The 72,089-nt window shown below is 38.6% G+C and overlaps 2 protein-coding genes across 2 annotated transcripts; both read left to right on the top strand.

Moving 5' to 3' along the window:
• The first annotated feature begins 26,380 nt into the window (after positions 1–26,380).
• LOC115729505 (glycerol-3-phosphate acyltransferase 5-like) lies at positions 26,381–28,422 on the top strand. Its single transcript, XM_030660096.2, has 2 exons — positions 26,381–27,091; positions 27,282–28,422. The coding sequence occupies exons 1-2, from the start codon at positions 26,543–26,545 to the stop codon at positions 28,200–28,202; spliced, it is 1,470 nt and encodes a 489-aa protein (XP_030515956.1). The 5' UTR covers positions 26,381–26,542; the 3' UTR covers positions 28,203–28,422.
• Positions 28,423–35,313: 6,891 nt separating this feature from the next.
• Positions 35,314–36,745, top strand: LOC115729502 (aspartic proteinase PCS1-like). Its single transcript, XM_030660095.2, has one exon. The coding sequence runs from the start codon at positions 35,375–35,377 to the stop codon at positions 36,677–36,679; it is 1,305 nt and encodes a 434-aa protein (XP_030515955.2). The 5' UTR covers positions 35,314–35,374; the 3' UTR covers positions 36,680–36,745.
• Positions 36,746–72,089: the final 35,344 nt, after the last annotated feature.

The raw sequence follows: 72,089 nt of genomic DNA, 5'->3' as shown, positions 1-72,089 counted from the left end.
CCTTTCTTTTCCTCATTTGAGCTCTAAACGACGTACACAACTTGTATAGTAACGGTTTTCGCCACGGGTACGGTTACGTCCATTGAGTTCCCTCCCATGGACAAATCCGAAGACCAGGAGTGAATCGGGCTCTCGGTCCTTGCGTTGAATGATCCTTCGCTCCCACACGAGCACATCGGGGACATTAGTCCGACCTTGAGGCGCCATCTAGCCTAAAAAGAATGACCTTCAACCCCAATCACTTAAACGACTTTACAATTTTTCATGATATGTTCGTGATAATGCATACTATGCATAATTTAAATTTACAAGTTCAAATTAAAAGGAAAAGGCCTTACCAACCGATGTTACTCTTTTTTTGGGTTTTTAGTTTTAGGTATACCAACCTTCCATTCACATGCGCATGATACAAGTGAGGTTTAACTCTAAAGAAATTAAAAAGGCTAGGATATGGACCTAAAAAGGCTCCCGCTATACGAATTGATGAGCCGCCCACAAGCGCAATCAAACAATAAGTGGGTAGGATCATCAACCTCACATAGCGAGCGGGATTAAATATGGTCAACCCCAATGCAATCGAACACGGGAGCTTTGCATACCAATCCCTATCTAAGGCGACCTAAAAGGGTGATTCGTGACTCGGGTTTAGGCGCTTATGTGTGCAAGATCGTGATCCTCAAAATATGCAAAGCATGCACAACAGTTTATATCAAACACCGCTTCAATATGCACATAAATAAACACACAACACCCGAAACACCACATCCGTACAAAACAGGTTAGCATAGACGCCACCCCTTATAACTCCCATCTACATCAACATTTAACACATTTCGTTAGTGTACGTACCTCATCTTCAAGAGCATCTGCAGAAAATAAGGTTATAAAAACACTCAACTTTTTCATCGGCTTAAGTCTTCTTAAAGATTTTGCAACCATTTTCCCCAATGAGTCGGCGATGCTGTCGCGACCCCCTTTTTCTTCCGGGCGGATAGTTGGTGGGCGGGGTTAACGAGCCGCACTTCGACCCAATTGGCAGTGGGTGTTGTGTGCGGGTCCCTTCCAAGACCCATTACTCGAATCGTGACGGGAAGAAGAAATTAAAATATCGGGGTCGACCTTAGTGTGGTTGAGTGGAATGTGCACAGTGTACATGCATATGGAGTCACCACCAATCAATTTTTTGGAGGATATGATCGGGAACCCTATCGAGCGATCGGGAGAAACCGTTCAATTCCGCGAAAACCAGAGAAGTGGGTCCGGGGACTTGGTTACGTCAAGATTTACATCGATGCCCTTTCGATTACCGAAGTTGAGTGATTTTCTAACCTAAGAATTCATGCAAATGAAATTCAAAGCGAGGTAGGCTCTAACGATCTAGGGTATCATGCGAACAGGAATTTACAAACCCATCACTCACAATCGATAAAATGCACAATCAAAATGATCACAATCAAGTCAAGCAATCAAACAAACATGGCACGTAAAATACGACCCTATCGGCCCAGAGAAAGGTCTAATCGGGTTCCGGGATGATTCGAGAAATCTTTGGAGGCCAAATGCCTAGGAGGGTAAAATGGTCATTTTCAAAGGTTTGGGATCCAAAAACCACAAAATAGGGTTGAGCTAGTTGAATGTGGTAATTTCCCCTTTTTTTGTGATTTTTCAGAAATTTTTGAATTTTTTCTAATTTTTTTGGAATTTTTTATTTATTTTTCAAAAATCAATAATTTTCTGGATCGATATAAATCGACCCTTGGAACTTCAAAATTTTGGATTCAGACTATAAGAGTCTCAAATCGACCTAAAATTTTTTTAGAATTTTAAAGATTTTTTATGAATTTTATTGAATTTTTTTTATTTTTAGAAAATTTTTACGAATTTTTTATTAATTTTTCGGATCGGGTCAACCCGGTCAATGCCCGATCAACTCGACTCGGACCCGTTCGACCTAAAAACGACACCGTATCCATTTATTGGATTTTTTTGATTTTTTGAAACTATTTTCCCAATATCCGAAAATACAAAAAATTAACAGACGGTCACGATTAATCCCAGAATTGATGTCGCCCGTTCACTCGATCAAGCCTACGTGTGTCTCGCCACACTAGAAACACCTACCCATTGCACAAAACGACGCCGCATCGCCACTGGATGAACGGCCACGATTTAAACCTAAATCTAATCTGGACCGTTCGCTCGCCTAAGCACGAAACGACAACGCATCAAACCCCTACCCCGAACGACGTCGCACACCGACTTACGCAAATGGCACCGTTTATACATTTTTTATTTTCTAACTATTAAATGAAATTCTGGAAATAAAAAAAAAACTAATCTAACGGCCCACAATCAAACTTACCGAATTATCAGAATCGTCGGATCAAATCCAACATAACTTATTCACGCCAACGGCCATGCTAACCGGACATCGACTCGGACCAATCACGACGCGACACCTCGGCCTGTTGACTCGCGGACCAAGCCATGTCGGCTCGTTTTCAACCTCTCACCAACGACTCAACGAACGGTCGAGAGCCTCCGGCGACGATCTAACGGTGAGACCTTAACTAAAACTCGTGAAACCAACTCCGATCGGCTCACCTTGACCTCTAGATTAACATACTTGAAAATCAGACAATTTCATTGGTTAAATCACGAGCCATGAACTACACATAGTATCGAAGTCGCAAAACTCTATCGCATGATTCAGAGCACAATAGGTCGATTCAATCATAGGAATCACTCAAATGAAGTTTAGAAACCTTACCCGTAGGTCCGATTGACCTGGTTTGGTCTAGGATTGCCTAGACAGGCTTCGACAGTGATCGGTAATGGAGGTTGAAGTGCACAGACTCGATTGGAGGTGTTTATGCAAAATCGAAGCAAAACAGAGATGCAGATACGGTCGGTGATGTTCTAAGATAAAAAAGCACACACTAATTGCAACGATTATGCTCGTGGCTGCGTGATGCCATGAATGCACAGAGTGAAGCTCGAGAGATCGACTCACCGATTTTGGAGATTACAAATCAATTGAGCTGGTGTGATCGCTTCCTAGAGCTTGTGCGAAACTTCTGGACTTGGTCGCGAGCTTCGATTTGATCCGGATTGAGTGGACGAACTACTCACGCTTCAAGCTCAAGCTCTCAACCACACGGGCGGGAGAACGAGCTCTCTCTCTCTATATATATGTATATATATATTCTGTTCGTCTGTGTGATAAAAAAATGAGCCTCCCCCTAATTCGCGAAGCTTCCCAACCTTTTATACCTTTTTTAAATTTTGGCGCGTCGGGGAGGGCTTCGCCAACCTTCCTTCGCATGTGCCCATGCTTGCGAAGGGGTCCAAACGTCGACAGCGACAGGAGGGAATTCTGTCAAACTTATCCCGTGCTCCGACGTGCGCGAATTGGACGTCGTTTGGTTGATTCTTTCCGGGCTACTGGGACTATGACTGCTTCGCCGGCACTCCTTCGACGACTATTGACCTTGAGGTCGGGTTCAATCGACGCGTATCAATTTAAGGAATAAAACGCCCACAGTAATCCGTTCAATTAGGCCCGAATTGATCTTCAATTTGATCGCCAAAACTCAATCCTTAAACCTGCAACAATGGCGTGAGAGGCTAGGGAAGACGATCCTGTTCTCGACCGGTTCAATCGATCCGAATCGGTCTCGATTTGTAATTTTCAAAATTAATCAAAATTTATGGGAAATTTTTGCAATTAAACCTCAAAATTGAACTCGGGGACCCAAATACTATCTAAAATGTGATTTTGCCCAAAAGTTCTCATCAATTTCTACAAATTTTTTTTCTAAAATTGCAAATCGGGGAAAAGCTCAATTGAGCGTCTAAATGGTAAAATCGGATCAAATTACCCCTGCCAATCGATTCAGGACATATGAAAACCTTGGGAGGTAGTCCAATTTTATTATGAAAGTCCCTGGATTAAAAGTAATTTCAAAAATTGGAAATTCCAAGGACTAAATTGCAAGAATAATTGGGTATTTACCCAATCAGTGCAATTCGTGCAATTGAGGGTGAAATTGGTTAAATTGAAACTGTAGAGGATTGAAATTGAATGTCTTGACCAAAAATATACAAAAGTTGCAAATAAAAAGACTCAAATTACATTTTTTAGGCAAATTCAACCCTTGGTGTTGTGAAGAAACACCTAAAATTAAATTCAATTTTTAATTTTTCTTGAGGTCAGTATGAAAAGGGAATTAAAATAAAAATATAGAACATTTTTGTATATTTTTGTGACCTCGGGAAGTATTTTTTTTGTGAATTTTCTTGTGTTTTCCTATTTTCTGAAAATATTAAAAAAATGTGAAAAATATGAAAAATTATTTTTTGTTCAAAAATGATCCCTTATGCTTGGCCAAGGCTACCAAACTTGATTTTTCAATTTTTTTTTACTTTTTATGAATTTTAGTGAATTTTATTAAATAAAATTAAGAAACACTTGTTCAAAAATCGAGTGTCAACATGGGTCGGTCCATGGTTTAGGTTGATTTATTCGACACGTGATCTATATATGAATGGGTCGCAACGATATCCGTTTCGTGCCTACTCCAAAGCTAGAGCTCAAGAAGCTATGGGGTCGGTTGAAGTCGGATGGTCGGCGATGCGTGCTCAAGCGCACCGGGTTCATGTTGCCGATTCTTGACATCGATGTTCAAAGTGGGATCATGCAAGCACTTGCTCATTTTTGGTGCCCCGAGACGACCACATTTGTGTTAGGAGAATGTCCCGCCTTCGCTTGGGCCCAACGAATTCCAAGTTCAGTTTGAGACGGATGAGAACTACATAGCAGAGCTTAGACGTCATTCTAAGGCTTGGCGAGAGTGTTCTAATCGGAAGCTGATTTGGCCCATAGAGGAGCTCACCGGAAAAATGAGGAGTCGCTTTGCCACAACTCGGTATATTCAGTCTCATACCATCCTTGCTGAGATACTCCCGAAGATCCCGATGGTGACAAAGCAGCATACCCGTCATGCTCAACTTGAAATCGCCGAAGAGAAGGCGATAAAGGCCCAAGAAAAGGCAAATGCTTTCGCTAAGGAGAATGCAAAAAAACGGCGTGCCTTAAAGGCCCATTCGTCTATAGATCATGTGGCCTCTAAAAAAAGAAAGACCATTTGACTTCTTGATTTGCTTAAATTGAGTCATGTATTTACTTTCATAAATTGATTGTTTAGGAATCTCGTTGTCATGTTTCCAATTTCGCAATTCACTTCCGTAGTTTTTACAATAATAATAATTCTATCAGTTGTCCTCAATTCTGATTTGGCTCGTTCTTGTTGTGCGATTTTTACTAAATTCTATGATCGAGCTTTGAGTAAATGCCAAACATGAAAGTTATAGACCTATGTTTCAACTAATATCCTACAAAATTTCAGAATTAAATTCATAACTTAAGATGGCCCTTCGTTCTTTCAACTACATGCGGTTATGATAGTTTTCTAAACATAATTTTTCAGAAAGACACATTAAACCGATTTGATCCACTCATTTCTAGTCTGATTGGCCAACATAAAAGTTGTTCATCATTTTCTCAACTACAATCTCGTAAAATTTGGACATATTTTGATCAACGTGCAAATTAATACGGATTTTTTCGTAAAAGCAGACAAACTGAAAATTGTCTGTTTCAATCCTTGGGTCGTACCTACTTTGTTCGTTTGAGTCTAGAGGGACATCATGGGCCGGCTCACTATTCTTGCTCACTGTACTCATTTTGGTTTGTTATTGTGTGCAAGTAATTTATCACGGATCCTCCACACATTACTCAATCGGTCGTAAAGAGGATGGCCGACATCAACGCCACCGCCGCAGCCGCCCTAGACTAGAAACTTGGCTCCTTGATCGAGCACTTTGAAGGGATGATGTCCCGAAAGATGGAGGAAATGATGGCCGCCTTCACCGTCAAACTTCAATCATCCACCTCCAGCTCGCTGCTAGCCATTCCTACTTCGATTCCTCATGCGGACAATTCTGGCAAAACCACGGAAACCGCTCCCTATCAGACAATGCGGCTAGAAAATGTGTTCATCACGGGCATGAGCTCGAGCATGCCGCCCTTAGTCTTAATCCCCTAAGTCGACCCCCGTGGCCCCGGATTGAATGATGATATGGCCAAGCTGTTGGCCCAAATAGAACAAAGGATCCGAGAAGTTGAGGGGACTCACAACATACCTCAGATCGATCCGTCTACCTTTTCAAAGGTGAACGTGCCTAAGAAGTTCAAAATGCCCGATTTCGAGAAGTATGATGGCACTTCCAACCTAGCCAACATGTCCAAATGTACCAAGCCGGGATGAGCAAGTACGCAAGTAATGGCCCCGTGATGGTTCAAACTTTTCAAGCCAATCTGAAGGATGCGGCTATGAGGTGGTACACAGATTATAAGATCTAAAGTATGGAAGACCGGAAAAAAGTGGCCAACGAATTTGTCCGGCACTTCGGTTTCGACATTGATATCGTCATCACTAGAGAAGATTTGGAGCGATCGGAGATCAAGAATGGCGAGATGATCACGTAGTACACTACCAGGTGGAGGAATTTTGTGATATCTCAGTTGTCCAGGACTCATAATTAGTTCGGCGATGCATTGGTTACCTTGTCTTTAATGTTACAAGTTACCAATGGATTTGAGGTTTGAGGTATTAAGAAAGCCAATGTATTTTATGGCCGTGATCGATGAACCCGACGGCAAGTTGTGGTACCATGACATCAAGACTTATATTTAAAAACAAGAGTTTCCAGAGAAAAGTGCCGCATCTCGCCAAAAGTATGGCCTCGAAGTTCTTCCCGAACGGAAAAAATTTGTACAAGTGGTCATTCGATTCTATCCTGCTAAAATGCGTTGATTCAACCGAAGCAATTCGTCTAATGATGGAAGTACATGAAGGGATCTATGGTTCACGGATGAACGACCACATGTTAGCTAAGAAGATTATGAGGTTGGGTTATTATTGGCTCACACTAGAAAGTGATTGCATTCAGCATGTCCAGAGTCATCATAAATGTCAAATTCATGGTGACAAGATTAACGTTCCTCCGAACGAATTGCATCGATGTCCCGAACCATGGCCGTTTTCTATGTTGGAAATCGATGTTATCGGCCCCATCAACCCCAAAGCATCCAATGGGCATCGATTCATCTTAGTGGCAATTGACTATTTTTCCAAATGGATCGAAGCCGCGTCCTATTTAGCGGTCACGGCACGAAACATCGTAAAATTTATCCGCCGAGATATCATTGCTCGATACGGTTCACCTGAAGCCATAATCACCGACAATGGCTCGAACTTGAACAACAAGCTAATGGACGAGTTGTTCAAAGAATTCAAGATCAAGTATCTCAACTCTTCCCCATATCGTCCTCGGATGAATGGAGCAGTAGAAGCCGCCAATAAGAACATTAAGAAAATCTTAGCCAAGACGGCTGAAAACTATCGCGATTGGCATGAGAGGTTACCATTTGCACTTATGGCGTATCGAACCTCGATCCGAACATCTACAGGGGTAACCCCGTATTCTCTTGTATACAAGATGGATACTGTTTTACCAATTGAAGTGGAGATTCCTTCCTTACGTATACTATTTCAAGTTAAGTCGACGGAAGGCGATTGGATCCAAGAGAGGACAAACCAATTGAATCGGGTCGACGAAAAAAGACTTAAGGTTGTATGTCATGGCCGGTGCTATCAGCAGAGGGTTGCTAAATCCTTCAACAAAAAAGGTCGGCCTCGATGTTTTCATATCAATAACTTTGTCTTGCGGAAATTGTTGCCAATAGTCTCACTCTTTGAAGGGAAGTTTGCTCCGAACTACAGTGGTCCATATATCGTGAAGAAAGTGCTCCCTGGTGGTGTTTTGATTCTAGCAGAGATGGATGGTCGTGTCTTTACCAACCTAGTTAATTCCGATGCTATAAAGAAATATTATACTTGATTTGCTCTGACATTTTCATGATCGAGTTATAATATTAAGACAGATTCACAAGTTGTTCACATTCGAGCATTCGTTTGTTTCCTCGCTACTAATCTTTGCTGAGAATGGGGGAGTGTCTACGGCCCAATCGAATTGATCATCGAGAACGTGAGATTTACATACTCACAAAGTAAATGGGTTATCTCGCGAAAAAATATGACGACCAAGGTGAAATAAGGAAAAAGACAGGGAAAGAGCTTCTTCAATCAGTCAAGATATGGAAGATAAAATAACGCAAAAGCAAAGTGCAAACAAGCAAAAACCTTCATTCATTAAGCAAGGAACTTTACAAATAGATCATTGGAGTGGGAACGTAAAGCCAAACCGAGCCCTAATGAGCATCACAAAGGAGTTTAACCGACTCTCCATACTATTGATGCTCTACCGACACCGATTGCTCCGCGGATCGAGATCCACAAGCTTAAAAAGGAGGAGCTCACATTTCTCCTTAAGCCTACCTACTTTTTCCTCATGATACTCGGCAGCAAGTTCCAGGTCCCGAACCAATGTTCTCCCACGGGCTATATCTATGGTCAGATCATCAAGCCTTTCTTCCAATCATGTACATTGAAATCTCAAAACAATGTTGAGTGGATCGTGCTCAAAGACGATCGGGGACAGGGCTAAACGTTCCACCAAGTTCCCCCTCTCACGAATCAGTAGTGAGACTTGCTTATTAGCATAATCAATGGCCTTCTTATGATTGTCGGCTACAAGATGGGCCAACACTAAGTCGTTAGTCCGATCCCGATAGCGAGCTCTCACGATATGGGCTAAGGTAACCTCTCGATGAGCGACATGGTAAGCCTCTAGGAAGGTAGTGAAGAGAGTCGGGAAGATCCTATATTCCTCTTCTAACTTGGTACCTTCAATAGAAACGATGTCCATATCTCTAAACATAAGACGGATTTCAGCTTTGGCCTATGGATGGTTGGCTATATAAAAGTAGCCTTGGCTTAGGAGATTATAAAGTTTCTCCCATTTGGCTAAAACTTCGGTCGAGAAGATGTGTGCAGGGAGGGAGGCCATTTTTGTTGAAGCGGCTGAAAAAAAATGGATGAGAAAGAATGATTAGAAGGTTGAAGACGAAGATATGAAAGCGTTAATCGTCAAGGCGTTAAATCCTAATTTAAAGAACAGGAAAAGTCGTAGCAATAATTCTAGTGGGGACCAAGTTAATTATTTGGGTAAAACTACGGACGTTTCGTCCGTGAATCATGGATCTATCATCTCGAGCGTCACAAATTCGAAAAAGTTGCAAAACAACTTAAGGGTCCCGCCATATTGAGAGATTAAGAGAGGGACAAGCATACTTCTCGAGGAAACAAAAAATCCTGCAGAAAAGATTTGAGGGTTCCACCACGTTAGAAGGAAGAAGACAAATCATGATACACGAAATCTCGGGAGAAGCACCGGCTTGATGGTTTTCATGCACGATAAAAGGAAGGCTTTGGAGCATACATGATTACTAAAAACAAAGAAAAAACAAGAATACAACGGAGAGTAGAGAATTTTGAGTGAATAAAAAACAGTAAGAGATATTTCAATCCAACAAGTTTAGAGGCTACCATCACTTATTGGAGGCGACCGACCTAGACATCCTCGAGAGCGAACCGCAGAGAGACACTAAAGATTTCGAGGCCAAATCCAATGCTAAAGCCATAAAACCCAACCCCCTCGGCGATGAAGTTCAAGATCTCGATAGTAACAACAACAATAGCAGCAACCGTAGTCAACCCCAGAAAAGAAAACATCACCACGCTCGGAGGCAAATAAAAGAGCTCGAAGCTTCCTTCAATGAGTGCGCTCACCTAGACAGGGAACGAAGAAATGAATTGAGCCTGAAGCTAGGAATGGAACCCTTGAAGGTCAAGTTTTGATTTCAAAACAAGCAGGCTTAATTGAAAGCTCAACATAAAAGTCATGAACTTGTGTTTTTGAAGGACGAAAATGAAAAGCTTCGAGCAGAGAACAAAATGTATAGGAATGCTCTTAACACCGCTATTTGCCTTGTCCGTAGCGGTCCCATCACCCTTGGTGACATGTTCCTCGATAAGCCATATTTGAGCGTTGAAAATGCTCATTTATCAGTTCATCCCCCAAAGCAAGTTCTCGCACAATCGGATTTTGTTGGGAATACGTCCTAGGAAATCGATCTTACGAAGGTAGAACCGATGCCCTTCGAGAGAAAAGACAAGCACCAATACGATTGGAGCTTCCTTGATGACGAGCTTATTATCACGGTTGACCGGTTCAACGTTGATAGAACTCCAAATCTGTAACCTACATGAGCTTGAGCTGATTATAGGCCTTCAAAATATCGCTTTTTTGTACCTAATTCGGAGCACCACTAGTCGATCCTTATGAATCCTCAAGAGAAATAGAGACATGTACGAATGAATGTAATGTTTGTTACAAAGCCTCCATGTGGGAAATTCTTTTTACGCCTAGAGTTAATCCAGGACAAAGAACAGTACTACCCACGAGCATTATCATGCTTAAATGCGTGAATTCCTTATCAGATTTAACCGAACGCAATAAAAAAAAGCATTGAAAGCCTGTACATAGGGGAAAGCGAAAAGATTTGAGAGAAATAGCTACCTCGCTCGTAGGGAAAGCGAAAAGATTTGAGGGCCCCTCCACATTAGAAAAGAAACAAGATGACAAATTGAGTGGGATACAAGGATCATTGCGGAATAGATCCAAGGCATTAAGACCTAAAAAGGAGAGAAAAAACTGTCCTCTTTCGTAGAGAAAGCGAGAGTCCGTCTACGAGATTAACAGATAAAAAAAAAAGTTTATAAAGAACCTGAAGTCTCCATGCACCTAACAATCTCCAAAACCCATCACAAAAGGCCATCATCGCTTTTATGATTTTTGGGCAATTTGTTTTTTGCAAGTCCAAGGTGGTTCTTTGCCGAGTCAATCACCTTATGCTTCGCAAATCGCTTCTCATCCTTTGAGACCACTGCATACCGGTCCCTGGTTAAAATACCAATTCTTGGTCCGTAAACATACGGAGGATTAGTAAAGAAAGAAAGTAAGTATGCGTTCGATCCAGGTGAAAGTATGGGAAGTTTCCTATCCCGAGGATCTGCGAGTCATGGCCATTGATGGCAACCCCGTTTCTCTCTCGATCCTTGTTGCTATGCTGAGAAGATGCATGTACGGGGTTTCAGCTTATGCGAAAGCAATGGAAGCCTTAGAAGTGCTAAGGCGGAACAAATATGATTTTGACATCGTCGTCGCAGCCATGGTAGGGATCGACATTGACGGTCTCAATTTCTTGAAGATCATTGATTCCGAGTTGGACATACCGATCATCGTAGCATCAGCAAGTGATGATCAGCAGTTCATAACAAGGGCCATATTGCATGGGGCTCGAGACAACCTAGAGAAGCCGATCTGCGTTCGAGTGCTCCAAAATATTTGGCAGCATGTTGTAAGGAAGCAATTATTCAAACAAAAAAATGATGGTCGAGCTAACGACGACAATTTTGTTGGCAAGAAAGCAAGGCCCCTTTAGACCCCCAAGTTTCATTCTAAATTCATTGAAGCGGTTCGATGACTAGGAATCAATTTAGCACAACCCAGGACGATACTCGAAATAATGAAGATAGATGGAGTCACTATACGAAGTGTCACGAATCACTTTCAAAGATTTAGAGAAAAACTAAAGAAGCACGATGTAGCTTGGAACCAAGGCAACCGAAGTAGAGTCGACTCGAGAATGAATACCAGGAAAACCTACGGAGTAAGAAGTACCCGGCCATTTTCCAACATCAATCAAGAATACTGGCCGCGGCAACCTTCTGCCGGCGTTTCTAGCAATAGACCAGTTGATCATCCCTACGAGTTACCGGGCGAAAGGCTCAAGCTTAAGGAATTAGACTGCTCATGGCGAAAACAGAGTGAGAAATCTGTCGCCAATGTTAGCGAGTAACAATACCCAATTCAAGCATCAATTGCTCGAAGAATTAGAAGATTACTTTGATGATGAGCTTGCCATCCCGATCAGCCCGTTCGGGCCCGAAGGACCTCTAGAGCCGTGATCCGAAGTAGACGATTATGGGTCCTCAAACAACGATCGTGGGTGTTTGGTCCAAGACAAAATCAGTCGATCAATGGAGTCGCCAACAAAAGAAGTGGAACCAATCTTGCGGGAATGCACTTTTAATTCCATGTATGGATCCCCAGTGTGTGATATATTTCTTACTTTCTAAGTGTCTAGAATTTATCTAGAGTTAAAGGGCAAATTTTCTCTTCTCTTATCAAATGCGTGAGTTCCTTGTTAAGCTAGGCCCGTAGCAAATCAATTTGTGGACAACACCCCTGAACGCCGTAAAGAGAGGTTCTGAATAGCCTTACATGGGAGAATACGAATAAAAGACCAACTAGGCTCGAAGATGGGTAACTCCGTATCATTCCAATTGGCTTTCATGTCGTTTCAAACTCTAATTCAAACTTATTTCATTCTCGACAAGGGATTGCCAACTGCTTTGAGAATAACATAACAAAAAGCAAACCACCCACGGATGCCAACAACATCACAACCTAGTGGTTGGGGGAATGACAATGGTCCGAGAGGCCCCGGGTTCGATCTTGGGATTTAGCAACAATATACAAAGATTAATAAAAAAATTTTGTGCTTGGCGGTCCAATACCGGTCGAAGTTTGGCCTAGATGGTTACTGAACCTGGAGAGATAACATCCCGGACATACAATCCGATCCAAATGAGCCGTTCTTTTCAATTCAAAGTTTGCAAGAAATACGTACAAGGGTAAAGCGGTATCGTTTCAACTCGTTTAGAACATGAGAACGTACATTGACGCTTTCCCTTTTGATTTTTACAGGGGTCACTGCTCGTCCGGATAAGGAAGTATCCATTCTCCCTAAAAATCAATAAAATGAGAAATCCTTGGAGCCTTTGATAATCTCATGTCTCGAAGTAGACAATAAAGTTTTGCAACTCATTTATACGAGCGGGGGCAACTCTCTATCCACGCCCCTAAGAATTTTCTTACTTGCTTGCAAATTATGTTCGCCAAGATAAAAAGTTGCTATATTTCGCATGCTCAAAAACACACGAACACTTCATGGTTTATGCATGATTGTTCATTATGTTTAATTTACCAACTCTAAATAAGGAGCATGACCTACATAAGATACATCAAATGTACGAAATGGGACAGGACAGGATGATGAAAGGCAATCGTTTTCCAAACACGTCCTATTTTTTCAGGCGAGATGAACGGTGGCTAAATTCCGCACTCCCCGAGCTAAAGAGTTTTCTCGCGAAAGGTACGATAACCGAAGTGACGGAGGCATTCATTTCTCTACCCTAAACACTACAGGTTATCCGTTTATTAACTCATTTGGACGGAGGTTTCACTTCTACAACCTTGTCAAGAACCACCCCACATTGGGGCAAAACAAATGTAATTCCATCAGCATCATGAGGTAAATGATTAGAAATTTTCTTGCACGGACTAACATCAATCTTCGGGTGTTCCTTTACATTGTACTCGCCCTTTAATTCAAGTGCCTTAGGATGACGAAGAGCATTTGTTCCTCTATCTTACACATTTATATCCATTTGTACAACCCATTTGAGCCTGCAAATTCATTTCTAAAAGCCATTATTGGTGATTATTGTTGTCCCAAAGCAAATACGGCCCATCTTTGAGTAGGACTTGAAAGGTCGGATCAACAGAAAATCTCCGAATGAACTCATCAAGATACTGAAAAATGCAGCAGTAAAATAGAGATGAAAAAAAAAGGAGAGCAAAGGTTGATTCTACAGAAAATTCTTGGGCATTTAAAAAGCAAAGTGTCTACCAAAAGTAAGGCTAATGCCCATTAAATTCATTGTTCATTTGTAGAACACATATAAATTTGAATGCACAATTCTCTTGTACATTTCAAGAGGGGTTCCCATTAAGTGTCAAATTGCAAAATGCAATCCTCAGCTCATACCATCCTCAAAGCAATGGTGGCACTCCAAAAGGCCAAGATCGGTGACAAGATTGCAATGGTCACCAACATCAAGCCGCTTCTCATACATTTTATGAGCCAAAACGAATCCCTTCTTTCCAAGTCCCCAAATCATGACCTACGTTACAACCCTTCAAAAGTCTTTTCTAATTAGGACACTTGAGTTAACGTAGAATTAAATGATTTTAAGCATCGCTCGAAGAAGTTCGTGCAAGATTATTTCTCTCTCATTTTTGCGGGGTTCTTAACTTGTAAACCCAAAGCGGATAACGAAGAAATTCATTTTAGCAGTGTTGACTCAACTAGAGTCCCCTTTATAAACCTTTGATCTAACCCTCATTACGGTCCTAATCAAGATCTCCAGATCGGCTCGGTCGTATCAATTGCGAGATTACTCGGATCCTTATCGAATGCGATGATGGTAAGATTGAGTGATTTCTCTTGAATTCTGCAAACAGGATAAATCGCTTTTCTTGAGAGTGAGAGAAAGCCCTTTCGGACCGAAGTCCCCCCATTCAGCTCACATTTGAGGTATTCATAATGTGAGAACCTCCTTAGACAGAATTGGTAATGCAAACTTGATAGAATGGTTATGCATGAACCATAGTATGAGTGATTGCATTGCAAGCTTAGCAGAATAGTTTTGCATGTACTCATTGTTGAATATGTTTGCACATGTTACCTCCGACATTCTATGATAGGTAATGTATTCCCGATGATTCCCTCCCAAGGTCTCGAAATTCATCCAAAGATTATTGAATGAGCAAGTTCTGCTGGCAAATTCCTACCAGGCAATCTTTCAAACCCTCGGGTAAGTATCTCTTCAACCCGAACCCTTCCATGGAAGTGAGTAAAAGTCCCTTTTGACAATAGGTTCGTCATTTAATGCGATTATGTTTTGTTAAAAGGACCGGACGAGGCTCATTATTGATAAAATTCCCCAATGGAGCTTCGTAATGTAAACGAAAATTCAAGAATTTATGGACGTATCATGTTGTGTTGATGATTAAGCGTGTTCATCTCAAGTGTTTAAGCAGGTACGATACGAGCAATCTGTTTCGTTTCTTGATTAATCGTTCGGAGAACCCGGGTAAGCTTTCTAAACCCTTTTTCAAATTAACAACTCTTCTGATGATAGTTATTATGATTCAATTCGAGCAATATGCCCCTTTCATACTTATCGATTCCATTCGGTGGTGCTCCTATCAAATATTGTTCAATTCGGGTAATATGCCTCTTTTGTCGTGTCGTGAAGATATATGCACTGGCGATCTTGACATCTTATCAAATCATAACGATGTAGCTCTTATAATTTTGGTCTCGGATCATGAAGACATATGCACTGGTGATCTTGACCTTTGGTCGACTCATAATGACATAGCTCTTATGAATCTCGGCCCTTTTATCAAATCATGACGACATAAGCACCCATGATTTTGATCTAAACCAAATCATAACGACATAGCTCTTATGATTTTGGTTTCCCTTTGTCAAATCGTGAAGACATATGCACTGGCTATTTTAACATTTTATCAACTCACAACGACGCAGCTCTTGTGAACTTGATTTCACTTCTTTCGACTCACAATGACGTAGCTCTTGTGAACTTGATTTCACTTCTTTCTACTCACAACGACGTAGCCCTTGTGATCTCGAAGGACACACATATCTTGCGTTGTCTCGTACCGGAAAGAAGTCTCCGGTAACGGATAAGGCACCAATACCTTAAAATCCTTACATCTGCAAAAAGAAGCTTGGAAATTAAGAGAATCATTAGCTTATGAGATATCCGGTAAAACAGGTATTTTCGTATGCGATCCATGTGCAAGTTTCTCTAACATGAAAAAAAGAGAAGTTTTGGCACATGTTATTTACAATCTTGCATATCATGCATTACATTAAAAAAAATGGGATTAAAAATCCAGCCAAAAAGTTCATCCATCATTTGCACTGTCAAAATTTAGGGTTTAATTTTGTCTTTGAGCGAAACCTATACTAGCCTCTAGTCAAAGAGGGGCAAACATTGACACCTAAATTTTGACTAATCTATTTTTTGCATAAAAATTAGAACTAATTTTAGTTCTAAACAAAAATCATCTCAAATATTCATTTAGCGTACATTGCATTGGCATATAATTGGACAAACAAAATATTTGAGCTTAATTTAATAGGCGTCTGGACTAAACATGGGGTGAAAAATGCATCAAGAAGATTTGGGCTTGAAAAAAATATTTTCTCATGGACTGTATTGCAAATACTTAGAACCTCAAGGACTAAATTACAAATACCAATAAAAGGGAAGATGGAGAAGAGGAGATGGAGAAGGGAAGATGATGAAGAGGAGATGGAGAAGAGAAGATGATGAAGAGGAGATAGAGAAGAGAAGATGAAGAAAGGAAGATGCTAAAGAGAAGATGAGATGGAGAAGAGAAGATGGAGAAAGGAAGATGATGAAGAGGAGATAGAGAAAAGTGGATGGAGAAATTTGACTATAAAAGAGGGAAAGTTCTTGAGAATTGGGGGAGAGAGCTTTTGGAGAGAATTAAGAGAATTTTGGTGATAGAGAATTTAGAGAGCTCTTGAGAGGAGTTTTAGAGAGAAAATTTGAAGAGGGTTTTGAGAGGGTATGAGAGTTTTGAAGCCCGGTGCTATCATTGCCAATTTCCGCACCAACCAACACAAGCCACAAGTTCATCCCCATCGTTCAAGCTCACCGCAACAAAAGAAAGCTCGGTGATTTCCTAATTTCCTCTAAGTTCGGATACAAATTAGCACAAATTTTCTACACTGATTTGTCTACATTTTATGTTAAATAACGGTTGCATATCAACGATGAGACATCAATGGTACAAGAATAGAAGGAACGCAAAAAATGGAGAGAAGACCAACACTTAGATTGCATCCGTCCCGATGATTAATTTGCTAAAGCAATTTTCTCCACTAAAGCTAAGTCATCTTACTTTCTCTAGCTTGGTTCAAATCAATCGCACTCAGTTTAGTCTTTTCTTAATTTGCAGAGCCTCATGGAATTATAGCTAGATGAGAAAGAAGCACAAGGGAGAGATAGAACCATGAGACTTCTTGGTCAACAAGCCACCGAACCGGTCCAATAGTCAAGACAAGCCCGAAGTTTAAGTTTGGTACGATAGTTCAAATTGGGGAGTAATCTTAAACCTATTTCATCTCAATTTCATGTAATTTCTTTATTTTGAAAATAAACAAAAACTAAAAAAAAGTCATAAGAAGAAAAACCCAAAAAACCACACCTTTGAACCTCAAGCGGAATCCATCAAAATTGCCAAATCAGATTTTTTTTTCATGAAAATGGTACCGAAAGGGCGTTGAGTAATATAGCATAACCAAGTTCCCAGACTCTTAATCTCTAGTTTGTAGGAATAAAATAGTTCTCCCGCTATTTTATTTAGGTTTCTAATCAACCTACCAAAAATGATTAGTGGCGGCTCCAAAAATGAAAAATCTTTTGCAAGATAATCACATGAATCATAAGTTGCGATTTGGTAGAGCTTGGGAGAGCTCGAACTAGGTTAATTAATCTAATTAGTTAATCCGGTAATCCATTAACCTAAATATGGAAACTCTTTTTTTTTTAGGTCGCGACAATCATGTAACTATTACAAACATATCTTAACCAATAACAGGTAAATCGGGGTGTCGAACAAGCCCCTATAGGTTGACCGACATTTTTTTTAGTCAACCGTTGTTCGGTCAACGCATGTCAACGGTCAACTACGGTCAATGGGTCGGCTTTGACAAAAAACATAATCGGATATTAATACACTAAACCGTGCTTAGGAAACAACCAAACTAGGATTAGAATAGTTTAAAACGGGACCGAGATAGCACAAAAGCGGGGTAGGAGTAGCGTAAACTCGGATTCCGGGCGGTCGACACGCGCCACGCATGTGGGCACGTGATGTCTACTCACGCTGGACCCTCCGACACGTGCAGGCTACTGCGGCAGCCTCCGGCAACAATCCACCCCTCCAAATATTCGTCTCGTCGATACGAACACAATGATATATTCAAAACCATTTTTTGTTGAACAAAAAGTGATGAAAAGATGACGAAACGCTGCGGCATCAAGGGACTCCGCCTTGTGGCAGCGTGTGGCGTGCGTCCAATCATGGCCGGTGTCGCCTCGTGATGGGCGACCACTCAAAATTTTCATCTTCTCGAGCTCGTTCACATGGTATATTCAAAAAATAATTTCGTTTCATAGAACAGAAACAATTTCCTATGAACAATAGTGACTTAATTAGGGTTTACTCGCTCTTAAACTACGAAATTATCAAGGAAAAAAAGATTGGGAAACAAGTAAATTGGCTCTGATACCAATGTGGGAAACTAAACCCTTTCTATCTAAACAGTAAACTTGCGAAAACATGTCCAATTCATCACTTGTATCACCGATCGAAACAAACATATCACGAGGACATACCGTAATTGCCACAAACTAGATGCCTCTTTGCGATCCTAAGAGTTCCTTCACGATTCGATGATCGTCCGAGTGAGAGACTGTCATTCGTTCTTTTAGTTGTTAACACAACTGATTGAATAGGGAGAGAAGAGGAGCAGCTTTTTTTTTTTTTTACGTCATTTTAAGATACGTGATTTTTCACGTTTGAAAAACTGACAGGCGGCGATTACCTCATATGGGCTGGTGTGATTGCCCACATGGGCACACACCATAAGTCCCATGTTCCAACATGACTGAACTGGAAAATCGGATTGAACCGGAATCAAGATAACCATAATTTTGTCTTTTGACCCTTGCATTGCATCTTGTTGCCGTCTCTACTTCCTTGCTTGTCCTGCTAAGGAATTTCTCGTCTGCTTCGTCATGCCTAGACGACAAAGTTGTAAAATTTTGGGCTGAATAAAGAATGTTGTGATGGCACAAAACAAGGGAAGTTGCTAAGAAATTAGAAGAATTTGCCAAAAAAACTGTTTATTTGTGAGACATGAAGTAGATGGGTGAGACTCATACTTATCTGATCTGTTTAGTAGATAAAAGTGTAGGTTCCCGGACCTTGAACTTACCCACTTTGGATCCGCCACCCCCAATTTTTTCTGTTATCAGCATGATCAAAGTTCGTAGACTATCCGTGGGTTTTGATACGACTGTGTTCTGAAAGTCTCTCGAGTCTTTGGGGGACTAGGGGAGGGTCATCTTGCTCATGAGATTGAAATGCCCATTACTTGCCAAAATCTACAATGATTGCAGTAGTAGTGGGCATTGTGATAGATCATTTGATCCGAGCAGATCAATGGATGCAGTAGTAAAATTGTTAAATTTCACAGATTCTTGTTGGCCAAGGTAGTGCTTAGCTATATATCTGGAGGGGACTGAAAATAATGCAAAAACTAGACCCTTCTTGAACAATCTGGTCATCGACTCGGATCTATGTGTAATGAAGTTTGTGAGAGAGATACTCTGGTCTGTGAGAATTGCGGGACTCAACCTTACTCTACAATTATCTCTCTAGCCTCCAGCAAGGAATAACTCCTTTTGCGTTGACTTTGTTGGGTGTTTCGCCAATTTCAGACCCAGAATTTACATGAAGACCAGTAGTCCAACATTTAAGACATGCGGCGACAAATTGTTTGACAAAATGGAAGTCGGGAGACAAAATGGAAGCCTGAGCATTATGAGTTAAGCCCCCTTGTGAGCATTAATAAGCCCTTACGCATTTTTCTTTTCTCTAATTTTTTTTAATCTTAATACACAGCTCTTATATACCTCTTGCCAATTCAAGAAAAAATATTATTTTTATCACAATTGAAGTTAGGTTACCCAACGAGGAAAAAGATTTTAAGGATACGTACGTTCTTTCCGACCGGCCGGCCGGATTTTGTACGTTATATATGTATGTTCCTTGCAACCTTCTGCCCGCGCCACGCGCAACGTCATCACCCAGATCACCCGGATATATGTACGTTCCCCCTTCTTTTACTTTTTACTTTTGTGCAGTCTCCAAAACCCAGGACTGTTTTGCCCATTGTGCCTTATTTCGTCTATAATGATATTAATCGAGGACTCCCAATTCTGTGAGTATGTTGAGTGAATCACAACGCCCCCAATTCTGTGAGTATGCCAAGTTATAAAATGTACCTTCATATTAAAGAGAAAAAAAATGACTGCGGAGATCGTTTACAATGCTTATTCCCCTATCAGTAATGTTTCAATAGGTTACTCTTGTGTAACAGGGGCGTTCATGTCTCATTCTCTTATTAATTTTAGTGATAAAATCAGGGTTCGAAAGTTCACTGGCGTGGGGCAATCACTATCACGAAGATCAAGCACCATTTCTCAACTAGAAAAGGAAAGCTCAGCATCAAAAGGATAGAGAGTTGCAACGCCTAGGACGCTTCCTCAAATATCAAACCTAACTCACCTAAAAGAGAAACAAAACAAAGAACACAACGAAAAACCCAAAAATCAAATATAGCTTGGCAAAAGATCTTTTTTGACAATTTGGAGCCATCAATGGACTAATTAAGAGGAATTAAATAGTGATCCAACATGACAAACTTCAAACCTAACCATGAATTCTTCCTACAAGGTTCCTACGACAGCCAAAGTACAACTCCCGCCAAATGCAATTAGATGTCCCAGAGACAAATTCCAGAAATACTAAGTCGCGTCCTTCCGTTATTTTCTAACCTACCTAGGGTTTCAATTACCGTCAAGTCATGCCAAAAGGACCAACTTCTTATACAGCTTTAATTAGCTCGTTCACTGGTGGGGGAGGTATTAAGATTTTTGACTTGACTTGCAAGCTAAAAGGAGTTCGCTTTGGAGAGGGTGTCTTTCTCATTTGGATTGTTGATGTGTACTATCTTGCGTTCGGTATAACATTCGTTAGGCATTGAATATGACAAATTATATGGGGGCCCTTTTTTTTCTGTTCAAGATCAAATTGAGTTCCGAACTCAACCACTTAACCAATTGAAAGATTAGTCACGATTACAATAGTCCATGGCCGCAGCGGTTTAGACCTATAAGTAACCCGAATTTCAAAGTGTTGGCTTTAGTTTCTCATGAAATTATCTGGTAGATTGGCGAATCCCACCTTAGTGTCTAAACTAAAAGACAAGATCCTGAATAAAGTATTTATTTAGGACAAGTTCGAGGCATTTTCGAAGGATTTATTCGTAGAAGGGAAGAATGTTGCGCTACTCCTCCTCGTCATGCCTAATCGTTAGGTGCGCGATGGACTTAGACTATGTTTTGTCCCCTAAAGAATAGGGAAAACGCTAGCGGCTACATATGTTTTGATTAATTGAGGTACAACAACCATCCTTTCAAAATATGATTTGATTAATGTCATATGTTTCATGTGGTGCAGTGTACTTCATCCATGCTTAGAGTTCTAAAATGTACAGATCCATTGGGTCCCTAATGAGTCCAATTCACGAGTCCAGATAACTCACAAGATATTTGAGCACCATTGGCAGATTACTCAAGAATCTCTTCCAACTAACGACTCTAATTTTTGACATATTCGAACTGCAAGTTGAGAAATAACTATATATGAGAAAAATATTTCAACTTTGTTGTACTTTCGCAACTAGAGTTTGAGCTTCTCCGTGTTTCAACTAAAATTTATTTCAACTCTGTGTTCCAACTTTGCTAATTTATTTAGTCCCACACCTACACTCAAGGTATAGTCCTTTAACATATAGATAAACGCTTTTCAAAAGACGTCGTGTATCTTGATTATACTCTCATCCAAGTACGCTTAACATTGGAGTTTAAAGCCCAAACTTGTTTTTGCATCAAAAAGCTCTTGTGATTCAATTTCGATTTCACATGTACCTAGAAACACTCTCCCCGTATTAACTGTGCAATTTATACACTTCTTGCTCACTGTCATCTTAGAAGCCTACCTAGAGTCGCACTTCCTTTAGGCCCTCTTGCCACAACAATCACTCTTCGCCCTTGTCTTCGGCTTGCTATAGGCCGACTAACTTCTACATGGTTCAACTCTAAACCATACGTACATCTGCTAGAGAGAATTATGCTCTAATATCATAATGTGACACTGTGGCCTAACTCGCTTGAAGTATTATCGCCTTTAGCTTATGCAATATTGTGGTTTTATCCTTATGCATACAAGCAAATACATGTGAAGGCATTTTCCCTCTTGGCATCGGTCTCTCTTGAGCATTGCTTAGCTAATGTTAAACTTGCCGTTACGCTAAAAAGCTCTTCTTGTGAGTTCTTTCTAATTCCATGGGTACCACCCGATGGGGTTTCGGGATTGTCAAAACGCAGCGGAGTATAAATCTAAATCGAAACCCTAGACAGGATCCATGTGTATACTGAAATCAATTGAAGTTCAAGGCGTACCTTTTGCAGATCGAAGTTTAATTAACAATCGGTTGTGTACGGATTAGCGCCCCAAGTGTTGCGCCTCTACCGGTATCCACACACGCGAACCGAAGTCTCCAACGATCCAAGTGCTAGCTTACAGATCTTGGAGCTTCTCCTCCTTGATTGCCTTTTTGATCTCCGAGACTCTCTCAAAGATATCTAAACAGAGAATGACTCTCTGCGTTTTTCTATCTCATTCACCTCTCTAGGATTTTTCCACGTCTTTATATACGCCTCAATATTTACGCGTAATAAAAGAAGTGGGGCCGGGCGGCTCGGGCCCGCCAAACCGTTTATCTTCAATCGTGCGTTTTATCGTTATCTCATAACACACACGATCGCGTAGATATTTAGAATAGGAGAATAAATTAAAACCTACTTCTTAAGTAGATCAAGGCACGAAGAAAATATAAACTCGGTTCGCTATTGTGTGCAACCCCGTAGGTTCAATAGACATTAGCAAGGTGCTCAAAACCCTTTTTGGCCCACAAGTCATAAGCGGTCTCTAGCAATACATTATGACTACCTAAGTATAGTGAATGTCGTTTTTCAACACAACCTAATCTACAACTAATGTTAGAGCATCAACCTTGATTAGTTCCTAGGGCAGACCGCTAACACCACCCACACGCACTCTCCCCTTATTCGGTATACAATTCATTTCTACCCTTAATCACCTTGTAAAAAACTTGTTTAGGCAATCTCGCCCGTGTAATCAGTCCCTTCCCTCATCAGACTGGATCATCGCACTTCGAAAGTAACTTAGGATTGGATTAAGAGCACGTTGAGCACTGACTAATAATAAGTTGATTCAATCTCTATTAACCCTTTCTTTCGCTAACACCTGGGTGTCTAAATCTCCTTGAGCACTAATAATAAGTTGTCTAAATCTCCTTGACACCTGGGTGTCCCTCCCCACCTCTTCTGGTTCCCGCACATACCTAGTAACTACAGGAGACAAAGTCCAAAATTCTGGAGCATCTCACAAAAAGGCGCAAGAGTAGCGATTCTAACTGAATCTTTGAACGACAAAGATCAACATACTTATCATTTGAGCGGTCCCCCAAGTAAGTAAACTATGTGAACTTGGTTGAATTCTGACTTCTCCCAACCTCAGTTCCCCTATTTCTACTGCCCCATAATAGATGAGTTCCACCCTCTCTTCAATAATATACACGACAGGGATATTCGGTCCATCCCGTTACGGCTGACTAGAAGAGGCGGGTTTTTTTTCATTTTTCATTTTTTTTTTTTTGGGTGTATCCTTATGGTCAACTTTTCTATGCTCAACCACTTCACCACCTGGTCGATCGCCTGGTGGCGGCTCCTGAGAGTAGGCCTTTAGGGGAGAGAGAGAGGAGAAAGCTAATTTCCGAGGAAGAGTGAATTCAGTTTTTATCGACGTCGAATGTCTGAATAGTTTTTAATTTTCCTCTAGTTAAAATTTTGCCACAGCCGAATTTTTTTTTTTTTTCTTGAACCGAAACACCAAGACCTTTTACAGCGTACAAATATTTACATGTAAATTCACGTTTTTTTTTTCCGTTATTGATTGAAATTTGAATAATATGTTGAAGTTGGGTTAATACCATAAAAGATCTTAAATTGGTAAACTCATGCCACATTTACCACAACCAAATTTTTGCGTCACAAAAAATTCCACAAAGTAGCACACTCCTGCAACATTTATCCAAACTAATTTTTGTATGATAAAAAATAAAAAATCGATACATCCGTGCCACATTTACTGCAAACTAATACAATCATGCCATATATATCTAAAATATGGTAAATCCGAGACTTTTTTTTTTTGGGGGGGGACAGATATGGAGCGGATGTCCTAGTTTGGAGGCACGAATGTGCCAATTTAGGATTTTCTGTGACGGAAAGATCATATTGGGTTAAATGTGGCATGGATGTACCAGTTTAAGAGCTTTTATGATACAAAAATAAATTTGAGGTAAATGTGGCACGGATGTACTAATTTAAAAAAAAATTATGGTATTAACACTTTGAAAGTAAAAGGTCACATTTTAGGACGCACAAGACAATACTTTTAAAGTAGAAATCTATTTAGTAATGCAACTTCTAGATTAGAAATCTGTTTGGTTACGCAGCTTCATTTTTCTACTTCTAGAGCACTTTTTTTTTTTTTTTGCTCCAGAAGTACTTTTGGAGCCACTTGAAGAATTAAAATAAATTTACTTCTCTCTAGAAGTTAAAATCAAAAGCAAAAGTAAAAAAAATCAACTTTTGATTTCTAGAACAGATGTGTTGTCATGCGCGCCCTTAGAAAGCTTAACAAAACAGGAGCTTCCTTTTTACCTATCCTTCTGCTGCCGGTTTAGAACGAGCTGTGAAAGATCGCCTAAAATCCGTCAAGTGCGTAGCAGGCGCCTTATTGCACCAACCATCATAAAATTTCGGACGTCATATAAGCCTTGGGAAAATGACAAGACTCCTCATATTATTGTGACCCTGTACTCCAAGAGCGCTGCTCTACCAAATAATCTGGAAGCTCATAACAGTTATATCCAAGAAGAGAACAATACATGCCAATGAGACAACATGATTTACTTTGCTAACTCCCTACAGAGTTATTGTAGGCTTTCTATAGATGTCCATATCTATACATATATATTATATATATTGCATGTGTGTGTATATATATATATATATATATATAAGTTACTATGCTATAGCAGGAAAAATAAAAAAATAAAAAAAGAAAAGATAATAAAGTAATAAAAAATTGAAAAAATAAAAGGAATGTAAAAATTGTCAACATTAACACTGGCCAGGCCAAATAAGATGGTCGACATCCACATCAGTAATCGTTGGCCAAAATTGGTTGGAAGGACTACATCGACAAATCGTCAAAAGATTTAAAGCTAAGTTTTCAAGTTAAAAAGTTTAAGATTGAATTAAGATGTTACATAATATATTTATAACTTGTACGAAAACTTTTCCTATGTTATACGATGGCTCATTCACATGGTGTCATCTGTCACATCAAGTTAGAGAGTGTTGGATAGCCATTTACCAAGAAATCAAAATGTGTATATATATATATATATATATATATATAATCAATTACCAAAATTATAGTATGGTTTTCTTTTAAAGAAAATTCCATTATCGATTTCGTAACTTCCTTAATAATTATATTCCGTAACATATTTTGTTGTTCAGTTTTCTATCAGTAAAAGCTTTCGAGAAAAACTATTTGCCTTACCTCGTACAAAAGTACGGGCAAAATTTCCTTTATTCTGCGTAATTTTCTACTCTGCCGGTTATCTCATAAGGTTTGGCTGCGTCCATATACCATCTTGCACGTGTAAAAAAACCGGCTTCCCCATGAGGTGAAACCAGTAAGTTATGCATTGACCGGTTTAAGTTTTTGGAAACAGTGGTTTACCTAACAAATTTAAAGAAAAGTCATTTTTAATTGGACTCTTTCTTTTTATTTCCGGGAGCAAAGTCGGGGATGAAGCTAGCCAAATCCAGATATCTCATCGCCACGTGTGAAATATATTGAGAGAGAGAGAGAGAGAGAGATCTCATTGCCACGTGCGGAACATATTAAGACATGATCGTTCCCATTCAACAACGTGGAAGGCTACAGTGGTTGCAAATTGATAAAACTTTTGGAACCTTACCCCTTTGAAATAGTACATGTAGGTAACCACTTTCTCCTCGGTTACGTCTAGGTAACCTAATGGATTCAATAAGACGTATCGCTACGCGTAAGCGTGGAACAAGACAATTAATTAAGGGTTTTCCTAACTTCGATATATATTTTAGCTCTCCTAATTTCTGACCAAGTTGTTGGATTAATTAAGGAATTTGTCGCGTGAACGTGGCACGAAACCTTCCATTTATTACCGATTGACCAAACCAGACAAAGCTTAGGCTGAGTTGAAACGCTATATAAGGTAGCTCGAGCTGATGAACCGCCTCATTCCTTTCTTGGACATACAAAGTCAATAGCTATAGCCATTAGCGAGTTGCCCTTAGCTTTGTAGTCCAATTACCTGTTCTCATTCCTTACCCAAGTCCTATCAAACAAAGATCAAATTCGTCATTTCGAAGTGTTGAACTACCAAGAGAAGGCTGATTGTTCCGAGCAAGACAAGAAAGTCGGAATGGCGTCCGTCGTTTCTGAGCTCGAAGGGACTCTCTTGAACGATCCAGACCCCTTTTCCTACTTCATGCTGGTGGCGTTTGAAGCGTCCGGTCTGGTGCGCTTCGCGCTGCTGCTGTTGCTATGGCCTGTGATTCGGCTGCTCAATGCGCTCGGGAAGGAAGACGCCGGGCTAAAGGTGATGATCTTCTTGGTGACGGCAGCAGTGCCCGAGTCCGAGATCAGATCGGTGGCCAGAGCCGTCCTGCCCAAGTTTTACATGGATGACTTGAACATGAACGCTTGGAGGGTGCTTAGCTCACATGGAAAGAGAGTGGTGGTGACCAAAACCCCGAGAGTCATGGTGGAGAGGTTTGTGAAGGAGCATTTGCAAGCCGACGAAGTGATCGGGAGCGAGCTCATTGTGAACCGGTTTGGATACGCCACCGGTTTCATTAAGAGCGACAACAAGCGCCTCGCTGACCATGTCAAGAAGTTTTTTGACGGTGAGCAGCCGGCATTAGGGTTAGGAAGGCCATCGTCGCCTCATTCGGTTTTATCGTTATGCAAGGTGAGTTCGTCTACTTCGTGACGATCGATTCGGACTTTTTCAGTAGTTTGGGAATGACGAAGACAGTTCCCATAGTTGAGAAAGTTCATTTCTTCTATTGCACCTTTTTCCTCTCTGAGTTTCAGTACACGATTTATTTTCGTTTTCACCATGCCTAATTGACTCTAATTCATCGTATTCCTCCTTTCAGGAAGAGTTGCATCCACCCTTCACCAGCCTTCAGAAGCACGACAACCAGCATCATCTCTATCCTCACCCCGTGATCTTCCACGACGGTCGACTAGTGAAGCGCCCGACCCCATCCACCGCGCTCTTGATCCTCCTGTGGATTCCTTTTGGCGTGATCCTTGCGATCATCCGCATCAGCATCGGAATAATTTTCCCCTTACAGATGATGCCCTATGTTTCCCGTATTTTCGGAGGGAAGATTGTCGTCAAAGGCAAACCACCAAGATCGCCATCAGGCGGAGGTACCGGCTTGTTGTTTGTCTGCACACATCGGACTCTGATGGACCCCGTTGTTTTGTCCACTGTCTTAGGACGTAGAATCCCGGCGCTAACCTACTCCATCTCTAGGCTATCCGAGATATTATCGCCCATTCCAACTGTCCGATTGACGAGAGCACGAGAAGTCGATGCTCAAAAGATCAAACAAGAACTATCCAAGGGCGATCTGATAGTTTGTCCAGAGGGAACGACATGTAGAGAACCCTTCCTCTTGAGATTCAGCCCTCTTTTCGCGGAACTAACCGATAGAATAGTGCCCGTGGCGATGAACTACAGGGTCGGGTTCTTTCACGCAACGACGGCAAGGGGTTGGAAGGGGATGGACCCCATCTTCTTCTTCATGAACCCCAGGCCAGTCTACGAGGTCACGTTCTTGAACCAGTTGCCGGTTGAGGCGACGTGCTCGGCCGGCAAAAGCCCTTACGACGTCGCGAATTATGTCCAGAGGATATTAGCTGCGACGTTGGGGTTCGAGTGCACGAATTTCACTAGGAAGGACAAGTACAGAGTTCTTGCTGGAAACGATGGGAACGTGTCCTACACTTCCTTGCTTGATCAGATCAGGAAGGTGGTGAGCACATTCAAGCCCTTCATACAGTTCTGAGAACGCGAAATATGAACCATATTCTTTTGTTTCCTTCTGGGTTATATGTGCTTTGTATATTTCTTATAATTGGTGTTTTGTTTGCTCTTTAGAGACATGCATGGATGGGATTGCCTGAGGGCTACTGCAATTTCATTTTTTATTTCTATTTTCGGACTGTTATTATTTCTGAAATTGTCAGATAAATATATGTGCATATATTACTTGAGCACATGTTCTTCTTTTGCTTATCATTGCAATTTTCCAATTTCGCAAACGTAACCATCTAAGTAGTACTATCATTTTTGGTTAATTTAATTGCATAATTACTTGCGCTTTTTGAAAAAAGCCGCTAAATTAAGTTCTCTTTTAGGTGAAGAAAGTATGACTGCCTCACCTGGAAAAAATAAAGGACGAGTTCAATTTTCAAGAGACATTCTATAAAGATAGCCAAGTTTGGCTTTCAAGGAAGGTAGTCCTAATCTTTCGAATAATAATTAAGTCCAGAAATTGGTAGCAGTTACATGCTAATTGGCGACAAAGATGGGCTAAATTCCAAACGGTTAAGACAGATACAACATGTGCTACTTACAAATTTGGAAATTGTAAGACCTCTCCAAGCAAATCCGCCATGTATATATTCACAATTGGCATGAATTGCAACATTACCAGCTCTTGCTAATACATCTGCAATTTGATTTACAAATTAAAGGAAAATAAAGATCAATTTATTGGATTAAAACTTAGTGGTCGGGAAAGAAAGTGCCCAAGATCAAGATCTTGAAACGAGTACTTTTATTTTATTTTTGGTCAATAACGAATACTTATTGAGATAGCGGGAAAAGTACCAAAAAGTCCTAAACCTATTGCATTGGTACCACTTCAATCATAAACATTTTTGTATTGGTACCAATTGTGTCCATCCGGCCAATTTTGGCTGAAAATCGCTGACGTGTATGCCGGTTGTGTCACGTTGGATGGTCAACACCGATGTGGATATTTTTTAATAATATTTGAAAAAAATTTATAATTTTTTGGTTTTGCCTCTTTTTTCTATTATTTTTCTGAGGGTTAGCAAGGCCCTTACTAGCTCTCAGCGATAAGGAAAAAATAAGAACAGAAATGAAAGAAAAAAAAAAAAAAAAATTTAAATAATAATAATAATAATAATAATAATAATAATAATAATAATAATAATGTCAACGCCAATGCCAATCGTGCCCCGTAGGATAGCTAGTGTCCACTTCAATGATTTTCATCTTGAGAGATTGTGCCACAGAATTTATATGATTGCTCCGAGACTTTGTATTTAGGACATGAGAAATTGTTAGTATTCTTTTTTTTGGTCCAACATGTTATGCAGTTTCTAGTTTAACTAATATGTAATTCCGAACTTCTTTTGATAAAGTGCAATGCTATATTACACAATGGGAAGCTTTCTTCGTGATTGAGAAAAAATGGAGGGTACAAAAAGAAAAAGCAAAGTATTGTTCAACTAGGGATGAGCGTTTTCAAGGTTGGGTTGCTCCAACCCTAAAACCTACCGTTATAGGGCTATTTTCAGATTTTGGGACTTAGAACCAACCATGGAACGATCGTATTGGTTTGGTCCAGCTCCAAAGTCAGGTCTAGGGAGTAGGCTGATTCTCCTTTATTTTTGTTTCAATTTTTTTTTTTTTTTTTTTTGGGTATTCCTTGGACACACAATGCTTAGAACCGCGATAATAAGCAACAAAATGACGAGAAGTAAAACATCGGTAAAAGCCGAACAAAAATCTAAAGCAATAGGGAATTATCTAACTTACCCCTTAGTCAACCAAAACCACAGCTAAAGCAAATCTCCTCTTGCCAAAAGCAATAACCCATATAAAATTTGAACGTGTAGCATAAAATAAGGGCGACGCTATTTCCATTCCCATTTTGGCTAGGCCACTCCTTTTTGCTAGTTAATTTACCAAAATACCATACTCTTGCTCTTCAATTTATTGTTTCTTTTTTTTATCAAACTAATCCACAAAACAATCTTTATTTCTATCATCTCTCTCAATAATTACATAATACCAATGCTCCATTACACCCATCAATATATCAACTTAGCATATCTTATTATCATTTTGCCTAGAGAATGTTGTCGATTTTGATTTATAGTCTCATTTTTGCATTCACAAGAAAATTCTATTTATGAAGCTTATGAACACAAGTAATTATTTTTTTCTGAATAGTGTGAGTGAAACCATATTTAAAATTCGAAAATTAAAATTCAACTTAATTACTTGGACGATTTTGATAAAAAAAAATGGAAAAGGATAATTTGTTAACTGAATGATCAAATGTCAAACAAAGGATAAACACATAAATTTAAAACAACATGAAACTTCTTGTTGTTCAACTCTTGCTATGAAGAAAATAATTAAAGCAATTGCAAATTCATTCTCATAATAAGTGGATCAAACTTTAAAATATGCTTAAAACTTTCCTCTTAAAAAACTGAGGTGAGTTTGAAAGTGACGAATATGTAAATAAATTTTCAACCCCATCTTGCAATTCAGTAAATATGAAAAGCTCAAAAGAAAGCACAAATCAACAAGGTTAACTTTAGAAACCTACAAATTTATTTTGGAAAATCACCCAAAAGGTCAAAATCTTCTAGATAATTAGATTGGATTTTAATTTTCAACTTTGAAATAAATTTTCCCTCAGACTATTCTCATAAAAAAAAAAAATAGGCAGTCAATTGCGTGTCATAAACTGTTATAACTAGAAATTTTCAACATCCTATAGAACTCTTGTAATTTAAAAAATAAAACATAAAACAAAAATAACGACCTTCTCTAAGCAAAATAATTACATAATTTATGATAAGATGATTATTGGGTGTAATATGACATTTGTATTGTGAAATTGATCATTTAAGAGAAATAAAGTCAATTACGTTGCTTAGGTTGATAAAAATAAATAAATTGAAGAGAGAATAATATTTTGGTCTGTTGATTGCAAAAATGAGTGGTTTAGTCAAGATGGGGGTGGAATAGTGCCGCCCAAAAGTAAACAATAAAAAATTCAAAACAAATAAATAAAATATGATTTTGGAAACTCATTTCTCATTCATCCATAAAAGATTGCTACCAATTGAAAACAAAACAAACAACAAACATAGTTGAAATGAGCTCGATTCGGGGTTGGTTCGTTGGTCCGATTCAGCGTCTTGACCCCAAAACCAAACTACAAAGTGCCGGCTCCCAACTTTATGACCAATGACCAGACCGTTTCCCACGGGAACCGGACTTCATAGTGCCATTCCGGTTCTGCTCTGAGGTCTACCTTGAACCGGTGCTCAACCCTAGTTCCCACGCCAAGAATTGTTAAGACAAGTCTCACATTTGAGCCCATCTACAAAATCTAGTCTGATTGGAAGATGAAACCAGCTTGTTAAACCAAATCTAATAGGAAAGAAATCCCACCACATCAACTTCCTATGTGGGTTAGAATTCCTCTTCAAGGGCCACTTCACTTGACACACAAACACACACACATATGTATTGGTCGGAACTTGACATATATATTAAAAAGGTGTATCTTCGTTCTTTTATGCCTCTCGGATTAGCCGAACGGTGGAATAAGAGGAGTTCAACACGAACCGGGACGAAATATGGGGCTGGAAAACTAACAAAAATGGCCTAATTACCATATGTGGCTTGCCCACATATTTCCCATGGGCTGGCCTAGAGGTAGATCTCAGGAGGTTCGGGGTTCGGGCAGGTCCAGCTCGAGCTCGCCCGGGCTCACGGAATGAACATGTTTAGTTTTCACTTATACCCATTCTTTTAGTGGTATGTTGTAGAAGTCTATAAATTTCTGACACTTCAGTTGTATTTAAATGCTTGCAAAATTGTAATGGCCACTCTCCCCTCTTTCACATTTCTTTTCAAAACTTTGTCCTTCCATTTTATTCCTTGTTGACATTTTGATTTTTTCAGATGGTCAAAGTTAGAAAATTCGAGATTTGAAATCCTCGATCGCGACGAGTCTCGTTTCTTGACCAAAAAATCAGCTAACTGTCCTTATGATTTCAATTGCATGCAGAAATTGTCGAGACACCAGTCAAACCTACTTTTGCTATAGGACTTCTGCTGGAGAATCGTTTAGAGTCTTAGACCCAACTCGTGCGATTGGTCAATGGCAAGTTTCTGATCGCTGAGCCCGGTCCGACCACCCATTTAGTGTCCTCTGCGGAACAACTGGAACCTTTGTACGACGTTCAACATATTCAATTATTTCGTACTATTGATGATGCGACATTTCTTCGTTCAGATTCTCCCTTATCTTCGCGATGAGAAAGCCGGCCTTAGTTGGACCTATGGAGTTTGTGACCATTTCTTGAGATTTCCCAATTACACTGCTCAAAAACAAAGGAAAGAAAAAATAATAATAACTGCAGGGACAACGGTAGCATCAATCATTGCTACTAAGTTTCGCTTGTTTCGTAAAAAATAATTAAAAAAAATTAAATTTTTCGGTGTTTTATTCAAAGAAAATATACAAGTCAAAAAAATATTTTCCACCAACGAAAAAAATACTTTCAAAAGCAGAGAAAATGATTTTCTCTTTTCAAAAAGAAAAAATCATTTTCCTTTTCCTTTTCTCCTTATGCTACTTCACAATCCTTTTTAAATTATTTTTTTGAATTATTTATGATTTATTTTTTTCTTTTCTTTATTCATTTGCCGGTCGCAAGCCACATGCGAGACAAGAGATCAATCGTGGCCGGTGAGCGAGGCCTTGCCTCGCATGTAGCAAGTCACCGGCAATCGGTAGAGGTAGAAGAAAAGAAAAAAAAGAAGACTAAAATATTAAAATATAAAAATTCAACATTTTTTAATTTTTTAATTTTTTAATTTTTTAAAATTACAAAAATTATCTACATTAGCGCTAGTCGTGCTATGCGGGGCGGCTGGGTCCGCGTAAATAATTTTCAACCAATTAACGATGCAAAAAAATAAATGTGATCTTCCATACCAAACAACGAATTTTTTTTTTCCAGTTCATTTTCAGGACTCAGCCCAAAATCAAAAAATATTATCATTTTTTCTGTAAAATGATTTAACGCACATTTTTCACAAAACAAATGGAGCAAAATATAATTTTCATATTTTTTTTTTTTTTTGAATTTTACGGTGTCAAGGAAAACATTTTCACTAATGAAAAAAAACACCTTAAAAAATGGGTAAAATGATTCCCTATTTTCGAAAAGAGAAAATCATTTTCTCTCATGTTTTTTCACTGCACTCATTCACTTTCCTTGTTTTGATTATAATTAATTTTGTTATTTATTCTTTTCTTTTCTTTCCTTCTTCTTTTTTTTCTTCCTCTACTAATCGCCGACCATGGCAAAGACTAGTGACCAGCCACTGCCAAGGGACGAACTCACCCGAGGCCGGCAAGCTCGAGCCTTGCTAGCCCGGAGTGAGGTTGAGTTCACCCAATGCCGAGAAGCTTGAGCCTCTTCGAATTTGGTGAGGCGAGGCAAGGCTCGAGCTCGCAGGCCTTGCGCAAGCTTGTCCCTCTCTTATGGCAAGAAAAAGGGGAGAAAAAAAGAAGAAGAAAAAAGGATATAAATGATACAAAATTTAAAAATGAAAATTACTAAAAATTCAGAATTTTGTAGAATGCCTAGATAGCATGATAACTCTCCTTGCACGCGAAGTACCAACTTGAATCACCTAAACGTCAAATGACCAAATCCATCTGAGGACGCGATTCAAGACAGTAGATTGGATGTTCGTATAGATGGATCCTCTTGCATATGGGTCTCACTTAGATTGAACGTTCAATGTAGTCTTAACAAGTCATTTGGTAAACAAATGGTAACAAAAAGTCGGACTAATCTCGCGATGGTCAAAGCACGTATTTCTTCTCTCTTTTTCCTTTCACAAAATGTGAGATTATTCTAATAAATTCAAGATATATTAAATTGTATCACGTCTCTCAATCTAGAAAGTACAATTACTATTCGAGGGTCTTCATGTCGTGTCGGACGTGTGTCGGACATCAATACATGGCCAATATGTATTAGATATCGGACACGTGGTCGGCGCTCTAGACACACGAGTCCAGCATCCCGACATGTCATTTTGACACGCACGTGATCAATTTTAAACCATTTCAATTAATTATTTGTCAAAATATAAATTTATCAAAAACAGATATACTTAAATCAAATATCCAGCCACTCTAAAATTGATATATTCAGCCAACCCAAAAAAAATATAATTGTGAATCCCTAACATAAGAAGAAGAAGAAGCAACAGGGAATTGAGTTGCTATTAAGGCATTTGCAAATCGAATTAAGACATGAATTTATGTCTGGATTTAGAAGATACTAGTCCTCATAAACTAGCCTTTGTCCTACCCCTATTCAAAGGTTTCACAAGAGAATTACTGAAATTATGTCAATTCGGTCATAAACTTCACTTTTTTAGCCAATTTAGTCATAAATCTTTTGCATTTACGCCAAATCAATTTATCCAACCAACTTTGGCCAATCAGTACTGACGCGATCAATTTTAGATAATATATATATTTTTTATAACTATTCTTTTTATTTTTATTTTTTTCTTTCTCTTTTTTTTTTCCTCCTTAGACTTTGGGGCCGGGATACCCTCGTTAGCACCGAGGGAAGGCATCGTGGCCCTCGCTTAGCTAGATTGGCTAGGGCGTCGTAGGCTTTACTAGATCCGGGCAAGGGGTTGCACACCCTCACTCAATACCGATGAGGGTCGGCTAGTGACCCTCGCCAGCCCTAAAGTCCAAGGAAAAACAAAAAGAAAAGAAAAAAATTTTAAAACTATCTAAAAATTTATTGAAATTTTATAAAATTTGTCACGTTAGCACCGACAGTGGTAAGTCAGAGTTGGCCGGCCAAAGTTATCCAGATGGGCTAAATTGGCACAAATTTAAAAGTTTTAGGACTAAATTGGTAGTATTGCAATATGTTTAGTACTTTTTTGGTCATTTTTTCAAATTTTCATTTTCAATTCAGTGCATGTGTTCACTTACTACCCGTATCTAAAGAAAAAGCAGGGCGCGCGTTCCCTCCTCCTCCTTCCACTCAAAAAAGAAGGGACCAAAACCATTCCCTCCTCTCCTCTCCTCTGGTCCTTCCCTTTGATTCATACCTCTTTTGCTCCTCCCTCATGGCCCGTCTCTATTGCCTCGCTCACCTTCTGGTTCTTCACTTTTCCCTCTTCACTCCAACCCTCTCTCTCTCCCCAGCAAGCACACTCATTTTCGCCCTCCAAACGCAAGCGACCCCGCACGGGCTGTTGCCCAGAGCTTCTCCCACGGACAAGCTCCCTTTCTACCACAACGTCACCCTCACCATCTCGCTCGCCGTGGGCTCGCCCCCGCAGCGAGTCACCATGGTCCTCGACACCGGGAGCGAGCTCCCTTGGCTCCACTGCAGGAGATCGCGCGACCTCCGCTCCGTCTTCGACCCGCTCTCCTCGAGAACCTACTCGCCCGTCCCTTGCTCCTCGGTCGCTTGCCTGACCAGGACCCGGGACCTGCCCGTGCCCGGCTCCTGCGATCCGAACAAGCTCTGCCACACCGCCATCTCCTATGCGGACGCGACCTCGATAGAGGGCAACCTCGCGTCCGATACCATATCCGTGGGGTCGTCCTCCCGAGCGGGGTTCCTGTTCGGGTGCATGGACTCGGGCCAAAGCAGCAACAAGGAAGAGGATTCCAAGACCACCGGGTTGATGGGCATGAACCGCGGCTCGCTGTCTTTCGTCACTCAAATGGGCTTTCCCAAGTTCTCGTATTGCATCTCGGGCTTCGGTTCAACGGGGATTTTGCTCTTCGGCGACGCGAGCTTCGCATGGCTCAAGGCGTTGAGTTACACGCCACTGGTCCAAATGTCCATGCCCTTGCCGTATTTCGACCGGGTGGCGTACACGGTCCAACTGGAGGGGATAAAGGTTTCCGATAAGCTCTTGCCCCTCCCGAAATCGGTCTTCGTGCCGGATCACACGGGGGCGGGCCAAACGATGATCGATTCGGGCACCCAATTCACCTTCCTTCTAGGGCCAGTCTACGCTGCGCTGAAGAACGAGTTCACACGGCAAACGAAGGGCGTGTTGCGGGCCTTGGAAGACCCAAATTTCGTGTTCGAAGGCGCGATGGACACGTGTTTTCTAATCGGCCCGGACCGACGGGGTCTGCCCGGTTTGCCCCGAGTAAGCTTAGTATTGCGGGGGGCGGAGATGAGCATCCCGGGCGAGAGGCTACTGTACCGGGTGCCCGGCTCGACGAGGGGGATCGATCTGGTGTATTGCTTCACTTTTGGGAACTCCGACTTATTGGGACTGGAGGCGTTTGTGATTGGTCATCATCATCAACAGAACAAGTGGATGGAGTTCGATTTGGCCAAGTCGAGAGTTGGATTGGCCGACGTTAGGTGTGATCTTGCCAGTCAACGGTTAGGGATGACTTCATAGTTTCAATCGCATTGCGTAACCAGCAACGTCGGGAATGTCGAGATTAATATCCAATTAATATATCAAGTGATGTAGGAGACGATGCATGGATATTTGATCAAATGAGCCGTGTTCAAAATCCAAGAAGGATTCGCGCATCACTTGGTAAATCAATTTTAGACATAATTTTTAGTATGGACAGCATTTTCTGGGATGGTAATATCTAGGAGTATCTTTTTGAATGTTGTGGGCCTTCATTTTCCAATCCATGGCCGACCTTTGGTGCAGGTATTAATTGTTGCTGAAGCTATAAGGTGGCCCCTTGATCGGGGTCTGGTGAGCGCAGGGAATTAGGTGTGATATCAATTGTACCGTATCGTTTCATTTTAGATGGAGGGAAAATCAAGAATTTTTTTAATTTGTGATTCCCTGTCCTGGAACTTCTGCGAGTCTGGTGGGTGTCTGAAACTCGGAAAGATTTTTTTTTGGTTCTCCGATTCATGTCTTGGGTTTCGCAGCATTGCAGTTTTACAGCGGCTCTGCCCCCTCTTTTTTTGTTTTGTTTTTGTTTTGGGGGTTGTTTGGGGGGGGTTGTTTTCGGGGGGTGGCCGCTTTCCATTTTAGTTTAGTTAGCTCGAATCGAGAAACAAAATGAGAAATTAAGATTCTATTTTATTCTTTTTTCCTAAAACGATGGTTTGTAGTAACTGAAATAATTCATCGATAAAAATATTTTTAAAATCGAGAACAATTTACGTTTAAATATTTTCGTGAATGATGAAAATAATTTTCATTTAGTGACTTTCGTAGGCGATATAAACGATCATTTTTTAGAAATATTTTTCAAATGATTTATTTTTCGTGAAATAAATGAAGTCTAAGTTGAGTCTTGCATTTTCCTCAAAGTAATGCGCAAATTACAAGATCGAAGAATTTTTTAAATAGAGCTGAATCAGTTAACTTTGCTTTTCATTTTTGCATCCTAACATGGAATGAATGTGTAACCAGCCAGATTAATAATGAAAACGACCAATTATTCAGAACATCTCAGTTCCATCCTAAATTTGCAAAGGTTTGCTAGTTTCTATATAACGAGGAAAACCTAGGTTAGATAGACAATGGTAAACGGTCCATCCTCGATAGACTAGGACATAATAAGTGGTCCATCCTCAATATTCAGATAGAAGTTCACGGATGACTAAGCGGGCGCCAATGATCTCTCAACGTAGGTGGCACTATGCCTTGCACGGGCTCTCTCAAGTCTTTACCGATTGCAACTTGATTTTCTTAATCAATTTTGAAGATATGTTATGTAAGAAGCTCCGAAGACATAATAGGAAATTAAGAACACCACGAGAGCTCTCTCTTCTTATTTTGCTTTTGCTCGAAACTAATATGATACCAACTCGACACCACATGAGCACCGTGAACAAACCTATGTGGTATTTTTCGCTTCAAAACAGATAACGATTATATCAGAAAGATTAGTTGAACAATGAACATCAATAGCAAGTTACGTTCAAAGTAACACTTCATTCATATTAGCAAAAAAAAAAAAAAAAAAATAAAATATCGTAGTCCAATTGCTACAACTTCAAACCAAGACAAACTCCGGATAACAAGATAATTAAATGAATCATTAGAATGATAGGGAGGGGTCACAACTCAAAAAGCAAATCTATAACTTCTTCAAACCAAAATCGGTGGCCGATCACCGAATCCATCTTCAACAACGAACACACTCTGAGATCTTCGTCTATTGCTATAACTTTACCTTTCGGCAGTGCGTACCTAGGTTCGATGTCCCCAACACTAGGGGTGAGCAAAAAACCATGATCCACTCAAACTGGATCGGATTGTACCCAACCGGTTGATTTTGGATGGAGCCGGCGGGTACCGGTCCAATTCTCGGTTCCAATTTTCTTGGACCGATGTGTACTAGTTCGGTTCTCGATTTCGGGTGGGAACCATCCAACTAGCCCAATCGAATCGGTCCTTTTATATAATATAAATGTATATTCTTTTAATTGAAGCCATCTCCCACAAAAGCCCGGAGTTCAGACTCATCCATAAAAAAAAAAAAAAAAAAAAAGGGCCAGGTCCAACTTATTTTCATGTGTGATATGTATTGTACTCTATACATGCATTTGAAAACCCGCGTTAATTAGTTGATCAACTACTATTGCATTTCCCACAATGGTTGACTCCATTGCTGACAATAATACTACCGCCAGCAAATTCATTGTCCTTAAGTTTTTCATGAGATAAGAATACTGAACGCAATGTGGGGAATGCATTGCCAAAGTCCCAAGTTGAGCCCTCCTTCTTCAACCGCTAGGGACTAGTTCACTTTTCTTTTTTAATCGAAGTTGGTGCTCAGTAGAATCGTAATCGGAATCCAACCAAGAACCGGACCAGACCAGACCGGTGGTTCAATTCTCTGTTGGATCCATGGAATGAGCGGGTGATTCATGGTTCGTATTTTGCGGAACCCGTTCCTAGATGGCAGTTCTAGGTTTTGCAGTGGGAGCCACCAATCCTGGAACCGATCACCCCTACCTAACACTATTGCCATGCAAAATAAAAAGGTCGAATGAATACATATCCGATAGTGAGAATGAAACCTTCATGAAGCTCCTTTAAAACTGGACTTGTACTCTAACAAAATTCGATAGAAACAAAATCCCAAAAAAATATACTAAGAAAACTCTCCGAAACGGGAGAGAAAAACTTCCAGATCTAGACTAGATCGGGAGAAAAAAAGGCTCCAGAAAAGGGAGAAAAGCAAGAAAAAGGAAAAGAGAACTAAATTGGCTAACAAAGAGGGGAGGGAAGTGAGAGATTTAGCTCAAACCCTCCCCTCCATAGAGACAGAAGAAGGGAGAGATCTAATTATTTAAGATAGATATTTAAAGTATGTATTGAATTCATTGGGCAAAGTTGCAAATTTACCAGATTGCAATGCTAATGCAGTTACTCTGTATGACATGTGAAATGCAATGAACTAACTTAATCATGCAAAACTATATTATGTGCAAAAATAAATCCAACCTAAGTGACATGCAAATAATTATGCAACTAATTAATTTAACTTGCGAACTAAACTTTATACAAGGATTATGTCTAATCTAAATGACATGCAAACAAAGACATAACATAAATATGGCATATGCGAGAATGACATTGCAAAAAATGCATGACATGACGTGATGATGTGGCGAAAATTCATGACATGGCAAAGATGTATGGCAAAGATGCATGATATGGCATAATGACGTGGCCCATACACATAACATGGCAAAGATGCATGGCAAAGACGCATTACATGGCATAAGAACATATGCTATTCAATATGAATGACATTTTTTGAAATTTTTTTATGCATTTTGGATTTAGAGGAAAATAAGTTGAAAAAACTATTTTAAAGCAAGTAAATCCAATATAATTCAAGAAAATGATTTTTCAAAGTCCCAATTTATATTAAATGTTATTTTTTGCATGTGAAAAGGTGAATAAAAACATGATTTAACATAAGAAACACCAAGCAATTTTTTTGGATTTTTTGGAAAATTAATTAATTAACAAAGATATGAAATTTGAACAAAAATAATTAATTTTGCCCGTAATGCGCCTTTAAATTCCGAAAATTTCGACTTAATTCACAACATTCCCCTAGATTGGGGCCAGAAAGTGAATTTAATATAGAATAACCATCATCCCTAACTATATAGGGCATATCATGAAATTCTATTTTGGAATTATCAGTCATTTCCTCAAGATCGAGGACGTGATATATAATTTTCATGTGCGGGTACAATCATACTTCTTGATTGAAGTCAGATATTACCTTGATGCACATATTCCTTTGGGAGCATGTATTACGGGCAAAATTATTTATTAATGCAAAGATATGATAGACATAAACATGAGATAAAAACAGATAAGATGCAATTTTTTTATTAAAAAAACACCTTACCTATGGATAAGTGACTGATTTAATTATAGGATGATATTGCATTATCTCTAACGTAATATTATCCTATCTATAAGCATTTACATCCTTTCAAGAATAGGCAATAAAATCTATAGATAACGTTAGATATGCAAGACAATCAAAGTTAGGAAACAAGATAATTTCAATAAAAAAAAGATCGGAATTTTACCTTGAATCAAAGATAGCCTGTCCTAATTTGAACTGGACCAACTTAGCTTGCGGATCAAGCTTATGGACAAAAGCCAATTGGCGCATGATGGTCATGGTGGAGAAAGGCGTGGCGGCTTACGGAGGGTTGCTCGGCTTGCATAGTTCAGTTATGCCGATGAGCTGATGTAGCGACGCCTTCAGAACCTTGGTACAGCAGCGGTTCTGGGTTGAAGGGCTCGTTATTCTTCCGTCTTCAAAACAGCAACACCGTCAAACAAACAACAATGACATCAGATGCGACGCCCCCGACCCGACCCCTACGGTACTCTAGCATAAAATTAGCGCCAATTGGGAACCGATGCCGGTCACGGCCGTTAGGCCTGGACGAAGGCGGGTGAGGTCCATAGACAACCCAAACACGTCAACTTCAACTCGTCCCACGTTATGTTCAATTAATTCAAACGATTCTTGATTCTTGTCTATTACTAAAACAAATACACATAACAACATATAAGCAAACATGCCATTTTACTAACATAGCATCCGTTTTATTTACATCACTACACTAGTATATGCTTCCATCTATATTACATAAGTCTACGGTATATGGCAAAGGTACGCCTAGCTCCTCTAGTGGCGTTCCCTTTTTTGTCCAAAAAGTTGCATCACTTCGATCCCTCCTACATGTCATGTGGCCATCCTCCATCATGGAAACCCGGTGGTCCATCAAAATCCATTATCGGGCCGATGAGATCCCTCCCAACCACTAGGTACCACACCACGTATCGATGAGGGACCCAATGATCGAGTCCCTCTTCCACATAGACGGTAGTAAGGTAACGGCGGAAGGTGGTATCACGCTCGACGTCTACAACATCCATATGAGTTATCTCGATAGACATAACAAGGCCAAAGCGAGGTGACGGATTAGTAGCCATACCTACAAGTCTGAAAATATTAAGGAATGAGAATCACATCTCGGTAAGTAAAAATTTCTAAACCTATGTTGGGAGGTTAGCTAATATTACACGTAAGAGCCATGCAAAATTAATAAAAATTATCACCAAATCGTTCGGCCATATAGACTTCCATAAGCAAGCATACAATTTCCATCACGTCATATATGTCCCACGCTTTTCGCAGGCCCACCCATCCATTCTTGGACGAGGTATCTTGGTGTGCACTTACGATATTCCAAGGCATCCCGTAGGGGCAACCCTTTCATGACTCGACTACATGCATCCGTCGTTCTAATCAATTCGTCCCATACCAAATTTCATAGTCGAGATGCACATATTCGCCCATGAACGAGGCATGGCATATCAAATCATATCATGTACTATAAATGCACCGTCATAAACGGTAAGGCATGAAAAGAGCATGCAAGCCATGGTTTTCTCATGCAAGACACTTAGGCCGACACTAGCCTTCGCCTTAGCAAAAGTTTAGAAGATGTGATTCTCATTCCTTAATATTTTCAAACTTGTAGGTATGGCTACTAATCCGCCACCTCGCTTTGGCTTTGTCATGTCTATCGAGATAACTCATACGGATGTTGTAGACGTCGAGCATGATACCACCTTCATTGATAAGTGGCGTGGTACCTAGTGCTTGAGAGGGATCTCATCGGCCCGATAAGGGATTTTGACGGACCACCGGGTTTCCACGGTGGAGGATGGCCAAATGACATGTAGGAGGGATTGAAGTGATGCAACTTTTTGGACAAAGAAGGGATAACTCATAAAGGGCAAAATTTTGGATGTACACGCCACTAGAGGAGCTAGGCGTACCTTTACCCTATACCGTAGACTTATGTAACATAGATGGAAGCATATACTAGTGTAGTGATGTAAATAAAACGGACGCTATGTTAGTAAAATGGTATGTTTGCTTATATGTTGCTATGTGTATTTGTTTTAATAATAAACAAGAATCAAGAATCGCTTGAATTAATTGAACATAACACGGGACGAGTTGAGGTTGACGTGCCCGGGATGTCTATGGACCTCACCCGCCGTCGTCCGGGCCTAATGGCCGTGTGACCGGCCTCGGTCCCCAATTGGCGCTAATTTTATGCTAGAGTACCGTTGGGGTCGGGTCGGGGGCATCACATCGGACTAGAAGCACCGTCGAAAAGGCGTAGCGGGGACGGACCAAAGCCAACGGGACTCGTGCGGCATCGTTGAGACCTGCGGAAGGCAGCACGACTACGATGGTGGCTGGAGCGGACCGATGACTACGTGAGCAGGTTGGAGTAGATGGCGGTGGTGACTTCAAGACGTCGGTGAAGCAGCGGGTTGAGTAGGGGCGACGGCAGTGAGCGAGAGGGAGCAACGACCGTACGGAAGAGCAGCTTCTCTCTCTCCTATGCTCTTGAGTCTTGAAGTATTCTCTGAAAATTCTGATTAAGAGCCGATGATGTAACCCTAGACTTAAGCTTGTTTATATAGGCAAAAGTGTTGCAAGCTAGGGCCTTAAACTTTCTAATTATTGCAAATTGTGCTCAAGATTTGATAGGACGGTTTAAATTGAGTCATAAGGGGGCAAATTGCTTAAATTAGAAACTTAAAACCATGAAAAAATTTGGTCAAGCCCTGCAGATGGGATGACCCAATTTCTCATTCCCTCATGGACCTATTCATGCAATTTTCGGGCTCAATTGGGCTTTCTATAACTAATTTGACATTTGATTAAAGCATTTTCTTAATTATTTAAGCATGAATGGGTTGAATTGAGCCCAAAATAGGCCCTAATGACCTCAATAATTCTGGCACATGTTCCCCTTTTGCTGGCCGAATTTTTCTTGGTAAGTCCGGTCCAATGCGAGCCACCGGTCCAATGTAAAGCATGAATGCTAAATATTATGAAAAATGATTTAATTATATTTGGTAGGGACTAAAATTAATCCCTAATTTTATGCAAAAAATTTAATGACTGAAAAACGTAAATTCTTTTAGTCAAGACAAGAGAACAAGATAGACTACTAATATACCACGAAGCTAGGTTTAGATCAATTCTCGTCCAGCTACTACATTTGGGGTGGCACCTATACCTATGTCTCGGACAATGGGGTTTGAGCCACACTTAGGATTTGTTTGTTTTGAAAAAAAAAAATAATTTAATAATAATTTTTTTTAAATATTATCGTTTGTATTACTTTAAAAAAAACGAGTGAATAAAATAAGCACTCATAATTGAAAAAATGTTTTGATATAAATTGTAGTTGATAATAAATATTTTTCGATCGACTAATTATGTCAAGCGATATAAGCTATCATTTTTGAAAAAAAAATCAAATCATTTATTTTTCGTGAAATAAAGGGAATATTGATTATTGCTCAGAATTTTAACTCATAAAAACTGAAAATTTGCATCTGTTTAACCTCTATTAACTATATGTATATAACCATGTTAGACTTATTTTGTAAGGATGGTATGGTTGTTAGCATAAAAGCTTCTTTTCAAGTAGGACGGGGACATCATGCCGTGCCACCAATCATCTGGTTTGAGGTCTAGGGATATGGCGTGTCCAAAACCATTGTTCAAAGATGTGGCCATTGACCAAAGCGGGGTTCTATTCTCTTCCGAAATTAGGCAGTTTGAGGTGGAAGGAGATAAGCAAAATTAGGAAAGAGCATAATTTCAAAGTAGAATCGCGAAGGAGAACTAAATTGGTGGGAGCCGGTCGGGCTCTTTATTCTAGGATATGCATGGTAGATTTCGGGTTTCAAAAATTGGGAAATTAGTTATGATAGTACCATGGTACTAGAACTTGGAACTTGAAACCCGAAATCTGGAACCTAGAACCAATTTTTGTGTTATTCTTATTCTATGTTTTAACGGGATACTGTGATATTCCATGGTATCCGATGATTAGCGTAATATGGAACCATTAGTCCGAATTGCTATTTCCGACGATATCCATTGACTAATACTATTACTTTATTTGTGTTTCATATTTTGCGTTTCTCTAAATATGAGCTATAATCAATTGATTGTAACAATAAATTATTGTCATTAAAGATGATGATTTACTGTAATCATTCAATTAAAGCTTAGGTATCCTAGAACTAACCATAAAACCTATAACATGGTAAGTTTCACGTTCCAAGGTATGTAGAGTAGATTCCAAGTTTAAAAATGAGAGAATCGGTTTCAAGGGAGGTTTCAAATTCCAAGTGAAACCTACACCGAGCCCGAAAACCGCTCGCCACTTTGTTATATAACCTTCCCGTATCTATCTTACTAATTCATTCGAACCGTTGATTAATAAGTCAGAAAAAATTGATTACAAAATAATTGTGACCTACCAAGGATAAGGGCTCGGCCCTGTTGAAATAAAGGGACAAGTGTCCGACATAGGGTCCATAGTTATGAGTTCTAGGCTAGTATAGGGCCCATTTGGAGTTTCTAGCACACACAAGCATAGCATTAAGGTACAAATCATGGAGTTGGTGGATATATGAAGAGAAAGCGTGATATAACTTACTCTACGGAGTATGGGAGATTATATGATTATATATCTCACTTTGTGGATACTAATCATAGAATTTGTTATGAAAAAAATTGTTGGGTAATACGTAACATGCAAAGACAAATAAAACTTATAAAACATAGTGGAAATAAAATCCATACATGTATTTCCAAAGGCTGTTGTTCATGCGTTTCAATCACAATCATATTTAACGAAGATGGTTAAATGAGTTACCTCTTGAAAATTGCTTGAAACGAGATTGTTCGGATGTTCTTCAATTCGAGCCCTACTAGTGTTGGACCTTTAATTCGGACACACGACCAAACGTATTATGAACGGAAAAAAGATGACGTGGATAAACACCACAATTGATTGTGCTAGCAATCTTGTGAAGATAACTCTCCGCGCTCTTGATTTTTCGATCACCGAAAGAATAAAAGTGTAAAGAGAATTTTTCTGATTTCTCTCGAACTTCCTCATGCGTGCGCACACTGGAATGAATTCACACCTGCAACTTTTTTGCAGATTAATCTCTTAGTTATGCAATGCACCACCGCACAATCAGGAGCGGTTTTTGATCATGCTCGTTGTGCACTTTATTGTGCACAATGCACGATCAACAACCGTTGATCGTGCGTTGCATAAGTCAGCAAGAGTTGCTAACCACACAATCGACAAGCTACATGCATGCAATTTCCTTTAATTTTTTAAATAATAATAACAATTATTATTATCATAAAATAAAAGGTACACCACCAGCATGTGTACAAATTGGGCACATCAGTATGAGTCCGTACAAGACATGTATGTGCATCATATGCACGTACGTCAATGAACAAAAAATAAAATAAAATAAAATCCCATTTAATTATATTTCAGTCCAACTAATTCGATAGCCGTTATTGCAAGTATATTTGCAATATCATCTTTCTCGTTCAATGTTGTTATGTGTTGGTTAAGGAATGTAACATCCCTGGATTCATCACTAAGCTGGTAATACGACTTGCACTAACACATTAGTACTCCCAAGAGAATTGATTGTCCCGATCAATCTCCTGGTCCTACAACTCATAAGTGATATCTAGCAATATATCATGCCTTCCCAGACATGTGAATGCTTTAAGAACATAATGAATCAATCAATTTTGGTTACAATGTAATTCAATCCCTCTATTTTACTATAGCTCGATCAAATAAAAATCATGAAATATTTGTCAAGTCACCAATTTGATTATGTGTACAAATCTAATATACATGCATTTATACAAGACATGAACATTTCATTCTCGGTTACAACCGTAGCCGATGATTTCAATGCATTATCATTATTAAATTGCATAGGACATCATGCCATGCATGTAACAAGGAAACAGATTTCATTTTGTGTACATGTGTAACTTCGTATGTGCATGAACTATGGCCATCAAGTACAGAGATGGATCAACGAACTGCTAACATGCACACTTATGAACCATAGCCATCCAACATACAAGTCATTATTATATCTCGGATGCAAGGATTATTTACACAAGACCAGAGCATAACGATTTAACATTGACCACGCTAACATCTTTCATATTGCTAGTCGTTTAATGCGTGCCATGCTTAGTGAACTTGTTTGATACAAACACATGTGTTCTAACTCAAATATCATAATACTCAATTATATGCGACTCTTCATTCCCTTAACTACCCAATACTTAATGGTAAAGTTAAGAATGCACCGATCTCAACAGGATCATTAATATCCTCTCAATGATCCATTGAGCCACACATATTCTTGACATCTCAAGAATAGATTTAGTTACAACTAATCTTATGTAATCACTCATATATATAAGTAATTGGACAAATGAATGAACACGTCTTTGCCATTAATTAAACAATTGAAAGTACAAATGAAATTCCTAACATGCAACCATTACATTGTTACTTTAGGGCATATGTTTAACAATCTCCCACTTGCACTAAAGCCAACTTGTCCGATACCTCAAACCCATTTTGTCAATGTGTCTTTCAAAAGAAGACCGAGGCAAGGCCTCAGTAAAGGGATTTGTCACATTTCCTACTGATAAATTTTTTGCAAGGTGATATCACCTCTCCCAACTATTTTTTTGATGAGATGGAAGCATCTCTCAATGTGCTTGGACTACTAGTGAGACCTTGATTCCTTTACTTGAACTATTGCTCCATTGTTGGCGCAAAACAATGTAATTGGCTGCTCAATAGAAGGAACTACTCTAAGTTCAAAAATGAACTTTTTCTTCCAAGCGGCTTCCTTCGTTGCTTCAGAAGCGGCTACATACTCTGCCTCAGTGGTGGAATCAATAGTTATGTTTTGTTTGGAGCTCTTCCAACTAAATGCACTACCATTGAGTATAAAGACAAATTCAGATATAGACTTATAGTCATTATGATCTAATTGAAAATCGAAATCAGTATAAATTTCAACTTTAAACTCTCATTCTCCATATATCAAGAATAAATCCTTAGTTCTTTGTAAGTATTTAAGCATATTCTTGATTGCTATTCAATACTCTTATCTTGGATCAAACCGATATTTGCTAGTAATGCTTAGAGCATTGCAATATCAGGTCGCGTACATAGCATAACATATATTATACTTCCAATAGCATATGCGTAAGGTATCTATGCCATCCGCTCTCTTTTTTTAGGAGTGTTGGGACATATCTCCTTGGAAAGACGGATTCCAAGGGAAAAAGGCAATAATTCTCTTTTGAAATATTGCATATTAAATCGTGTTCACACTTTGTTTGTACATAGATTGTGAGAGACCAATCAATCTCCTCAATCTATATCTTTGTAGATTTTGATACCTAAAATATACGGTGCCTCTCCTAAATCTTTCATGGAGAATTTATGTAACAAGAGTAGTTTGATCGGTAATATTATCGGTATATCATTCCCGATTAAAAGTATATCATCGACATAGAGAACTAGAAACGTAATTGCGCTTCCACTAACCTTCTTGTATACACAAGATTCATTCGGGCTCTTGATGAAACCAAACAATTTGACTACCTCATCCAAACGAATGTTCTAATTTTTGGAGGTTTGTTTGAGTTCATAAATGGATCTCTTAAGCCTACACACCTTTCCACTTTCACAATTGGATTCAAAACCCTGTGGTTGTTTCATATAAATATCCTCCTCGAGGAAATCATTTAAAAAAGCTGTTTTGACATCCATTTAGAATATCTCATGATCAATATGTGTAGCTATAGCCAACATAATTCGAATGGATTTTTAGCATAGTTATAGATGAGAAAGTTTTGTCATAATCGATCCATTCTTTGTAACGATATCCTTTTGCCTCCAGTAGTGCTTTGTCGGTTTCAACTTGACCACCAGCGTTCATCTTCCTCTTCAAGATCAATCAGTAGCTAATTAGTACAATACCATTTGCCGGATCAACTAGAGTCCAAATATCGTTGTAATACATTGAATCCATTTTGGATTTCATGGATTCTAACCATTTGCCAGAATCGATGTCTGACATCGTCTCCTTATAAGTGTTAGGATCACTCAGGTGATCACTATCATTCACAATGAATAATAGTTCAATATCTTCAACCGAGTATCTATAATAAGTAGATAGACGAGACGTTCACGCACTCCTCCCAAGAGGTTGTGTATCAAAAGCTCCCATTGAATCATAGATCAGTATCTAAACTTGGTTATTTCGTACTTCATTATTTTCTTCTTGTAAGAGTATTTTTCGCCCAAGACTACCTTCTTGGACGAATTGATTCTAAAAAAAAAAAAGTATGCCTCTCGATCGAAACTCTTTGGACAAAGTGAAAAAAGAAATAATATCCAAGAGTTTCTTTGGGATATCCAATGAAGCAACCTAGTTTAGACATAGTCTCCAATTTATCTGTTCTCGGCTTATTGACCAAAGCTAGACAACCCCAAATGTTGATATGGTTAAGACTTGTTTTCTTACTTTGCCAAATCTCATAAGGCGTAGTTGGAGCGGATTTGGATAGCACTCTATTAAGTAAATATGGAGCTGTCTCAAGGGCATATCCTTAAAGGGATACAAGCAAATCGGTGTAACTCATCATAGATCGCACAATATCTAATAAAGTGTGATTTCTTCTTTCAGATACATCATTATGTTTTGGAGTTGCGGAAAGTGTCCACTATGATAAAATGCCATTATATTTAAGATAGTTAGAAAAATTCAATACTAAGATGTTCACCTCCTCGATCGGATCAAAGTGCCTTTTTACTCTTTATTATTTGTTTCTCAACTTCAAACCTAAATTCATTGAACTTTTTAAAGGGTTCAGATTTATACTTTATTAAGTACAAATAAATATACTGTGAATGATCTATAGTAAAGGTAACGAAGTAAGAATAACCACATCTAGCAGTTTCAATAATTGGTCCACATACATCTATATGTATCAATCTTAGTATGTCAGCAACTCGCGCATTATGTCCTACAAATGGCACTTTGGTTATTTTTTCCATAAGACATACATCACAAGTCAAGTGTGGTTCAAAATCGATTGGATTAATATATCCATCATTACTCAACTTGTTGATTCTTTCTCATCCTATATGATCTAACTAGAGATACCAAACATACTTTGGATTTGGATTATCACTAAGGTGTTTATTGGTTATGACATTCACATAATGATTATTTTGCCTATTGACATTGGTAATTGCATTACCAAACATTGTAATAGTATAGAGATTATTGGTTAATAAACCGGAACCATCACATCTTATATTATGAAAAATAGAACATACATCATCTATTTTCTCCAACATGAGCTAATAAGAGATACCAAACATAATTTGAATTTGGACTATCTCTAGAGCATTTATTGGTTATTGCATTTACATAATGATTATTTTACTTATTGCCATTGGTAATCACATTACCAAACACTGTAATTGTATAGATATTATTGATTAATAAACGAGAGCAAACACATCATATATTATGAAAAATAGAACATACATCATCTGCAAAAGAAAATGTATAATTCTCTTTACCCAAACGAGGTATAGAGATGATGTTTCGAATAGAATTTTCTCAATACAAATAATTTTTCAAAATCAAAACATGTCTAGAAGGCAAACACATAAATGAAAAGTTCATATAGTTAATGTATCAACTCTTGCTCCATTTGCAAATGTTAAGACAATATCATTTTGCCCCAACATCTTGCTTATTTCTAGATTTTGCAAAGACATGCAAATATGTGAAGTTGCAGTAAAATCCAAAATCTATAAGCTAGATTCAGCACTAACCATAATATTAGTTTCAATAAGCATACATACCATATCTTCGCAAGGTTGGTTCTTGAGCTTGACCTTCAATCTCGCGAGGTACTTCTTACAATTCCTTCTTCAATGTCCCATGACACCACAGTAATGACATTTCCCTTTTTCAACCTAGGGCTTTAATTGCACAATAGCTTTCACAGCGTTCTTCCATTTTTTTCCCTTCAAAACAATCTTACTATTTGAATAAGAAACTTTAGCCATAGCCACTATATGGGCCTTGTGTTGTGCATTTCATTCTTATAAATTACCAGCATGCTATGTAACTAAGCAAGAGTTTTCTCCATTTTATGCATGTAAAAGTTTTGAACAAAACCAGTGATGGAATCAAATAAAGATTGGAGGATCAAATCCATAGTTAAATCATTATCCATAACAAGATTTAGTCAAGCCAATTCTTTTATGTGACATATCATTTTCAAAACATGATTATTAACCGATCATTTCTTAACCATTCTCACAGGAACAATACCTTAGATATCTCAACCATTCTAATTAAAGAATTCCTTTAAGTGCAATATGATCGACTTAACATCTTTTATTGTTTCATATTTCTTCTGAAATCCATTATCCATCGAAGAAAACATATATGACCTAACTTTAGTCATCATCGTGCCACTTATCATAAGTGATGCGTCCCTCTTGGGTCCCATCTTAGAAAAAGAGGTTGGTACTTTTTCATTAAGCACATACCCGAGTTTTTCTAAATTGAGAACAATTATCAAATTCCTCACCCAATCGATGAAATTGGGTTCAATCAAACAATTCTTGTCAAGTATCGAAGTGAGCAGGTTTGTGTTAACCATTTTCGGAATACTAAATATCCGTGCAGAAAATAAATTGTTAGCTATTATCTTTTAAAATAACTATTTCATTTTGATTTTTAAGTGAAATAGAGCCTCAAACTAAATTTATATTCGGATCCCATACTCCTTAAAATGGGAAACAGTAATTTTGTTGGGTAAATATTACTAGTTGGGATCGGACTCCCACCAACGCATAGTCCATAACACCTTACGGTTATTGGTGTTTTATGAACTTAGTGAGTGAATCAACTTATTCAATGCATCGTATGTGAGCCCAAATAATAACTTCGGCCTATAGACCATGAAAGTCTTACTTGATAGTTATGGACTTCATGATCATAGCTAAGTTTAACCCATCATCTCATACAAGCATTGAAAACGCAAATGATCCATTCACCTAACAGTTATTGGAAATCATTCGACTCTAATCCCACAACATCATATGTTTAATGGAGTGGTCCATTATTATAAATGACAATTGACTCCAGTCAGTCAACCACTATAATATAGGATCAAACCACGACAATGGAAGGTCATGAGTGCAAAACCCATTCTAACTTAATATTTTCATTAAGGAGGTTTCGGTCAATATTAAAAGCCTCACTTTGCACATTAACCGGTTTAATATGCTCACATAAACATAATAAATAAATAGATGTCAAACATATAAACATCTATCTTATGTGGTGCTCATAGAATTATGGTTTAATGTGAGCCAATGAGACCACATTGAACCATATTAATATTTTAATATTGGAGACCCGCTTTTCACTTCTTCTTGGTTCCTCAAACTCTTCGAAAATCGGGTCCATAGAGCTCTCCAACTTAATGGCTCCTCTTCTCATAATTATCATAGCATTTATATTAATAATCAAATATACTAAACTATGCAAAAAATAAAAGATTACACCAAAAAAAAATAAAAGAAGGATGCAACTTTTAATAATTACAATCCCAAAAATATCAATAATCATCATACATTCATTCATACATTAATCACATTGATTAGGGGTTTTTCCATGATCACCACTTTTCCACGTGAGCAATAAATTCATAATTTAAAACTTCGGAAGGCACAAAAAAATTCTGTGCTGAACAAATTCATGTTTGAGCAATGCAAGCCACATCAAGAAACTAATGCTGGCAAAACAAATTTTACGTGTGTGATTCTAAGCATTAGTAGCATTTTGGCCACTAGATTCATAGCCGCGAATCATTTTTGCAGAATTCATATGTAATATAAAACTAACTACATATTTTTTTATTCAAAATTGATTTTGTTCTAATTTTTGCTTAGTTGATCAAATTTATCATATAAAATAATCAACTTCTATAGGCCACGTAAAAGTGAACAATTCACTAAAATTAAAGTGGCCATTAGAATACAAAAATACTACGAATCTTAATCAATTAAACGCACGAAAGCACCTACGGATTGGCTTTGATACCATTGTTAGGTAACACGTTGCATATGTAGGCAAATAAAACATATAAAATGCAATGAAAATAAAACCCATACATGTATCTCAAAAGGCGTTTCAATCAAAATCATATTTAATGAAAAGGGATAAAAGAATTACCTCTTGAAACTTGCTTGAAACGAGATGGTTCGAATGTTTTTTAATTTGAGTCCCACAAGTATTGGACCTCTAGTTCGGATACACCACCGTACGACAAACGGGAGAAAGACAACGCGGATAAACACCACAATTGATTGTGCTAGCAATCTAGTGAAGATAACTCTCTACGCTCTTGATTTTTATATCACAACAAGAATAAAAGTGTAGAGAGAATTTTTCTGGCCTCTCTTAGACTTCCTTGCCCACGCACCCTCTGGAATGAGTTCACACCTGCAACTTTTTAGCAGATTAATCTCTTAGTGATGCAATGCACCACGTGCACGATCAAGAGCTATTGTTGATCAGCAACCGCTGATCATGCATTGTGCACAAGTTAGCAAGCACAAGTCAGCAAGAGTTGCTAACCACATTGTCAGCAAGCCACGTACATGCAATTTCCTTTAATTTTTTCCCTTTTTAGTTTTCTAAATAATAATAACAATATTATTATCATAAAAACAAAAAGGTACACCACCAACATGTGTGCAAATTGGGCACACAAATATGTGTCCGTACAAGATGTGTATGTGCATCATATGCACGTGCATCAATGACAAAAAAATATAATAAAATTAAATCTCATTTAATCTAATTTCAGTCTAACTAATTTGATGTGGTGATTGCAAACATATTTGCAATATCATATTTCCCATTCAATGTCGTCATGTATTGGTTAAGTTGTGTAACATCCCTAAGTTTATCACTAAGTTGGTAGTAAAACGTGCGCTAACACATTAGTACTCCCAAGATAATTGACTATCCCGATCAATCTCCAGATTCTACAAGCCATGAGTGAGATCTAGCAATATGTCATAGCTACCCAAATAGTGTGAATGTTTTAACAACATAATGAATCCATCGGCTTTGGCTATAGTATAATCCAATCCATCTATCTTACTATATCCCGATCGAACAAAGATCATGGAATATTTGTCAAGTCACCAATTTGATCATATGCACAAATCTATTTGACATGCATTTATACGAGACATGAACATTTTTTTCTCGATCACAACCCTAGCCGAGGATTTTAATGCATTGTCATTATTAAATCGCATAGGACATCATGCCTTGTATACAACAAGGAGACATATTCCATTTTGCGTATACGTATAACTTCGTATATGCATGAACTATGACTATCAAGTACAGAGATGGATCAACGAACTACCAATATGCACACCTGTGAACCATAGCCATCCAACACACAAGGCACCAATGTACCTCAAGTCTAAGGATTATCTATACAAGATCGGAGCATGGGCGATTAGAGATTGACCACGCTAAAAGATTTTATATTGTTAATCGTTCAATGCGTGTCACGTTCAGTGAACTTCTTTAATACAAGCATATGTGTTCTAACTCGGATATTGTAATGCCCAATGACTTGTGACTCGTCATTCTCTTAAGTATCTAATATGTAATGGTAAAGCTAATAACACCACGGTCTCAACAGGATTGTTAATATCTACTCAATGATCCACCGATCGAAAATAGTTTAAAGATTCAGTCTAACTGTGAACCAGCCACACATATTCTTGATGTCTCAAGAATAAATTCAGTCACAACTTATCTTACGGAATCACTTATATATAAATAATTGGACAAATGATGGAGCACGTTTTTGCCATTAATTAAACAATTGAAAGTACAACTGAAATCCCTAACATGCAATTATCACATGGTTGCTTTAGGGCATATGTCTAACAAAAATTGGGCTGAAATTTGAGACAAAAAATGACTTTGAGTTTCCTTTGTAGTGTGAAGAGATAAACACTTGTCTTCTAGGATACGTATTGCATCTTTGCCTCCAGCCCTCATGTGATCCACTGTCGCACGCAAAGTAGGATTGCCCACCTGGTCCCTCTCTCTTGTACTTTTTTTTTTACTATGTCTATTATTTTAGAGTGCATTTGTTTCAGGAAATATTCAAGGTTTGGAAACTATTTTCCAAAGAATTATTGGTTATATCACTCAGAAAAATTAGTTAACGAGAAATATTTTCCTTGCTGATAGCAATTTATGCCTAATTTTCGTGGGCGATGAAAATATTTTCCATACATTCACTCTTATAATGGATCCAAAAGATTATTTTTTTGGAAAATATTTTCCAAATTTTGAATTTTCATGAAACATACTTAGTGTTACATGAGCGTCAAGTGTTATTGAAATATTAAACAAAGCTATGTCAATTTTTCTTCATCGCTCAAAACGGATAGAGCCAATAAAGTATCTAAATTGTGATTAAAAAAAAATAGTATCTAGATTTGACCAAAAACAAAAGAGAGTATCTAGTTACATTGTCTAAACAAGTTTCCGAGACTTGATTATACAACTTAGAAGCTCTAGAACTTGATTGGATGTTCTCAAGAAAATTACCAAAAAAGTCTTAGACCTATTGTGCTATGTATCAATTCATGCATAAATTTTTAAATTGTGCCAATTTAGTCGTAAACATTTTTACATTTTGCCAACGTAGTTGATGGGCCAATTTTGGCTAAAAAACACTAATGTGGATGCTAGCTATCCTATGTGGCATGGCCAGCATTAACGTGGACAAAATTAATTTATTCTTGAATTTTTTTTTGAATATCCATTTTTTATTTTCTTCTTTTCTTTTCTTTCCTTTCTTTTTCCTTTTCCTGCTTACTCTGCCAGCCGTAGCCGGCAACTAACATGGTTGCCCACCAGGCCTCCGGCCTTACAACAATGTGCCCGCCGGATCCACGATCACGTTTTCCAAAAATAGGGGAGGAAGAAGGGAAGAGAGAAAAAGAAAATAAAATAAAGATGTTAAAAATTAATAAAATTTGTCCATGTCAATGTCGGTCGTGCCACGATGGCCGGCTTTGGTGTCGGCGATTTCTGGCCAAAATTCATCGTATAGATTATATTAGTAAAACGAGAAAATGTTTAGGACTAAATTGAGACAATTGAAAGGTCTAAAACTAAATTGATACAAGTGCAAGAGGTTTGGGAATTTTTTGGCAATTTTCTACGTATTCTTTGTAAGTTCCAGAGTCTCTAAAAGAAAAGGCATTTCTCCATTAAGTATGTCTATCATATGTATTTGTGAGCAACACCTTTCTCATTATGTATGTTGCTTCTGAGGAAATTAAGGATGTTTTATGGTCCGTGAATGGAGATAAATCTCCTGGACCTGATGTGTTGTCCTCTCAGTTGTTATCTTCCTCTTGGTCATTGGTTGGAGAGGACTCAACAAATGCAATTGCTGAATTTTTTAAGTTTGGTAGGCTTTTGAAACCAGTGAATTCCACTGCAATATGTCTGGTTCCATAGGTGGAATACGCCTCTGTTGACTCAGTTCAGGCCCCTCTCTTATCCAAATATTACTTTCAAATGCATTACAAAGATTCTGGCTAATAGACTTACGAAAGTCTTGCTAGCATCATCAGTTTCAATGTGGCGGCCTTTGTGGAGGGTACAAGCATTTCAGATAATGTCTTGTTGGCTCATGAATTGATTAAGAATTACCATAGGGCTGTTATTTCTCCTAGGGAATGATTGAGCTCTATTTTTGCTTGCTGTTCTAAAAGTTCTGAATTTTACTTACAAATTAATCTCTTGGATCGAGGGTTGCTTTAGAAATCCTCGTTTCTCCATCTCTTTTCTTTTCTTTTTTTGGGTTAGAAAAAGACTTGAATTACTGATAAGCAGCTGAAATACATAAGTTCCGAAAATCTGAACATAAAATTAACCAAAGAGATTCGGGGGGGTTTAGAGACCCAAGTAAGAGGCAGAGAACCGGCCCTGTGTGCCTTTGTTACCCAATCGGCGGCCCGGTTTGCTTTTCTTCGACCAAAGGCCACCGTAACATTTTTTAAATGGGCCAGCAGAACCTTGCAGTCTTCCACGATGGGGCGAACAGCCCATGGATTCTCCTTCAAGCCTGATACGGACTCCACAGTCCATCTCTTTAAAAGGAGGACTTGAGGGTTTCTACAACTGTCATCCTCATTGTTCTGAAATGCATCTTACACGTTAACTTTGTACATGATTTTTTCAGTGATGATAAGAAATCTTTGCAAGAAATACTAAATTTGTTTCAGCAGTTTAATGAGCTGTCTGGTCTGATTTCAATTCCTCAGAAAACTGAGATTGTTGTCGCTGGTATGGAGTCTGAATGCAAAGCTGAATTGGCTGATATGAGTGGATTCAGTTTGGGTAAACTTCCTATAGGGTATTTTGGTCTCCCAGTAGTTTCTGGTAGGCTAAGTGACAGGGATGGCAAGCCTCTTGTTAGAGCAAAATTACTCAGAGAATGACCTTTTGAACAGTTAAGCGTATTGCTGATGCATGGAGGATTCAGCAGACACAAGCAGTCATCTATAGCATGGTAAACTTTTGGAGCCAATTTGTTGTATTGACGAAGGATGTGAAGATGGTCGGAAATGAATGTAAGCCATACCTATCGAATAGAAATCTCGAGAATGCAAAAAGGGGGCCGAAGTCTCTTAGGATGATGTTTGTCTTCCTAAGTGTGAAGGAGGCTCTCGGGTTTGAAGAAGCCGGTTCTCTGGAATTTGCTTGTATTCTTAAGAACCTATGGAAGTTGCCAATGAGGGCTGGTTATATTTAGGTGGCATGGTGAGAGTTTCTTTGCCTGACCATGTTTCTATTTGGTCTGTCTCCCCCAATATTGACAGTAGATATGCTTGAAGGAAGCTTCTAAAGGCAAGACCTGTCCTTGTCCTTGAACCACAGGTTAGACATATTAATTATTATTGGTAATGGACAACATACTTTTTTATGGAATTATCCTTGGCATCCTCACGGTGTGCTGTTGGATGTTTACCCATAGATAGTGATTTATGATGCTGCATTGGGCCTTAATTCTGTAGTTGCAGCTGTCATAAGGGAGATCAGTGAGTAGCCTCCAACAAAATCAGATTTATTGGTGCAGATTGAAGCAGTTATGCGTGGTACTATCCCTCCTTACTCTGCTCTTGAGGGAAAGCTTATTTTTACAGGCAAGAGTCCTATGGTTTAATCCAAACTTGCTTAAATTCAGCTTTATAGCTTGGCTCACTAATCTTGGACAGGTTAGAAACCTTTGATAGGATGAAGAGGTGGTCCTCCATTGATGTTGAATGCGTTGTATGGTCTCCTCTTCCTGAGTCCAAGGAACATTTAATTTTTTTTTTTTAAGTGTGCCTCCTCAAAGGTGTTCTTAACCTGTGAAAGATAATCAATTCTTTAAGGTACCATTTTTATTAAACATAGCACAGCCGCAACACTTCAATTTCAATAGCTTATAGGACATTTTAATTTTAACAGCCGCACTAGCGATGAAAGTTCACAACACAACTGCAGCATAGAAAGCGAATCGACAAGAGCGCTCTTGTCGGGCATGTAGTATGTGCAGAAATTAGAAAACAAGAGGCTTAATAAAGGAAGATAAAGCATAATTCGACTCATTTTGAAAATACAAGAGATTTATACAATTATAGGATGCCTATGCGGATTCTTCTTCTTCTTCTTCTTTTGGTCGAACATAGTTTCATTGCATCAAAACGACTTTAAACATCAAAACCTACGGCCGGGGCATCTAGACAAAACAAATGCCAAGGTGTTGGGAGGTTGAGCTACCTAATTAGGAGGTAAAACATTATGCCTTTGGGCCATAGCTAACCAGTCCGCTACTTTGTTGGATTCTCTTATGCAATGAGCTATATAATTAAATAAGTGTACCGACCCAAAACCGACGGGCCTATGCCGATTCTTCTTTAAATTATCCTTCCTGCGTTGTTGGAAAACGTATGGTTATTAATTTTTGAATACTAGTTGTTTAAATTTTGTAGGCCAAAGTTTGAGCCGAAAAGTGAAGATAATAGTGTCACGTCGTATTTTTTTCATCATCAGAAATGGATAAAGCAAATATTTAAGTGTGTGATTTCATTTTTCACACACATTTTATGACTTAATTGCAATATTTGAAAGTTTTATGATTTAATTACACTTTCACTCCAAGTTTTAGGACTTTCGGTACATTTATCTCAATTCCTTAAATCACTAATGCAGGTCCCTATAAATCTATAATCGATTACAGTTTTCATAAGCACCTTACAGCAACGACACCTCCATAAAAACAACTGTTTTTAGCACCTTTCAATAGTACCAAAATACACGAATTCTATAGCTTCACGGTACGACTGCACCAAAGCACACTTTATAACTTGTGAAATTTGCTGTTTTATATATCTGCGCAAGAGTAATGTTATGCAATACTAAGACCGATCTAGAAAATCGGTATGCCAACTAATGCGACCAATTGCAAAAGGCATTTAAACAATCTACCGATCAGAGTCTGTCTACTAACTCCTTCACATAATGTACCTGGTGACCATCATTGCTGTTAGTGCAATCAATGAGCATGCGCAATGGCAATAGCCAAAAGCAAGAATCAGGCTCATCAAGTAAAAGCAAAATCCAACTATTGTAATCTGAAAGAACATCAGTTGGTTTGACACAGAAACCTAGAGATCTCGAAAGTCAAAAGATAGGCAACACCTGAGCTTTTTGAGGCATTGCTCCAGGAGACAACAAAATATCACCTCAGATTTTGAGTCGTTAAAGCAAGCCATGTCTAAAAAATTTTCCAAGGGTGATTAGAATGTTGGGCTGACCATGTCATCTCGTTCTTCTAATTTCCAATGATTGCCTTCTGGCTCATGCTTGATGGGGATCCAATGATTAATATTCAAACCATGATAAAGGATGGGGAGGCGTTCAAGTTTGATCGCCTTTACAAAGAGCATGAAAAGAAAAAATTTGCCTAGAAAAACACAGCTTTCCCATTGACCACCTTGACTCCATGAAAAATGTGGGATTTGGGAAATTGATTTTAAAAAAAATGTATTAAGATTAGATTTTAACACCACAATTGCCTCTATGGGATATCTTATGTTCAGAAACCTATAATTTATGCTATCTTATGCAATTTTTTACCCAAAAAAAGGGATGCTGTTAAGGCGAGTGTATCCGGAACGCACTTGTTAAGCATACTTAACGAATATTCAAAATTACAAAGTAATAATTATGCATAACAAGAGATAAATAGAGCTCTTGTTAACAAAATCTCATTTAAAGTTGCGGTAAGGAACACGGTAAGCAATTAATAGGGGAAACATTGTGACTTTAAATAATATGTTCGACAAGTGCTTTAAAGGGAAAATTATCTAAAAAGTCCTAAAATTATTGCAAGATGACAATTTAATTTTAAACTTTTCAATTTGATCAATTTACTTCTCAAACTTTTGACAATTTACCAATAAAGACCTTTCGTTAATTTTGGCTGGAAATTACTGATGTGACAATCCAATTAGCGGACATGTGGCTCTAACATGAATATTTTTGCAATTTTTTTATATCTTTTGATTTTTATTTTTTTTAAATGCAATGCACATGTTCTAGTCCAGCCTTTCCATTTCCATTGTACAAGATTCTAATTAATGAGCATATGCAGGTGGGAAAAGGAAAAGTTTCAAGAAATAGTAGAGATCACTCAAAGGTAAAGCTAAAAGTTGAAATGAGAATTGTTGCATGCAAGCTAGCAAAAGCAACTTTGTTTAGTGGATATGTTTAGAAAAGTGAAACACGAACAAATCCTCTTGTGGAAGTAGTTGTAATCAACTCCGTCGCTTGTCTCCGCAATGATTGCATGTGATTTTTAGATTTGCCATTAACTCTTGACGTTCTGTTGATAGTGCTACCTTAACATTTTACTCTACATGCTTTTGGAAATTTTCAATTATGACCTCGGTTTCGAGATTTCTTTCAATAAGGTAACTAATTTGATTTTTTCAATTCGAATTTTTTTTTAAAAAAGGACAGTGAGCAAGAGACTTCTTTTCTTTTGCTTTTGTTCAACTCAACTTCACAATGGATTAATCTCACACATATACTTTATCTCTTAATTAGTTATAGTAAAAATAACACAAATGGTCATTGAACATCGGCTTAATGTGCAATGTCATTCTTGAAATTTCAATTTGTTCGATGTGGTCCCTAGACTTTAGCCCAATGTGCAATATCGGGAAAATTGTCAAAAAAGTCCTAAACCTATTACACTTTTGTCAATTCAGTCATAAATCTTTTTTTTTTTGGCCAATTTAGTTCTAAACCTTTTGGATTTATGGCAATTCAATCCATCCGACCAATTTTGACCAGTCGCCCCTGATGTGGACGACAGCCAACGCTAACGGGGCAATTTGTAATAATATTTTAATATTTTTTCAAATTCTTTATTTATTTTTTTCTTTCCTTTTTTTTTCTTTTTACTGTTCATTTTCTTTCTCCTCCTTCCTCAAGAGGGCCGGCTATCTCTTTTACTCCTTTCTAATATAGTTTTAATTGACTGATCGTCCCTACTACATCGATCGACCTCCCTGAGAAAGCCATCCAAGAAGGCTTTTTGTTTCGAGTTACCAGCCTTCTTGTGCTTCCTTCCTCGTTCGTCGCGATGCTTGCAGTTGCAAAGGCACGATGCGGGCGCTCAAAAATCAATGCAGAGCATGGTGGGTCGTTCGATCTTGGCCATGGCTGCTCAGTCCTTTTTTCTGAAGTTTTAAGATCAATGATGGGAGCGGCAGGTGTTTAGCGGCAGCCCAAGAGTTCCGTTTCCGCTGGGATTAAAAGCAAAAAGGGAAAACTCATAGGACTTGAGTTAAACTAACAGTAAAGATTGGGTATTTTATTACTGGGGGGATTATCTAGTTTCAATAATGCCTGCAGGTTCAACGAAATAAAGAAATCATGGAGAAGAGAAACAGAGGGTTCTGAGATCATCAGCTTAGGGGCGGCTGGCCGTAGAGAAAGGAGGAAAGAGGAAGGAGACGAACAGTAAAAAGAAAAAAAAAAGGGGAAAAAATAAAAACATTAGAAAATATTAAAAAATTATAAAAAAAAATTGATATGCCAGCGTCGGTCGGTGTCCGCGTTAGCGCCGGCCGGTTGAAGTTAGCCGGATGGACTGAATTGACACAAATGTAAAAGGTTTAGGACTGAATTAACATAAAAAATTATTTAAGACTGAATTGACACAAATATAAAAGCTTTAAGGCTGAATTTGCAAAATTAAAAGGTTTAGGATTCAATTGGCAAAAATACAATAGGTTTATGACTTTTTTGATATTTTTTCCCGTGGAATGTCAATAATGAATTTTTAATTTGTTCAATATGGTACCTAAGATTTTAGTATATTAATTTAGTCCATGATCTATATGAAAATATTCGAACTAGTTATTCTATTAATTCAAAATTGACTTGGTTTGCAATACGTTTGAACGGTGGGGAAAAAGAAAACATTACAGTGTGGATCATCCACGTTCAGCTTAAATCAGAATATAATAATTCTTTAATATGTTTGATTTTTCCAGTTTAGAAAAATGATTATCCATATAATCTGTTTAATTTGAAATATGATTATTCATGTTATATGATGCCATGGATTATTATAATATAATTTGAGTAGAATATGTTACATGGCTAATCCATGTGCGACATTATTATTATTATTATTTTTTGCCGCGGTTCAAAAAAGTACGGGATTGAAAGTTAAATTAGCAAATTCTGTTAATTTGAATTAATGGAAAGATAACATTGGATAGTTGTATTTAACCGAGAGACTAGATTGAACATTTACCAAAAGTTCAAGAACCATATTGTATATTGGGTCAAAGTTCGAAAACTATTTGTGTAATGATTCCTAAGTAAAACTGAGTAATGGTCTCTTAATGTGGAGGGCCCCTTTCAAGCCTTAAGTATTTGTCATTAATTTGGAGATAGAAAGTGAAATTGCCCGTATTATGGTTTGCCATAAGAACAATAGCCTAGGTAAAATAATGCAAGTTCTAACTTAAGATTCCCACAATCATAATGTGAAGCATCTTTAGCGGATTGGTAGTCATTAGATCACACATGATAGATCTCAACTATTCAATATATATATATATATATATATATATATAGAGATAGAGAGAGAGAGAGAGAGAGAGAGAGAGAGAGAGAGAGAAAGAGAGAGAGAGAGAGAGAGAGAGAGAGAGAGCGTTTGGGTCTCATGACAATTTGGAATATAATTGCAACAAACTGCATTCAAACTCTGTGACATGTGCAATGCATAGGCAAAGGAATCACCACATTAACTGGGAAAAAGGGTAAGAGGTAAAAGTAGTCACTAGAAATCAAAATTGGCTGCATCTATTAATTTGCAACCAAGTTGAGCGACATTGAATCAGACATTGAATCTAACGCTAACGAAGTGGGGTCGCATCGAAGGCTTTCAAAGTTCGAAATAGGATTTTGGAAAAGCACCTCGAAAAATATTTTCGTGGTGCAAGCACGAGAAAGTTAGGTCAAATAAACTCTACATCAAAAGACGTGATACACTATCAAAACCATCAATATACTCATTGATTTAAGTTTTTGAGAGAATGTTTGTTTAACAGGATATGTCGACGGACTCTCACTTAGGCTCTCTCACGACAAGATATCGGATTTGTGATCCCCACCCAGCAATTGCATAATCAAGCCCGTTTTAAAATATACAGAAGAGGAAGACCTGGGACATAAAAAGCAAAAAGAAAGAGTAACCAATCTCACTGCAGCCAGAGCCCAGCCGGAAGAGTTATACAGGAATAGAAGTCAAGGTGGTCCAGGCACTCTCGGTCAAACACCATAACCTTAACCTTTGCCTGGCGCATCCTATTACTTCACAAGATTAATCTTTTGCTGACGCATGAATCTAATTCCTACCCATCAATTTCACGAAACCTGCGATTTTATTGCACACAACTTAATGAATTCGCAGGCAAAGAATTGTCCAATTCTTTCTTAAAAGCGAGCGGGCATTCTTCAATCGTTAGATTAGTGGTGTGGGGGAGATGACTTCAAATCCCATGATTGTTATCGTCACTCGAAGGTATTTGAATATTCAAGAACAGATTCAGTGGACACATGGGAGCTTTGCCTCTTGAAGCATCCCAGGAAACTCTCTCTCTCTCTCGCTCTCTCTCTCTGTGCCTCCATAACTCCCCCACTAAAATAGTATTAAAGGGAAAACTCCCCCGATTAAGTTTATTGGCATCTCTGAGCCAGGGACGCCAGATCCACAGGCCTCACTCTGCAAATGTTGAACGGAATCTCTCCCTCTCCCTCTCCCTCTCTCTCTCTCTCTGTCTACAGAAGTTGCAGCTGGAGATGTTGGAAACCAGAGAGGCCCCATTACTTTCAATCATGGAAACTTGTGGAAGCGCAGAGAGCTGAAACGGGTAAAGATATGGGAAACGAGAGGAGGAGAGAAGAGGAAATGCAATTAATGCGATGACGATAGTGAAACTAGCTATACTCTGTCCTTTTTAGTAGCTTAGAGATAACAAATAGCATTAGCAACATCAAGAACCCCACCACGTCCTTCAATGGAGAATCGTGGCCCAAGGAAAAAAGAAAATCCCAAAAAGGAAACGAAAGGGGAGAATCACTTTATGTACATGTATGATGCCAGCTATCTTCCTCTTCTTGGGTGCTTGATCCAAGAACAAATCCCACCTAAATAGACCCTCGGGACAAAAACAGAGCAACAAGAAGAAACAGAGGAAAAAAGAGAACTTGACTTTCTTTTCTCTCTTACAGATCTCCAAAGAGCCTTTCTTCTTTTTTTCTTCAGGAATCGCCGTACTCATGCCAGCAAACGAGCATCATGACGCAGCGCCTCATGATGTAGAACCTGGCTCTCTGCTCTCGCACCAACCGAGCACATTTCCTCGTGAAGGAACACCTCCCCCGCGACGCGGAGCTCTTCATGATCGAAGACGTCGAAGACGAAGAACAAGAAGAGGACGAAGATCGGCTCCTTGAAGATGATTCCTTCTTGGACAACTTCCATTTCTCATCGAAGTAGGGCGGAGGCGCAGCGTCGGCGGCAGTGGCCATAGCCGGAGAAGCCATGGAACACCAGGGAAACGCGAACAGGAACCTTCTGAGGGGGGAAATTCAAGAAAACGAATCTCGACACCCTCAGTTGGGAAGTAACAAGGCGAGAACACCGAGCGATAGGGAGAGAAATTCTGAGTTACTGAGTCTGATGGAGGGCTAGTGGAGTGAGGGAAAACAGAGATGGGTCGAGATGTGTATTTATAAGGGGGGATATGAGAGGGAGAGAGAGAGAGAGCAGCGGGCATCACCTGGGCCTTGTGCACCTCGAGGAGGCCGCCTTTTGTAATGGGCTGTAAGGGGACAGCAAAAGAGATGGGAGAGGAGGAAGATTTTTGCTTCAGTAATGCCGGTCTCTCTAGACACTAGAGTCTAGTCACGTCTAGGTCTACCCCCGAGAGTAGCTCTTTGTCCCATATTTCATGAAATTAATCATCATTAAATTAATAGTTAATATCACGAAAAATTCTAAACTGATATATCAGTGATAAATTTATTCTAAATTATTTTTTAACTACCAAAAACCCTAAACTGGTACACTTTTGATAAATTTACCCTAAATTAATACACATGTGATAAATTTACCTTCCGTCAGTTTTCGTTAAATTTTATCATCAAACTGCTGATTTATATAACACGTGACAATTACCGAATGTACACGTTTGGAAGTTTTTACCCTCTATTCATCACGGGTGTATCGCGTATTAATTTGTTAATTACGAAGAATTTCAAATTGTATACATTGAACAAATTTACCACAAAATAAATTTTTGACCATAAAAAATCCCACATCGGCGCACCTATGATAGATGGAAGGTTAAAAATCCTAAATTAGTATACCCGTCAACAATCACGTATCATCAAACTCAGCAATTTGACGATAAAATTTAACGAATGGTAAATTTGTCACGGATATACCAATTTGGAGTTTTTGATGGTCCAAAGATTAGTTAGAGTAAATTTGTCATTGGTGTACCAGTTTGAATTTTTTCACGATATTAATCCTATTTCATAACACAAAAATATTATTATATTTTGCAATCGACTGCAATATCTTACAATTTCTTTTTCATTCGACAGTGATGGAGGGGTTGAAGCCCCTTCCAAAAGGCCCTTGGAAAATAAAGTTAATTTTTTTTTCTTTTTTGGATCGTATTTTCATCTATCCTTGATCATAGGAAGTTGATCCAACCATCAGTTTCGTTGGTAGGTTATATATGTGGTTACCACCACATATATATTTACTTATTTTTGCAAATAAGTGATGTCTAAACTTATAACCCACCATCACAAGAATGGTTGGAGGAAACTCTAGCAATTAAGGGATTAAGGAAAATGGAGTCTTTTTCGTTTTTTGGCTGTATACATAGTTGTAACTATCTCTATTTAAGGGGAATTACTAGATACATAACTTTAGTCGTAAACAAAACACATATGATCTATGATGCAGGAAGAAAAAATCTATCTCGGAAAAACTAATTTCTTGTTGCATCTATAATTTACTATATGAACTTTATTAAAATATAATCGCACGTTGCTTGATTGTTGGATTTAAATGCCTTTTATATGTATGTTCAGTCCTTCATCTACCAACTTAAATTTTTAGATTGGACTTTCTAAAATGGTACTAGAATCAGCTCTTTGCATAGGCAATATCTTGAAAAGTAAACTTTTTTGTTGAGTACATTTAAAACATGTCCTTGGAACACTTGCATGAATATCTAATTTATGTCAATATGCTTTACAAGAGGACTGAGGAAAGTATTTAGTGAATGCTAGAGAACATATTATCACTTCACACGAGGTATGGTTCTAGGGTAAAACTAGAAATTGGAGAACCGGACTAGTGGGAATCAATTAGGTTCAAGATTCTATGATATGCGGAGTAGGTTCCAAGTTTCAAAAATTGAAAAATCGATTTCGATAGGCAGGTTGTTTGAAATTTAGAACCTAGAATAAGTCTTGTATTTTTTTTGTTCTCTATCTTCGCACAATCCTACTATATTCCATAACGTCCGAAAATCAGCATGTAATATGAAACCACTAGTCTAAGCTTCCATTTTTGGCAATATTCATGATTAAGACTTTTACTTTATTAATGTTTTATATTATTCGTTTGTCTAAATATGTTTTGTGTTGAGTGGATTGTAACAACGGTAGTCATTAGAGATGGTGATTTATTACAATTATTCATTTAAGGATACATGTATGGAACCTAGGTAGACCCTAGAATCGACCTAGAACCTATGACATGATAGGTTTTAGGTTCTAGGCTAGGTAGGGTATGTTTCAAGTTCCAAAAACTGAAAAATCGATTTCAACGGGTAGGTTCAAGGTGGAACTTGAACCAACCCTAAAACTGCTCACCCCTAATTTTGCCTTTGTGAAATTTTTTTTTTTTTTTTTTGGTCGATTCTTTTGTGAAAGTTGGATTGGTGGACATTCGGTCGACCCCATATAGGGATAAGATAGAGTACATTTCTACCGATTTAATTTGAGGGCGATATATCATGATTGAACGAAGAAACTTGACTTTATCTACTCCTTTTATTTGTGGGTTCTCTTTGATCTTAATGAATTTCTATAGGAAAACTGCAATTCTTATGAATTTGATGTCATGATCACAGTGATACATCATTTTCATCGAGGAAAATCCTCATATAGTGTTTATACCTAGGCCAAAGTAAATTGACAAAAAGTAATACCGACCATATGATATTGGGAGTTTTCATTTTGAATTCCCTTTCAAGCCCTTCCAATCAGAAAAATTACCCAATCAAACCTAAATATATTATATGAATGTCGGTTTAGTCTCAAACTTTCCAATTTTTTTCAATATAGTTCTAAGTCTTTGTGTGAAACCCCATTATAATCCTTCAAGTTAGTTTCTGTTGGAAATCGTTGACACGACGGTCCAGTTAGAGTAATTTGTCTTACGTGGCACACCACCATGTTAGTAATTTCCGGAGAAAATTGATCGGAAGGACTGTATTGGAATATTGCACAAATATTGAAAACGTAATTAGTACAATTGAAAAGTTTATAAAGATTGAGGATTGTAATTGTACAATTTTTCTCCTTCCAATCAGATCAATTTTGAATTTAGTTCCAACCATTTTGAGAAAACAATCGAGTCAAGGCCACAACAAAGTGCAGTGCACACTCCTCGGACAGGGGAAGGGGAAGGGATAGCGATAGGGATTGGTGGACGCCTCCAGATCCTCCCATGAACCAGGAATTAGTTTGATTTGTTATATGTCCAGAAACATGATCAGTTCTCATCGGAAGCTGCGATACATTCGCGATCCAAAGTTGGTTTGGCTCCTTGTCTTCCAGCTCGGAAGAACCCTTCTTAGCATCGCAACATTTTTTTTTGAGTCACCGACCACAAAGTGTGGATCTTAACCAACAGTGAGCATAAACACTTTCATGGTTACACGATTCGAAGAAAAGGTTTGGTCTGTCCTTACTCCGCGTGTACAGGGTTCGACAGGTATTTTTTATTTTTTTTGTACTTTTGTTTTTTGTTTTTTTGTTTTTGCTTTTTTTGCAATCCAGGAGGAAGAGCGCAAAAATCTATTCAACATCCTGGAAACTCGTTAATTTGAACCTCTGACCTATGCAGATGGTCTTGCCTTATACCAAATTACACATAATTGATGGGATTTAAACAAGCAACTCTCAGTTCTTCTGTTGAAAATCTCTTTAACACCCTAATCTAATATCGGCACCTAGGAATTCAAGGGTTGAGATGGATTATCGCTGCCTCGTTTTCTTTTTACCCTTTTTCTTCCTTTTCCTCCCTTTCATATTCCTTGATCAAGCAACGGCCAGCCACCACGCATCCACCTCCACCTAGTCACGGCCGGTTCGGTGGAACCGCCGGTTCCGGTTCAGGAACCGGCCGTGAAAAATGGCGGTTCCGGTTCCGAACCGGAACCGGCGGTTCGGGGCCGGTTCCGGGGCCGGTTCCGGTTCCGCTTCGGAACCACCGGTTCATTCCGATTCATTTTTAATAATAATTTTTAAAATAATAAATAATAAAATAAATATAATAAATTATAAATTATAAAATACAATTAAATTGTACATTGTAATAAAATATGGAAAAAAAAAAAGAAGAAATGGGCTTGAACTTAATGAATTATCATTAAGCGACCTACATATCTTCTTGGGGATAGAAGAATCAAAGCCCATGTAGTTCTTTTTACCTTTGAGAACCCCAACTTACCTCATCGTTAATCGTCGTTACCCGTTGTGGTACTCGTGGCGGTGGTATCTCCAACATCATCGCTAAAAAATTCGTGTTCACGATCTAACTCTTGGTGTCGATATTTCGCCCTCGTCCAATCGCCGACACAAGCTTGAGCTTCCACAGAGTCCGGGCTTAATCTTGAACGGCGAGAGTCCAAAATTAATCCTCCGGAACTAAATGCTTGTTCAACCGCAACCGTTGAAGAAGGGGTTGCTAATATTTGACGAGCGATGAGGGCGAGAACTGGATACTCGATTTGGTGACTCTTCCACCACTTCAGGATTTCGAAATATGTACTATGTTCTGCATCACGAAACTCAAATTGAGTGGTTAAATATTTTTCTAATTCAGAAATATTACCCGTTGCCCCTTTTTATTTTTTTTGCCTACTCTTAAGCATATTATACCCTCTACTAAGTGAACTACCACCTTCGCTACGTGAGGCGTAGATTGTAAAGATCCGAGAATCACTTAAACCATATCTACTACAAAATTCTCCATATAATGCTACTATAGATTCTTTAACATGTCCTAATATATTTAAAATATCTATTGAATCATCCAAATGTAAACAATCATGATAATACACATTCAAATAATCTTGTAAACCGTCTAATTTAATACGTGGATCAAAAACAATACCAACTAAATAGACAAGAGGAATTTGCAAATAATAATGCAACCATTTTTCTCGCATTACTAAAATAGTTTGACCTAATTCGGTATCTTTTTCATATTCACTAAAAACACTACTAATATTAACACACTCTATTAAAAATAAATGCGTTGTAGGATAATAAATACCAGATAAAGTCTTAGTAGCATCATTAAAAATTTTCAAAATATCTAAAATTTTCTTGCAAACGTCCCAATGTTGAGGAAGTAAAGTAATTTCGGGAATATTTTGTGAAATAAACATACATAATAAATCTTTATATTCAAAAGTTTGCCGAAGCAACTCGTACGTAGAATTCCAACGAGTCGGAATATCTTTTGGAAATCTTCTTGGCCTTCTCCCATTTTGTTTACAAAATTTTCCCCATGATTTCATACATTGGGGACGACTCCATAAAAATTTAATTGCACTTTTTATTGGGGCGAGAGAAGTGTCAAGAGTTTGTAAACCATTTTGTACACATAAATTTAAAACATGACAAGCACATCTAATGTGAAAAAACTATCCGCCAAAAGTGGGTTTGCAAATATTTTCTAATTCGGGAATAGAAGCGGTATTTGTAGCGGCATTATCAAAACCAATTGAAAATACTTTATTTATTAAATTATATTCTTCTAAAACTTGCCTAATTATTCTATAAATATTATGAGCCGAATGGCTTTCATCAAAAACTCGGAATGCAATAAGTCTTTTTTGAATCATCCAATTGTCATCTATCCAATGACACGTGACACCCATATAAGAATGAATTTGCCAAGGATCACTCCAAATATCGCTACCTATATGCACACGTCCATTGAATTCCCAAAAAATTTTGCTAAAGATTTTTTTCCTTTTTTATAAAGATGAAAAACTTCGCGTTTAAGAGTATTTTTTGGAATAGTTGGCGCTATGCGGAACCAACGCAGTATTTATCAAATATTTCATATTAAAATTTAAACCAAAGTATTAAACGGAGCATGATCAAGGGCAACATATTCACCTAATGTTTGTTTATAAAGTGCTTCAAGTGAAACGAAATAAAGGATGAGGCTTAGAAGTGGCGTACCCGGAAATTTGTTGTTGCGTATTGTCGATCCCCGCTTGCGTTGGATGTTTTTTCGTCAAATGCCGACGGAATGTTCCGTAGCCGTCTCCTTTCGTGAATTTATAAGTTTGCGAACAATATTTACATTTTACATTATACTTACCTTCGACTTCATCACGTACCTTGTCGAAGTGTAGCCACAAGTCCGATGTATTATCTCGGCCCTTCCGTTCCGGCTCATTTGCCGTTGACGTTTCTTCGACACCGAGTGGGAGGATGAAGACTTTCTTGTGTTGGGATGTGCTCGACGTTCGAATCGGGACATAGTTGATATTATCGTCGTCGTCTTCCCAACTTGCATACTCACGAGGATCGTATTCATGAATGGGATACTCGGAATCTCCCATAGCCATCTTGCCCTTGTCGGCATTTACTCGCTTCCACTTGCCATTTTGAGAGAATTGATCGGAAATCCGATTGAGAGAATTGAGTCGGGATTGAGAGAATTGGGAGAATTTGAGCGATTTGAGAGGATTTCGAGAGAGAATTCGAGAGATTGTTCGGAGAATTTATGACAAAAATGAAAGGGGAAGCATATAGCATTTATAAAAAAAATCATTTTTTTTTTTTTTTTATTTTTTAAAAATGGAAAGCAACGGCCCAAAGCCGCGGGCGGGGGTGGGGAGGGGGCCCGGGGCGAGAGCCCAACGGCTCTCTGCCCCGGGCCCACTTTTTTTTTTTTTTAGGTTCGGAACCGCCGGTTCCCACGTTTCCGGAACCGTGGGCCCGGTCAACGGGCCGGTTCCGGGCCCACGGGCCCAAATGGCCCCCTCTACCTCCACCCGAGCCCGCCATCGCAAGTCGGCTTCCTCGATGCCAATCATTGCAGATCGTGTAGAGAGAGAGAGAGAGAGAGAGTATAGGTGGACAGTGGACACTGACGAGAATCAGGTGAGCGAGGAGTGTGGGCCGGACAACGGAGCAGAGCACGTGATGAGAGGCTGCAGTCGGAAGCAAGAGACGAAGGTGACAGCAGGGGTGGCGAGAGAGAGAGAGAGAGAGAGAGAGAGAGAAGTGTCAGGATTTTAGATTATTTTTTTTTGTGGGAATGTCTTATAAAGTCTATAGGCATTTTTATGAAATTGAGATAAACAGA

The sequence above is a fragment of the Rhodamnia argentea genome, chromosome 8, assembly GCF_020921035.1.
Source record: "Rhodamnia argentea isolate NSW1041297 chromosome 8, ASM2092103v1, whole genome shotgun sequence".
Classification (NCBI taxonomy): Eukaryota; Viridiplantae; Streptophyta; class Magnoliopsida; order Myrtales; family Myrtaceae; genus Rhodamnia; species Rhodamnia argentea.
This window is presented reverse-complemented; position numbering and strand designations above follow the sequence as displayed.

Excerpts from the sequence above, each read along its gene's own strand:
- LOC115729505 (XM_030660096.2), top strand. The coding sequence starts at position 26,543 with ATGGCGTCCGTCGTTTCTGAGCTCGAAGGGACTCTCTTGAACGATCCA. Across the intron at positions 27,092-27,281 it reads CGGTTTTATCGTTATGCAAG|GAAGAGTTGCATCCACCCTT; the intron begins GTGAGTTCGTCT and ends TCCTCCTTTCAG.
- LOC115729502 (XM_030660095.2), top strand. The coding sequence starts at position 35,375 with ATGGCCCGTCTCTATTGCCTCGCTCACCTTCTGGTTCTTCACTTTTCC.